The sequence below is a fragment of the Gossypium arboreum genome, chromosome 2 (assembly GCF_025698485.1).
Source record: "Gossypium arboreum isolate Shixiya-1 chromosome 2, ASM2569848v2, whole genome shotgun sequence".
NCBI classification, from domain to species: Eukaryota; Viridiplantae; Streptophyta; class Magnoliopsida; order Malvales; family Malvaceae; genus Gossypium; species Gossypium arboreum.
The window spans coordinates 99940850-100012938 of record NC_069071.1 but is presented as its reverse complement, the minus strand read 5'-3'; the positions used below and the strand labels follow the sequence as shown (position 1 = coordinate 100012938).

The 72089-nt window shown below is 37.4% G+C and overlaps 2 non-coding genes across 2 annotated transcripts; both read left to right on the top strand.

Moving 5' to 3' along the window:
• Positions 1 to 28263: 28263 nt before the first annotated feature.
• LOC128289787 (small nucleolar RNA R71) lies at positions 28264 to 28370 on the top strand. The gene has a single exon (XR_008279430.1). It is a non-coding gene; the product is annotated as a small nucleolar RNA R71 (small nucleolar RNA).
• Positions 28371 to 42715: 14345 nt separating this feature from the next.
• On the top strand, positions 42716 to 42821 carry LOC128289933 (small nucleolar RNA R71). Its single transcript, XR_008279574.1, has one exon. It is a non-coding gene; the product is annotated as a small nucleolar RNA R71 (small nucleolar RNA).
• Positions 42822 to 72089: the final 29268 nt, after the last annotated feature.

The following is a 72089-nucleotide window of genomic DNA, read 5'->3' as shown; positions in this document are numbered from 1 at the left end:
TCTGTTTTATAGATTTTGCTCGTTAGCTATCGGATTCGGGATCATCGAAGTCGAAGTCATCCACACTATCAAAGCCCCCATTTTGGTACAATTTTGGTTGAACTTTGAAATGGCATGTATAGGACTACCCTTTTGTTGAAGGTCATGTACCTTTCGGTTTGTGTAAACTTGGATAGCCATGCGAAAATGGCTTATATCGTTTTAGCATAGTACCATAATCGTTTGTTTGTTGATCATTATGAGGTATGGAATTGTTTTGAAACGATTAGCCATTGGGATGGTTAATCATGATCACACTTTGTGCTATGTATGCAAAAGGGGCCAATTGAATCATGGAAATCATGAAATAGGTAAAGCCTACCTTAAAGGCAGATGCTAACAGCAGCAGTGATGTGGATGTGAAAAATCACTAAAAATAGTAGGAATGGTATTAAATAGTGAATAAATTATATAAATTAAATTTGATGAATCTAATTTCATGTGGAAGAAATGAAACGGTCATATGAGTTATATGTTAAGAGATATTAAAGTTCTCGTGAAACAGGGCCAGAACGGTTTCTGGATCCCCTGTTCCGACTTTGGAAATTCATTGTAAATTAACAAGAGATAATTAGGCGTCATTCCATATATGTATAGATTCCTCTACGAGTCTAGTTTCTATAGAAACAAACGACATCAGTATTAAATCCCTGTACAAGGAGATATTCAATTCGTAACGCACGAAGGTCAGTGTAGTCGAACCCTGGGATAGGGAGACTTTAACTAATAAACTGTACTAATTGGCTCAACCAAAAATTCTAGAAAAAAATATGTAGATGGAAATATGAGTTTAGTTTCATGGAAAAATTACGAAACAAATTTTCGAGCTTTGAAACTCAAGATATGATTTTTAAGGCGACAGTGACGCAGTGACCAGGTAGTCTGGAAATTTCTAAATGGACTGTGAAAATAGTTAAGTCTGTGTGCACCTTGTGTCCGATTCCGGTAACGGACTCGGGTACGGGGTGTTACAAAAACCTATTAAAAAAATTAATGGTAAGTCCCTCAACCTTTAATAATTTTACAAATTAACCCTCAGACTAACTAGATTAAGCTAAAACGACCTCAAAAACATAAAAATCATTAAAAACGAGGTTGAAATCACATACCATGCACCAATTTAAGCCTAGTTGAACCAAGCTATCAACAATGGAGTATCTCTTCTCTTAAAATTGGTTAAACATGAAAAAATAACGATGATGAATGTTTTATTTTCTTTTGTTTTGAGGTTATTTACTCAAATACCATATTAACCTTATTATTAGCCAAAAATTACATTAACAACTTGCCCATGCACATCCACTAGCATTCATTATGATATATTTACCATATAAACCCTATATCTTTCCTTTCCATAGCCTTTTAACCCCTTTAACTAATAGAACTCAACTTTTGCATATTTTACGATTTAGTCCTTTTCATCTAATTAACCATTTAAACATTAAAATTTTTTAAAGAAATTTTAACACGACCTTAATATAATCTCGTGGGCCTATAATAAATAGTAAAATCCTACTTTACTCATCAAAATTGTTGTCCCGAACCACTATATCTGACATCACTGAAAAACGGGTTGTTATAACTCTCTTCCCTAAAGGAATTTTTTTCCCCGAAAATCTTACCAGAAAATAGGTTTAGGTATTGCACTTTCATAGCTGCTTTCGGTTCCCAGGTAGCCTCTTCGATTCCACGATGTTGCCAAAGAACTTTAACTAAAGCTATACTTTTGTTTCTTAATTCTTTAACTTCTCGAGTTAAAATTCTGACTGGTTCTTCACTATATGACATATCTAGATGAATCACAACATCTACAGGAAAAATCACATGTGAAGGACCTAACTGATACCTTTGTATCATTGATATATGAAATACATTATGAATCTTCTTTAACTCTGATGACAAAGCCGACTGATAAGCCATTGGCCCAATCTTTTCAACGATCTCATACAGCCCAATGAATCGCGAACTAAACTTTCCCTTTAGGCCAAATCAAAATCCCTCACACGTCTGAGACATACGGCCATGTCTTTGCCCGTGTGTTTACTATCATGCATACTGACTTAGAATTTTTACGTGTAGGGGACACACAGTGAGTGAGAAAAAGTTACTCGGTGTTGATTTGATACGAGGAATCGAAGAAAATGTCAAAGTAATACGTGATAGTTTGAAAGCTACTTCTGATCGTCAAAAATCTTAAGTGGACTTGAAAAGGAAAGATATTTAGTTTCAAGTTGGCAACAGAGTATTTTTAAATAAAAATACACATGGGCTAGGACACGGGCGTGTCATGGCCGTGTAAAGGACACGGGTATGTCATGGCCGTGTAAAGCACACGGGCCAGGGACACTGGCGCCGTGTGAAAACCCCTATAGGTGTGCAATTAGGATTAATTCCACACAAGTGGAGGACATAGGCATGTCCTTATATTGTTTAGGCTATGTAAGCCACACGAGCCATCGGCACGCCCATATTGAAATGGCCACACGGAAGTGTACCTTGTTTCAAATTCAAATTTTCTATAGATGGTTTAAGGGCCCGAGTTGATCCTGAATAGTTTTCAATGGTCGATTAGGGGCTCATAGGCCCATTACAAGAGGTTTAAAGTAAAAATTGAAAAAAAAAATTAAATTGGACCGAGTCTGGGTGACTTGTGAACGTTTGTGTGCATGAAATCGAGTTAGGTAATGCCTCATATTTCACTCCGGTGTGGGTTATGGATATGGGGTGTTACATTTAGTGGTATCAGATCTATAGTTTAGTCGGTTCTAGAACTAACCTAGCGAGAGTACAGGTCTAACTATATATGCAATAACTGTATATTGATAGTGTGATGACTTCCGATGATTATAAATTGTATTTCTATGTAGTAAATGGATCCTGATAGAGTCACGATGGATGACATAGATAGTAACGCGTCGGCTCCCGCCGAGGGGATCGCGCCAGTTGAGAGTGAGCCTGTGACTATGGCCCAAGACGGAGGGGCTAGAGCAACCTATCTCTGAATGATGGACGCTTGGTACACAGAGTTTGTTCGTGTGAATCCGAACACTCTACGTCCTCCACCTCCTCCGATTCCTCAGTATGCCCCGGTAGCTCCGCAAGGCACAAACATGTTTAAAAGAGAGAAACCTCTAGTGCATAAGATTCGGATGCAAGAGGCTGGGGAATTTCGGGCTAGTATAGATGATGACCCTGAGAGGGCAGAGTTTTGGTTGAAGAATACCATTAGGGTATTCGATGAACTATCGTGCACACCTGAAGAGTGCCTAAAGTGTGCAGTGTCACTCCTATAGGATTCAGCTTATCAGTGGTGGAATACTCCCTTATCCGTTGTACCGAGAGAGAAGATCACTTGGGAATTCTTTCAGGAAGAATTTCGGAAAAAGTATATTAGCCAAAGGTTCATAGATCAAAAGTGGAAGGAATTTCTAGAGCTAAAGCAAGGCCAAATGTCGGTGACAGAATATGAACGTGAATTTGTAAGGCTCAATAAGTATGCGCGGGAGTGCGAGTCTATAAAAGCCACCATGTGTAAAAGGTTTGAGGATTGTCTAAATGAGGATATCCGAGTATTTATTGGCATTTTAGAGCTAAGGGAATTTGTGGTGCTCGTTGAGAGAGCATGCAAGGCAGATGAGCTGGTAAAAGAGAGGAGGAAAGCGGCCATTAAGTCACGAGATTCAAAGAAGAGACAGATGGAGAAGTCACATCAGTCCTCATCTAAGAGATCGAAGGAATTTACTATCCGATTGAATGCTTCGGTGGGGTTTTTGAATAGAAACAAGAACTGACAGAACACAATTTCTAGAGCCTAGACCACTTCTGTCGCGAACCTCGATAGTGCTCGGCCAAATAGGCCAGAATGTTCACAATGTGGTAGGCATCACTTCAACGAGTGCTGGGGAAATGAAAGGGGCTATTTTAAGTGTGAATCATTAGAACATTTCATCTGAGAGTGTCCTGAAATGGAAGAGAGAGAGAATAAGTAAGAAGTGAAGGCAAGTAGTGCTCATTTGAGGGGTAGACCACAGAAGAACCTTGAAAGCGGGACTGCTAGCAGAGGTGAGCCAAGAGATGCTACATTGAGGTCTGAAGGTAGAGTGCGTGCAAAAACTTACGCTATTCGCGCCCGTGAAGAGGCAGAGTCTCCCGACGTAATCATGGGTACCTTTTTTATCCATGAAATATCTGTTGTTGCTTTAATTGTCCCAGGGTTTACCCACTCTTATATTTGTATGGAATTGATACCTCGTATGAACATGATAGTAGAGTCCACTGAGTTTGTAATAAAAGTGTCTAACCCTTTAGGCAGACATGTGTTAGTGGACCAAGTATGTAGAAATTGTTCTTTGACAATTAGAGGTCATTGTTTTTCGGCTAACTTGATGTTATTGCCGTTTAATGAATTTGATGTAATCCTTGGGATAGATTGTTTGACTTTTCATAGTGTTGTAGTGGACTGTGGGAGAAAAGTTATTGAGTTGAAATGTGAAGATGAAAATGTTCTTCGAGTAGGTCTAGATGAATCAGATAATTTGCCTGTAATAGTATCATCTTTGACGGCTGAGAAATATTTGAGGAAATGATATGAGGCTTACATAGATTTGGTGTTGAATACTCAAGTGTCTGAGTTGAAGATTGAATTGGTACCAGTGGTTTGTGAGTTTATGGATGTATTTCCAGAGGAATTACTCGGATTACCTCCAGTTGGTCCCCGTAAGACACCTATCTTGATTGCTCCATATAGGGTGGCTCCTACAGATTTAAAGGAGTTGAAAGCTCAACTACAAGATTTAATTGACAAGGGCTTTACGAGACCGAGCTTTTCCCCATGAGGTGCCACAGTACTCTTTATGAAAAAGAAAGATGGGTCGATGAGGTTATGTATCTACTATAGACAGCTCAATAAGGTAACATTGAAGAATAAGTATCCTTTGACAAGGATTGATGACCTATTTGATTAGTTAAAGGGAGCTATTGTATTTTCCAAGAATGACCTGAGGTCAGGATACTACCAATTAAGAGTAAAAGAGCAAGATGTATCGAAGACTGCGTTTCGGACAAGATACAAGCATTATGAGTTCCTCGTCATGCCCTTTGGTTTAACTAATGCCCCGGCGTTATGGATTTGATGAACTGCATTTTTCGACCGTATTTGGATAAGTTCGTAGTGGTCTTTATCAATAACATACTAATTTAGTCACGTGATGAGAGTGAGCATGCGAAGCATTTAAGGACTGTATTACAGACCCTGAGAGACAAACAATTGTATGCCAAGTTCAATAAGAGCGAATTTTGGCTTAAGGAGGTTGGATTTCTAGGACACATTGTGTCAGGTGACGAGATTAGAGTTTACCCACGCAAAGTCTCGGCTATTGTTGAATAGAAACAGCCAGAGAATATGACAGAGGTCTGAAGCTTTTTGGGTTTGGGATACTATAGGTGGTTTTTAAACAGATTCTCTATGATGGCAACCCCGATGACAAGACTGCTGCAAAAACATGTCAAGTTCGAATGGACAGAAAAGTGCCAATAGAGTTTCAAGCAATTAAAGGCTTTGTTGATCGAGGCCCCAGTACTAGTTCAACCGGAGTCGGGTAAGGAATTTATGACATATAGCGACGCCTCTTTGAATGGTTTGGGGTACGTGATTATGCAAGAAGGCAAGGTTATAGCCTATGCCTTAAGACAACTAAAGCCACATGAGAAAAATTACCCGACACACGATCTAGAGTTGGCCGCCATTGTGTTCGCATTGAAAATTTGGAGACACTATTTATATGGAGAGAAATGTTGAGTATTCACTGACCACAAAAGTCTCAAGTATTTAATGACGTATAAGGAATTGAATCTACGGCAACAAAGGTGGCTAGAGCTAATAAAATATTATGAGCTGATAATTGATTATCACCCGGGAAAGGCAAATGTAGTCACCGATGCCTTGAGTAGAAAGTCAATGTTCGCTTTGAGAGCCATGAATACTCAGTTGTCTATGTCTAGCGATGGTTCTATCCTAGCAGAGTGGAGAGGTAGACCAACATTTTTACAAGAGATCCGTGCTCAGAAAGATGATAAGGAGTTGCAAGCTAAGATGACTCAGTGTGAGACGAATTATGAATCTGAGTTTCGTATTGGTGTTGATGGATGTTTAATGTTCAAAAATAGAGTTTGTGTACCCAAGAAAAATGAGCTTATTCAAAAGATTCTATGAAAGGTGCATAGTGGTTGTTTGTCCGTCCACCCAGGCAGTGTAAAAATGTACAATGACCTGAAGAAAATGTACTGGCGGTTAGGGATGAAAAGGGATATTTCAGAGTTTGTTTCCAAGTGTCTTGTGTGTCAACAAGTGAAGGCTAAACACTAAGTACCTTCAGGTTTACTTCAACCTATCACGATCCCTGAGTGGAAGTTGGATCGGATTACTATGGATTTTGTGACGAGCTTGCTGGTAACCCCAAAGAAAAAAGATGCTATTTGGGTTGTTGTAGATGGGCTAACAAAGTCGGCACATTTTATACCAGTGCATGCCGACTACTCCCTTGAGATATTGGCTGAATTGTACGTTTCCAAGATTGTAAGGCTACATGGAGTGCCTTTGTCGATTGTTTCAGATAGGGATCTGAGATTTAGCTCGAGGTTTTGGAAAAAGTTACTGGAGGCATTGGGAACAAAGTTGAGTTTTAGCACGACATTTCACCCATAAACAGACGACCAGACAGAAAGAGTGATTCAGATTTATGTTGCGGTGTTGTGTTCTCGAGTTCCAAGGCAGTTGGGAAAAGTTCTTGCCATTGGTTTAATTCACCTACAACAACAGTTATTAGACAAGTCTGAAAATGACGCCTTATGAGGCTTTGTATAGGCGAAAGTGTCGAATGCCCTTATATTGGACTGAGCTGAGAGAGGGCCAGATTCACGGAGTCAATTTAATCAAAGAAACAGAAGAGAAAGTTAAAGTGATTCGTAACTATTTGAAGGTCGCCTCGGATAGACAGAAATCCTACGCAGATTTGAAACTAAAAGAAATTGAGTTTCAAGTCAGCGAGAAGGTGTTTTTGAAAATATCTCCGTGGAGAAAAGTCCTCAAATTTGGTAGAAGAGGCAAGTTGAGTCCTCGATTCATAGGACCATATGAGGTTATTGAGAGAGTAGGACTAGTTGCCTATCGATTGGCTTTGCCACCAGAATTGGAAAAGATTCACGATGTATTTTATGTGTCCATGCTAAGCTAATATAGGTCAGGCCCTTTGCAGATGATTGCGCCGACAGAGGTTAAGATTCATCCAGACATAACTTATGGCTAAGAGCCAATCAAGATATTGGCTCTAGAAGTCAAACAATTAAGAAATAAGAGTATTGCACTTGTGAAAGTTTTGTGGCATAGACATGGAGTCGAAGAAGCCACATGGGAACCCGAGGAGCCTACAAGATATCAATACCCGAATTTATTCACTAGTAAGATTTTCGGGGACGAAAATCCCTAAAATGGGAGAAATGTAACGGCCTGCTTTAGGGCCTAGTCAAAATAGTGGTCTCAGGATCACAAATCTAGAGTCGAATAAATTATTTTATAAATATTTTGATATTTTAGCGTGTTTTTAATGGTGCATGAAAAATTTGGTGAAGTAATTTTAACGTTTGTGAGTCCAATTGCGAAAAAGGACTAAATCATGCAAAAGTCCTATTTTGATAGCTGAAAGTGTCAAATAGCTAGAGAACCTAAAATTGGGGGTCTTTAAAGGGAAATTAGACCCTAAGATTGTGCATGGCTGGCCATAGGAGGTAATTTGGTCAAAAGTCCAAGTTTGGTGGGTTTGGTGACTAATTTGACTAAAATAGAAATAAAAGAAAAGAAAGATGATATCATCCCATTTTCCTATTTCTTCTCCACTGATTTTTCAGCCTTTTTTGGGGGTTTTGAGCTTCAAAAATTTCAACAACTTTAAGCCTTCACAAGTAAGTGATTTTCCAACCCTTTGTTGAATATTTTTGTACTTTTGATACCCTTGAAGCATGAGCTTTCAAATGAGAGTACTATTTTTCAAAATGATCAAGAGTGTAGGGTTTTGCCATGAAAGGATTTGAAATGTTTTCTGATTTTTTATGGAAGAAAATGAGTCTTGGGTGTCTCATAACCAACTTTTGTGAAAGGTGTTAGCATGAAAACACCTAAAATGACTATTTTGCATAAGTTGTAAAATAGATGATAAGTGTGTGAAATGGTGGGAATTTGGAGTTGCTATAAAAGTAGAAAGGGTTCGGCTAGGCTTAAGGTGTGAAGAAATTTGATAAAAATTGATTTTTGAACTTAGGGGTAAAATGGTCATTTTGCAAAAGTCTAGGGGTAAATTGGTCATTTTGCCCAATTATGTATTGTAGAGTGCCTAGATTGATAAGGTGACTAAATAAGTGCATTTTGTTATTTTAGAAAATACCGAATCCAAAACTAGACCGGGGGGAAAGCCAAGCAAATCAACTAAATCGACTAGTCGCCATATTTTGTAATCCAAGGTAAGTTGTATGTAAATAATACAACTACATTGATAATATATGTGATTGAATTGTATTGAAATTATTATAGCATGAATTGCTTGATTTTGGAAATGAGATAATGTGATGAGAATAGAGATAGTAGAATTCTCGAATGAACCTCAGGAAATAAATCGGATATTCATGCTATGAAATTTGGGACACTTGTGTGAGCTAGTGTAAGACATGACTGGGACATGCATCGGCCACATTATGAGAGCCAGTGTAAGACCATGTCTGGGACATGGCATCGGCATTAAGACTAGCGCTAGTGTAAGACATGTCTGGGACATGCATCGGCCTCGAGACGTAAGCCAGTGTAAGACATGTCTGGGACATGCATCGACTACGAGATGTGTTAGTGTAAGACCATGTTTGGGACATGGCATCGGCACAAATATGATAGAGCTTGTGTAAGACCATGTCTGGGACATGACATCAGCACCTGACCCAATGTTTGAGGCTAAATGAGTATCCGATAAAGTTCTAAATGGTTCAACGGTGAAAGTATGATTTCAAGTCAACAAATAAAGTATAACCGTGTTGTGAGTGGTAAAGGTACTTATATGGTATGTATGAAATGTGAACTCAATATATGCTATATGAGGTGTAATGAATATTGATGAGTAAGTTTTGCTTATGCCACTTGTGTATTATGATACTTGTTGATGGATGGTAAATATATGTTGTATATTTATTTATGTGCAACTTACTAAGCTTTATGCTTACTCCCTCTCCTTTTCCATTTTCTTATAGTGCCACCTATCTTGCTCAAGGATCATTGGAAGTCAGAGATATCGATCACATTATCAATTAAAGCTTTCGGTATAGTTTGATTTATATTTTGAATACGGCATGTATAGGGCTTAGCTTTGCTATTTTTGTGTCTTTGAAAATTGGCCAAATGTGTTGGCTTGGGCTGGAAACCCTTCATTTTGTATTAAGCCTTGAATGGTCACAAATATTCATTTTGATTTATATGCAAAGATGTATTTTTCATAGATGAGTAAAATGAACAAATGGAATGTTGGTTATTGTGGCTGATATGGTTGCATAGGATAGTTTTATCTTGATTGCGGTTGCTAGTATGCAGGTTGAGTGAGTAAGGGTGGAAAATAGGCTTGGTAAATAGCCTTATATTGTCCACATGGGTAGACACACGGACGTGTGTGACACACGGTCTGCCCTATGGGCATGTGGTATAGCCGTGTGTCCCCTGCACGTAAAAATTCCAAGTCAGTATGCATGATAGTAAACACACTGGCAGAGACACGGCCGTGTGTCTCAGACATGTGAGGGATACAGCCTAGCACACAGGCGTGTGCCTTGGCTGTGTATCATTTTGGGGATGCTAACATCAGAAACAGAATGTCTATGTTTTTACACACAGGCTAAGACACGGGCGTGTCATGGCCGTGTGAAGCACACGGGCCAAGGACACGGGCGTGTGCCAAGCCGTGTGAAAACCCCTGTAGGTGTGCAATTAGGATTAATTCCACACGAGTGGAGGACATGGGTGTGTCCCTGTATTGCTTAGGCCGTGTAAGCCACACAGGCAATCAACACGCCCATATTGAAATGGACATAAGGGCGTGTGCCTTGTTTCAAAGTCAAATTTTCTATAAATGATTTAAAGGCCCGGGTTGATCCCGAATAGTTCCCAATGGTCGATAGGGGCTCGTAGGCCCATCACAACAGGTTTAAAGTAGAAATTGAAAAAAAAATTTAAATTGGACCAAGTCTGGGTGACTTGTAAATGTTTGTGTGCATAAAATCGAGTTAGGTAATGCCTCATATTCTGATCTGGTGTGGGTTATGGATATAGGGTGTTACACAATCTATCTGATTCAATTCAGATTCTTTCACCATTCTGATACTTTAACACAGTATGCTTTTGTCTACAATTCACAATAGTATCATGTAGAGCTAACCAGTTTATACCCAAAATCATGTCAAACCGATCAAAGGGTAACAACATTATATCAGCTGAAATGTTGCAATCCTGAATCATCAAAGGAAAGTTTTTACAGGCTTTATCAACTAACACAACCTAAAGGATTCCTTACTTTAACCACAAATTCAATAGACTCAAAAGATATTTTCTTATCTGATACTAAAGTTGTGCATACCTATGAGTGAGTTGACCCCGAGTCAATCAAAGCATTAACGTTATTATCAAAGATAGAAAATGTACCAGTGATCACATCAGGTGCTGAAACTTCCTCTTGAGCACGAATCGCATAAGCCCTAGCTGGTGCCCGTGCCTCAGATCTAATCGTAGAATCTTTCTTTTACACGCTAACTATTACCCGCATTTCCAGTATTTCGGGGTGGTCTCCCTCTCGCAGTCGTATTACTCGAACGAGTATTTTGAGCATTATGCTTATTTGATCTTTTCAGGCAATCTTTGAGAAAATGATAATAAGAACCACATTTAAAACACGACCCATCTTTCAATCTACATTCTATGAAGTGTCATCTATTACATTGTTAACATTAGATTTTGTTGTTTCTGACACTACCCACACTAGCTACAGATGTAGCCTGAGGTCTCGAACTCGAATGTTGTTTTCCTTTATCTTTCTGAATAACATACCGAAGCTGATGAACGACTGTGAAATTCTTTTGATTTCTTCCATGAAGATGAGAATGATTTTCCCATAGGTCATTTACCTGTGTCACGAGTCTTAGAATCTACTTTTGTTCTGGCTCTACTGAGTTCTTCGGTTTTGTGTGATCTATCAACCAAAACTATGAATTCTTTCAACTCAAGAATCTCGACTAGGAATTTAATATCTTCATTTAAACCATCCTCAAATCAGGTACAGATAACAACGTCTGATGGTACACACTATCAAGCATATTTGCTAAGTCACAAATTCTATCTCATACTTGACTACTGTCATACGGCTTTGTTTCAATTCCAGAAATTATTTGCATTTCTTATCGAGGAACCTCTAGCTTACATATTTCTTTCTAAAATCTATCTAAAAGAATTCCCAATTTACACAGTCTTTTGGTACGACCGTAATCAACGTATTCCACCACTAATATGTTGACTCTTTTAGTAACAATATAACGTACTTTAAACATTCTACCAGTGTACAAGATAATTCATCAAAAACTCTCACTGTGTTTTCCAACCAGGACTCAGCTCTTTCTATATCATCTTCGATTGAACCGTGGAATTCTTCAGCCCTATACTTTTGAATTTTATCATCCGGAGGCTTGCTTGCACATATTGGTTCCAAATCCTGAGGAATAATAGGGTTAGGTTGTGGTACGGGAGGGCGTGGAGGTCGTTCGGCTAACAGGTTCTTCTTACAAACCATGTAAAACATTCAGACATTATCTGGAAGAAGGCTTCTTTAGCCTCACCTCCCTGGACCTTAGCTTCTGGCGCATTAGTATTAGAAGTTGCTCCATGAACGAAGGCTTGCGCGTTACTTTCTACTTCATCGGAATCAGCTCGGTTGGATGACATCCTTTTTATATAAAAGCATAGTTCAATTTGAGTCAGGAGTTATCACACTATTATAGGTTATATAACAAAATGTATTCTAGACTCCATACATGCTACGTTCAATTCGAGAATCGACTAAACCATATCTCTGATACCACTAAATATAACACCCCTAAGACTTCTCCATCACTGAATTAAGGTTACAAAGCATTACAATACAATCAGAAATATTTGAACATTATATCATTCAATAATTTAATCACATCATAAACCATTCATACACACGCATATTGCCCCTAAATCGAGCCCTTGAGGCCCTATAAATAACTTAGAAATAATTCGGGACAAATTTGAAACAATTTGGAAAGTTTAGGAAAGAGATGCAAAATTTGCAAAACAGGGGTCACATGGTCGCGTGGTCAGGCCATGTAACATAGCTCTAGGACATGCAACTTTTGCATTAGGGACACACAGCATGTCCCAGCCCGTGTCCTCACCCGTATAACTCTCTAAGTAAGGTCACATGGCCGTGTCACATGCCCGTGTGCCAAGCCGTGTAACTCTCTGAGTTGCCCCACACGCCTGTGTGCCAGGCCGTATGTTAAGCTGTGTAACACCCCTTACCCATGTCCTATGTTGAGACAGGGTACGAGGCATTACCAAACTTAAACACAAACAATCATGCAAACAGGGCCATAAAATTTCATTCATATTTTAAATCATTCTATCACATGCACATAGTCCCTTATTTGGGTTTACGAAGCCCAAAACATACTTTAGAAAGGGTTCAGGACCAAACTGAGAACTCTGGAAAGCTCTGGGAAAAACTTAGAATTTTTTCTCATGAAATAGAGTCACACGCCCGTGTGTCATCAACACGCCCATGTCCTCAGGCCGTGTAACTCTCTATTTATGACGTCAACAAATAAATTGAACCACATGGCCAGGCCACAAATTCGTGTCCCTAGGTCGTGTCCCTCACACGGTGGAGACACACGACCGTGTTTCATCTCGTGTAGTTAACTCTTAGGCTATTTTCCAAGCCTTTTTTTTTTTACCCTTACATGCACACACATATACATGGATCCAATGGCATTCATCATCCTCAATTATGATACAAACCTATCATTTACCTATCAACATGCATGTGTTACACATTCCTACATTAAACCAAGACTAGTCATACCATAGTTATCTTTATGCCAATTTATTTCAACTTATCATCAAACTTCCATGTTCAAAGAATTATTATTTTATCTCCATATTACACATTTAATTCATGGTCATAAAACATGCATTCAACACACATGACATATTGCCAACCATGCATGACAAACAAACATAATCATATCTTCACATCATAAGCTATAAATCATAATATGACTAGCTAGACTTACAAGCCATAATCAATATGAGCCACATCTCATGGCCATATACAATAGCTCAAAATGGGCCAATACATTTGGCCAAATCATAATAACACATGTCATAGAACTAGGTCCCTATACATGCCACTCACTTGATAATTCTAACATATGTAACAATATTCCACAGGTGTTGGCTTGATAGTGTGATGCTGCCTCCAACGATCTCCAACCCCGAGCTGACCTAACGACACTAAAAGAAATGGAAAGGAGGGAGTAAGTTCTATGCTTAATAAGCTCGCATGAAAAATAATAATCAATGTATTAGCATGTTATTTTTCAATTCCTCTCTATTTATTCAAAATCCAGTTAAGCTGCTTTCTTGAGTCATGGTCACTAAATTATTTATATTTAGAGCTAAGGGACTCCAAATTGAGAAACACTATTTTTCAAAAACTAGACTCATATATGTTATCACCATAAAATTTTTAGAATTTTTGGTCTAGCCAATAAGTACAGTTTATTATTCAAAGTCTCCCCTATTTCGCTGTTTGACAGCTTCGACCTTTCTTCACTAAAAATTATTTATCTCACAGTACGGGACTTGGATGATGCTTCTATCCATTTCCCTTGAAAATAAACTCATTGAAGACTTTATGCATGTAATTTATAATCCATGATTATTTTCATAAAATTTTTAATGATTTTCCAAATCTAAGACAGGGGAGCCCAAAATCACTCTGACCTTGTCTCACAAAAATTAACATATCTCATAATATGAAATTCTTTTACTTACTCCGTTTCATCTATGTAAAACTAGACTCAATAAGCTTTAATTTCATATCTTATTCAGTCTCTAATTCGATTTCCACAATTTTTTTTGGATTTTCAAACTAGGACTACTGCAGCTGTCCAAACTGTTTTAGTATAATATAATGATACCATCACAAGATTTTCATGAAATTACTCTAACAAGTATCACTCATTCATTTTCATTTTTATCACAAGTTCATGGGTTTCGAGTACTTACCTGTGCTATCATTTAGCACAACACTCGTCCAAACATGACAATTCATATGCATCATAATAGTATCATATAACATAAATGAGTTTATCATGGCAAGAACCCTTTTATTTCATTTCTCATATTAATCTCATTGAATCTCTCGGAATCTCGATGGATATCCCATTCACCGTCAATTCATACAAGTGATCATTTCAAGTACGCACTCCCGCGAACCTCGCTCTTATGGCTAGATTACCAGTCTAGGCTAAATCCCTCGTAATATAAATTCATATAGTATTGTCAGGATTACCAGTCCAGGCTAAATCCTCTGTAATGACATATACTCTAATGAGCTCAGATCTGAATTACCAGTCCAAGCTAAGGTCAGATCCTAATCGGATTACCCGTCCGGGCTAAATCCATTTCGGTACACATATTCTTCAGAAGGCTAGATCACTTTACAAGTTCATGTCTGTCAATTCGTATCTTTCCTTTCTAAGGAGCACACTCCCATGAACCTACTTTCTTACAGCGGGATTACCAGTCCAGGCTAAATCCCTTGTAACATAAACTCATAGGGTATTGTCGGGATTACCAGTTCAGGCTAAATCCCCTACAACAACATATACCCTAATGAGCTCAGATCTTAATTATCAGTCTAGGCTAAATTCATATCCTAATTGGATTACTTGTCCGAGCTAAATCCGTTTACACATATTCTTCGGGAGGGCTATATAGGGACTGGATCACTCGTCTAGGCTAGATCTTTTTCACCATCAATTCCTTTTCAAGAATCCATCGAATATCCTATTTCATTCAACTGAGATTTTTCTTCCTCTTATTATCAATCATGTCAATGTTTCATAAATTTTCATACATTGAGCACTCAAATCATATTCTTATCAAGAGCATATATTTATCATATAATCGTCATTTAAGCAATTAACATACCTCACACGTCGTATTTACTTGCAAATGGACTTACCTTCCTTTTCACTCTTTCACAAGTTATCCAACTTAATAAAACATCATGTTATATCAAATTCTCAATATATTCAGCTATTATATAGCAAGCCATCAATGATTGAACCATCAAACATTTCATGTCCTACTAGTCATATATCATTGTTCTCACAAATTTTATATACCATTCTTTCATCACTTTTCAATATATTAAATCATGCCATTCGTACAATAATAATATATAATTTTCAATTCAAATATTACATTACAATATTATTGACACACGAACTTACCTCAGCACCAAAATAGCAAAAAATAACCTAACCGTCGATTTTCCATTTTTCACCCAATCTAGGTCCAATCCCTATTTTCCTTGATCTATAATATCATATTTAGTCTAATTATTAGTTACATTATTTAACGTGATCCAAAAAATCATATTTTGGAAAAATTATATTTTTGCCCCTAAACTTTATCAAAATTACATTTTTGCCCCTAGCCTCGTAAAATAGTTTTTATTCAATTTCCTCACACTTTAAGCCCAGCCGAACCATTTTCGTAACTATAGAAAACCACAATTCTCATCAAAACACACTTTTATTCCATTTTTACAACTTTTACAAAATGGTCCTTTCGGACGTTTTCATCGAAAATTACTTAGTAAAAGTCGTTTATTTAACACCCAACACTCATATTATACCATTAGACATCAAAATGCATGCATTTCACGCATGTTTCAATTTTTAAACATGAAACCTAGCTCAAATTAATGGTAGAAATAGATAGATCTTGTTACGGGATTGCAAAAACGTAAAAATCATTAAAAACGGGGCTAGAACAGACTTACAATCGACCTTGGAAGCTTGAAAAGCCCTAGCCATGGTTTCTTCATGCAAGTTTCGACCAAGAGGTTGAAGATGGACAAAAATTGGCTTTTAATTTTGTTTTTAATTCATTTTAATAACTAAATGACCAAAATGCCCTTAATGAAAAACTTTGGAAACATGCCTAACCATGTCCATTTTTGTCCACCAACTTAACCAATGGTCTAATACCATATAAGGACCTATAATTTAAAATTTAATAACAATTGGACATCTCTAGCATGTAGAACTCAACTTTTGCACTTTTTACTATTTAGTCCTTTTGACTAAATTGAGTACCCAAACGTCAAAATTTTTGAACAAAATTTTCATGAACTCATTTTGTGAAATTGTAAACCATAAAAATATAATAAAAATAAAATTTTCCTCATCGAATTTGTGGTCTCGAAACCACTATTCTGACTAGGCCCAAAATCGGGATGTTACAAGCCGTGTAACTCACTGGCTTGCACCCTAAAGAAATCATCAGATGACATACGGCCGTGTCGCCAGGCAGTGTGCCTCACACGACCTGAGACACACACGACTGAGTCACACACCAATGTCTCAGGTCGTGTGAACCCAAATTTCACCTAAAATCAAGCTATTTCAAAACCTAACCATGCATACACATTCAATCCATTTTTGCACACTTTAAAGGGACTTAAACATCATCCAACTACACATCAAAATGTCATTTCAAGATCCTAATTCAACTAACCAATATACCATTCAATGCCACCTCAAATGCATACAAATAACACCTACCTAAACTTGTTAATATTAGCACATTTCAAGCATCATATTCTAGTTCAATACTTACCAGAACATAGCATAAATTATACCGTTATCATACCATTCCAAACATACCATACACAGCCATACCAATATGCATAGTAAGGTAACCAAAATGACACAATTTGACAAGGCATCAAATGGTTCCAAACCAACCTAACCCTCAAAACTTATACATACCAAAGCACCAACAAAACATTCATCAAAATAACCATTACAAATTATCCTATACATGCCATTATAAACCTTGGCCAAAATGTTCAAAAACTACCGAAATGTCTGCTGGATAGTGTGACAAATCTCTGATGAGCTTCCAACCAAATTGAGCTTTCGATAATCTATAAAACAGTGGAAAGAAACTATGTAAGCAACAATGCTTAGTAAGCTCACATAAACATAACTTACCATTTCCATAATACAATACATAGATTAAATACAATTCAACACCAATGCCATAAGCTTATCAAAGCCTAATCAACATAACCAACTCACAAGTTAGTACGTTTATCCATAACATAAATGAAATCAATCATAAGACATATAAATTTCCATATGTACAACATCATTAATTCATCAATCCTTTCATTTAATCATGATTTAATCCATTTACATAATTGTCATTTCATTCCCTTTTCTTACCCGTTGAACCATCTAAAATTACATCGGATACTTGAGAAAGCTCACACGAAGTATGCCTTTACATATAACCGTAATCTTTCTTTTACATCATTACTAACATGAGCTATGAAATGGGCCTGCTCACACGAGTTTCTAGGTCAGAATGTAAGCTACACGATGCTGCTTACATGAGCTGTAGAGAATCCGCAACAAATGTAGGACCTTAGCCATCGATAGGACATTCAAGACTAGCACCCGAAACATGAAATCCCTAATTACATGTCATTTGTATCCTAAGTATTCCTAAGGTTCAACCATGACTCAATAGCCATCAATTCTTCATAGCATTGATGCATTTATATATCTATCCATTTCCATTGAAAATAACAAATAAAACATTCAATTTAAATAACTTTAACACAATAATCATTCATGCGAACTTACCTCGATAGTTATGGCGTAGAAATATGATCTAGCTAATCTGAAGCTTTAGCTTTTCCTTAATCTAAGTTCTAACATGGTTTATCTTAATCTAAATAGGTAATTTCAATCAATTAGATACTTCTACTATTCAACTTAATCCACATTTCATATTTATGCAAAATCACTAATTTTCCCCTAACATTTTAACTTTTCACTTTTTATAATTTAGCCCTTAAGCTTATAAATTGAAATCTAACCATTTTAATCCTCCATTCAAGCTAGCTGAATTTCTTAGGGACCTATAATGACCCAATTAAAACATCATTTCCTAAATTTAACATGAAATTTGACTATTTTGTCAAATAAATCCCTAAATGCAATTTCATCAAAAATCACATAATAGAACTTGTTTATTTCTCATCAAAGATTCATAATCTATCAATTAACATCAAAATCTATTAAAAAAAATCATGGTAAGTCCCTAAATACCATGCACAAATTAACCAAAAATTAGCCCTCAGGCTAGCTAGATTAAGCTAAAGCAAACTTAAAAACATAAATTTTATTAAAAACAAGGTTGAAATCTCAAACCATGCACCAATTTAAGCCTAGCAAAAACAAGCTATCAACAATAAAGTTTCGCTTCTCTTGAAATCAGTTAAACATGAAGAAATAAATATGATGCATGTTTTATTTTCTTTTATTTAAGGTTACTTACTCAATTACCATATTAACCTTATTGTTAACCAAAAATTACAATAACTGGCATTAATTATGGTATAATTACTGTATAAACCCTTTAGCTTTCCTTTCATAGCCTTTTAACCATTTTAACTAATAGAACTCAACTTTTACACATTTTACGATTTAGTCCTTTTCACCTTATTAACCATTTAAACATTAAAATTTCTTAACGAAATTTTATATGAACTTAATATCATCTCGTGGACCTATAATAAATAATAAAATCATAATTTACTTATCAGAATTGTGGTCCCAAAACCACTATTTTCGATATTACTGAAAAATAGGATGTTACAAATCTAATTGGGGAATCCATAAATCGAGTTAATGTGATAATAGGGGTTTTAATTAGAAAGAAATTTCAATTAATCAACTTAAAGTCGGTTGCTTTTACTCTCAAAAGAGATATTAGCATAATTTAGGGATTTCTAAGGATCAAGACACTAAATAAATAAATTGCATAATTTAGATTGATAGTGATAGATGAAGTCTAGGTGAATTCTTTCTTGGGTATTGTTTCGCTTCTTGGTTATTGTTCGATTATTTTCCTGAATTGTTCTTTGTCATGTTCGTAGTTAATTAATTTAGTTAATTTTAGTTTAAACCAATCACTCGAATTTATCAGCTAAAGAAAAGAAAAATGGTAATTACTAGTACTTTTAGTCTTCGTGGGAACAATATCTTAGCTCACCATAGCTATACTATTAATTGATAGGTGTACTTGCCTTAATCAAACTTTTACTTAGTTTTGTGGACATCATCCAACACAAGGGCATTTTCTTCGTAGTTCGCAATGAATATCATTCCTTTAAAGTTGTCCATGATTACCATTCCTTTAGAGTTCTTCACAGAGGGGTTTCATTAATATGGTTGCCACATGGATCATTGATCTGCCACAAATTGATGTGTCAAATTGGGTCCCGTTTGTCACTTATCGAGCTTATTTTCAAGTATTTTTAGTATCTTTTTAGTAGTTTTATGTAATTTTAGTTTTTACAAGTATATTTTTGAAATTGCTTCTTTTTCCTCATTTTTCGATCCAAATTGACTATTTTTGCTATTGGGTAACTTAATAGTTGATTGAGTGTTGTAGGGAGTCATCAAAAACCCAAATGTGAGGGGAAACGTCACCCAGAAAGGGGTATTGCGACACTGAAGCATGAAAGTTGTGACATGTAACACCCCATACCCAGTCCGATGGTTAAACCCGCGTTACGAGATGCTACGAATAATTTCGAAACAATCAAGAGCAATTTAAAACATTGAATGATCATATTAATACACACATTAATTATTAAAAATAAAAACAAAAGTAAATAGAGCTTTTAAATACAATAGATTGGATTTGGCCATGAAAAAAGACCAAACTGTAAACTTTCCAAAACTTTAAACTAAGTATCGATATTTTTGTGATAGGTATTGATACCAAAATCGATATCGATACCATTTTGGCATTCTGTAATTTGAAAACACTGTTCATTTGGATAAGTATCGATACCTTGGTCCCTAGTATTGATTATTTTATCTAGATTGCTAGAAATCACAAGTTTGAAAATTTATTTCATGCCCAAACTTATATCTTAATTCATAGATACAAATAGGTACACATATAACCTGCATAAAACTCACTCAATCCATTACAAACATGCCATGATTCAACCATGATCTATTAACCATCTTATCTATTATAATTAATAACTAAGTATGCAATTAGGTACCATTATCCTAATACTAACCAATAAGCCATTTGACACCATTACAAACAAATTCAAACATAAAATCAATTATACATACAAGCAATTTAACTAAAAATACAATCATCATATGAAACTTATTACATCATCAATAAGGTTCCAAATAATAATTACCAAAATCACACATTGATGCTACTTAACAAAGACAAATATACTCACTTCTAGAACCACAAGTTACCAATATTAAATGACCATTTTCATATCAATTCACAAGTAAGATATCAAAACCAAAACATGCCTACCATTCAACTGACACAAAACACATTCAAACCAAATAAGATCAACATGTTAATTTTACTATTTACTCCACATTCATCACAAGGTCAACATGAAACACAAGCTTACATCATATACCAACATTCACTTATTTTACATATTTAACTAAAACTTTAAATTGACAACTTCAAAACCTTATATACATGCCACAAACTAAAATAACCAAGTCAAAAATGTCGAAACAAAAGCTTGATAGTGTAAGCCTTGAAATTGATCCGTCCGACCAATTTAAAAAAACGAAAACTACAGAAAATGGTAAATATAACAGAGTAAGCTTATATAACTTAGTAATTTCATAATTACTTAAACAAAATTCTTACATCAGTTTACACTTAAGTAAACAAATATAACTAATTGAATACGTATTTCCTGTCAAGACATTTACAACAATAAGGTGAGCGTTTCATATATCATTTGCATAATCTCTCAATCATTCAATACACCATATTTTTGTATCATTCAATTAGGAAAGTTTCAACATATAAATCATATTAACCAATTGATCATATCAATTCATATTCATATTTCGTTTTTTTTTATACACACAATTTACTCACCAATATCGCATTTACAAGGTAAGTGTTTCATGCATATAACTATAAACTTTCCAGCCATTTTAATATCGTTTCGAACAACTCTTAAGCACACAATCATTAATTATTCAATTTCATCACTTAACATTTCAATATTCATATAAACATATCATCTCCAAATAATTCATGAATTCAATACATATTTATATTTTTAACATATGGCCCGATGAACGATAATACATAGATACAGATACGTGGGTAACTATACCACACCAGAATGCTTGAAAGAGCTCAAACTATAACACACCAGAGCACCAAAGTGCAAAGCCCGTAGGCATCATATAATCAATATCAATACATCCCTCCACCATACCAGTATAACTCAGTAATCTGCAACAAATGCTAGATTATAGTATAATCAGTAATATGATCGTACCTTCATATATTTATCTTCTACTACATGCAAATAATCCTATTAGCATGCCAATCATATCCCAATCATTTACTACGTTCAAACAAGCATTTAACGAATTTCATGGTGTCTTCGTTGAAAGCACCAAATATATCCTATCCTTAAGAAATAAGGAAAATAATAGTATAAGGGAATTAGGGTCAAATCCTTAGAGACTGAATCGCTATAGCTTCTTATTCCTTTGAAATCCTGGGCCCAGTCGTGCCCAAGAAAAATGTCTGACCTGGAAAAATAAAAACAAAAAGAATTAAGAATATGGATAGCTTGAGATTAAAAAAATTGAAATCGCAATTGTGGAAAAAAATAGAGTTAAGAAAAGGGTTTTTTTTATTTGAGGGATTCTAGCCTCTGGTTATCTCGATCCTCCTTTAGTTTAATCATAAACCTTTAGGTGGTTTTTCTCATGATCGAATAAGCCAGATATAGTATGAGGCCTATAACCACCAGCTCCATTCTAGATTATAGCCTTGCAATCTAGAGGAACCTGACTCTAGCTGTAACACCCTTACCCATACCCGAGACCTGAACAAAGTATGAGGCGTTACCAAACATATACTTGGACACTTTCGAAAAATAAAAGTTATAAAATTTCATTCTAATTCAAAACCAACTAAACAACACCATAGTGTCCTAATTATGGACCTACAAGGTCCAAAACATACATTAAAAGCGATCCAGGACTAAACTGAGAATTATAGAAAATTTTAGAAAAATTACTAGGGTTATGCCTCACACGCCCGTGTGGAGGTAAAGCACACGCCCTTGTGCTTAGGAACACACCCGTGTCCCTCACCTATGTTGAATTATTTGGATTTATTTTTCAATTTGAACCTACAGGGGTTTTCATACGGCCAAGCACAAGCCCGTGTTTCTGACCCGTGTCCCTCACACGGCCTAGACATGCCCGTGTCATCATCCGTGTCCAAAACCCAAACATTCTGTTTATGACATCATCATTCATTTTGAGGCACACGGCCAAGGCATACGCCCGTGTGCTAGGCTGTGTCCTCCACACGGTCGTGTCTCCACCTGTGTGTTTACTACCATGCAAACTGACATAAAATTTTAAGTGCAGAGGACATACGGCCGGGTAACACGCCTATGGGGCTGACCGTGTGTCACACACGGCCTAGACACATACCCGTGTGTCTACCTATGTGGACCTTTTTAAGGCTATTTTTGAAGCCATTAATCACCCTCTATCGTCTATACACACTTAGAGACTTCAATGGTATTTAATATGGCCTAATTATACTCTTAAACAACCTTGACATGACTCATTGCATGTTAGCCTCATCTTATCAGTTTAGTACATGCTATATTATTCTTTTCGTATTAGGGATTAACATAGCACATTTTACTTTTTACACCTAGGCCATATTATAACCATATACCATTATATGCTATGTCCACTCTCAAATTATTAGGTTCCATTTCAATCATCCAGTCATGATAAACCTCATCATCATATCTCATGAAACATTTAAACATAGACATGCATCATTGGTAGGTTTACTATCTACGTCAATAAGAGCCATATCTCATGGCCATATACAAAAGAATAAGTATACCATTTAGGCCATTACATTGGCTAGCCAAATGACACATATAACAAAATAACCAAAAAAAATCTTATACATGCCATTAAACAAATGGAAATATCTATATATCAAAGCAGGACAAGTCGATAGTGTGTTAATTCTCCAACCGTCTTCCAATCATCACGAGCCCACGAGCTCTGTAAGGCAGGGAAAAGAGAAGGGGGTAAGCATTTATATGCTTAGTAAGTACGGATAACTGGATAGTAAACTTACCGGTTAATTAGCATACAACCATATTAGGCACTAATTCTAACAAGCATGAAATAGTTTCTCTATCACATGCACTCAATCATCAAGTTAGTGTCATAACAATACATCATGTCATTAGTCTTAGATGAGCTCATCAATTCAATATTTCCATTTCTATTGCTCCTGATAATTCCGTTGAATTTCTCAAAAATCTCGATGGATAGCCCAATTACTGTCAAGTTATACAAGTGATCATCTCTAGTACACACTCCCATGAACCTTATATCTTACGGTAGGATTACCAGTCCAGGCTAAATCCCCCGTAGTATTAACTCATAGAGTAATGTCAAGATTACTAGTCTAGGTTAAATCCCTTTCTACAAAAATTACTCTCATAAGCTCGGATCTGAATTGCCAATCCAGGCTAAATTCAGCCCTCAATTGGATTACCCGTCCGGGCTAAATCCTTCATGCACCCATATTCTTCGGGAGGCTCGATCATTCAAGAAACACCCGTCCAGGCTAGATCCTTTCTATTTTGAGATCTTCGGATTACCCATCTGAGCTAAATCCTTTTCTACAACACATGCAGGATCTCATGTCATGTAAGCAATAATTTATCCATCGGATTTCCTTTTCTATTCTGATCAGGACATTTATCATTTTTCCTTTACAAAAGCACATTCATAAATTATCATGCAATGAAAATCTAAATTTCAATACATTTAAGAACACCCATGTTTAAGTACATTAAGAGTTTACTTCGGGTTATACGAACTTACCTGGTAATAGCTTCAGTTTTATATTTTCGTTATTCCGAAACCTTTTGTTTCCCACGGTCGACCTCTGAAATTGTTTCATCGGGGTCTATATCAATAAAATTAGACTATTAATACATCACATTGTTCGTTTTAGACCTAAAACTCACCCCAGGCAAAATATTTACAATTTACAATATTTATAATTTAGTTCTAAGTCTCGTATAATAAAATGCATGTAATTCCTTGGCTACCCAAGCCTAGCCAAATGTATTATAAGCTCATATTATCCCACATTTTCCTTTATTTCACATTTCTACCCCACATTTTATACATTTTTCATTTAGGTCCCTTTTTGGTGTTTTCAAGAAAAATCACCTAGTAACAGATGTTTATCTAACATCTAAATTTCATAACCCTCTATAAATCATCAAAGAACAACCATCTCATACATGGGTCAAATTTCTAAAATGAACCCTAGCTTGAAATATGGGTAGAAATGGATAGAGCATGTTACGAGGGTTTCAAAAATATGAAGAATATTAAAAACGGGGCTAGGGAACATTTACTATTGAGCTTGAAATGTTGGAAAACCCTAGCTATGGAGACTCCTTCAAATTTGGCAACATGGAGAAGAAAATGAGTGAATTTTTGCTTGATTTTCCCTTTTTATTTCATTAATTAACTAAATGACCAAAATGCCCTTCCTTACTAACCTTTTCAAATTTTCCATGCATGCCCATTTTTGTCCAAAAACTTAAAATTGGGAGAATTACTCTTTAAGGACCTCTAATTAATATTCCAAAGCAATTTCATACAAATTGCTTCTAGAATCCAAGTTTTGCAATTTATTCAATTTGGTCCTTAATTTCCAATTTGGCACCTTACACATAGAATTTCTTCATGAAACTTTAACACATGCTTATTTTCATATCTTAGACCTCATAATGATCATAAAATAATTATTTTAAATTTGGATTTGTGGTCCCGAAACCACTATTTCGACTAGGCCCTAATTCGAGATGTTACATTCCCCCCCTTAGGGACTTTTGTCCTCGAAAGTCTTACTAGTGAACACATTCAGATATTGACTTCTCATGGTTTCTTCAGGTTCCTATGTAGTCGTTTCCACTCCATATCGATGCCATAAAACTTTCACCAAGGCTATATTTTTGTTCCTCAACTGTTTGAGTTCTCGAGCCAAAATCTTGATCGATTCTTCACCATAAGTCATGTCCAGTCTAATTTCAATTTTCATTGATGAAATCACATGGGAGGGTTCTAATCGATACCGCCGTAACATGGTTACATGGAATACATCATGAATCTTTTCCAATTCGGGTGGCAATGCTAAACGATAGACTAATGGTCCAAGTCTTTCAATGATCTCATATGGTCCGATAAATCGCGAACTCGATTTGCCTTTCCGGCCAAACCTCACTACCTTTATCCATGGAGACACTTTCAAGAACACTTTATCTCTGACTTGAAATTCGATCTCCTTTCTTTTCAAATCAGTATATGACTTCTGTCCATCCGACGCCGCTTTCAAACAGTCGCATATCACTTCAACCTTTTCTTCAGTTTCCCTGACTAAATCAACTCTGTAAATCTGGCTTTCCTTGAGCTCTGCCCAACAGTGGAGTCCGGCACTTCCGGCCATACAATGCCTTGTAAGGTGCTTTGGAAACTGTTGTTGTAGGCTAATTCTACCAATGGTAAGTCTTTTTCCCAACTGCCTTGAAGTTCAATGACATAACACCTTAACATGTCCTCGAGAGTCTGAATCATTCGTTCAGACTGATCATCTGTCTGTAGGTGAAATGCCGTACTAAAACTCAACTTCGTACCCAAGATGATACGTGACATTCGCGGCAGGTTTTAAATATTTACTATTAATCGTTCTTGAAACTAACTATTATCACGATGAAGGCAAGTGTACCTATCGAATAGTAGTATAGCTTTAACAAGACTGGATTGTCAAACCCAAAGGAACCAAGAGTACTAGTAATTACCTTTTTTTTATTATCTAGCCTAAAAATTAAGGGATTTGGTTATCTAAACTAACTAAACTAAGAGTGCACAGAGAAAAATTGGGGAAAAGCTTTTAGGAAAATTCGATTAATTAAGACAATACCTAAGGAAAAATCCACCTAGACTTCACTTGTTATTTGACTCTGAATTAGACGATTTATTCATTTGACTTGATTCGTAGAAATCCCTAAGTTATATTATTATCTCTCTCGAGACTAATAACGTCTAACCCTAAGCTCATATGCGTTCTTTGAAACTGTTTCCTGTATAAAGGGTTTCACCACATGATCAGTACTAGTAGAATGATTTATACAACCACCTTCAATTTTTGATGTGTTATTCAAATTATGAGCTTGAAGGGTGATTGTTTCGTCTCCCACACGAAGTGTGAGTTCACCTGTACCAACATCAATAATGGTTCTAGCAGTCACTAAAAAGGGTCGTCCTAAAATCAAAGGTGCGTTACTATCCTCTTCCATGTCTAGAACAACAAAGTCTACTGGGTATATAAATTTATCGATCTTAACAAGAACATCTTCAATGATACCCCTAGGAAATCTAATGGTTTTATCAACCAATTGAATGCTCATCCTAGTTTATTTGGGTTTCCCAAGACCTAGCTGTTTAAACATTTTATAAGGCATAACATTAATACTTGCCCCTAAGTTAGCTAATGCATTATAAACATCTAAATTACCAATTAAACAAGGAATCCTAAAACTCCCTGTATCTTTCAATTTGTTGGGTAGTTTATTCTGTAATATGGCTGAGCAAACTGCATTCAACTCCACATGCGACGCCTCATCCAACTTTCATTTGTTTGCTAGAAGCTCCCTTAAAATTTTGACTACGTTTGGCATATGTAAGAGAGCTTCGATAAACGGTAAGTTAATATGTAATTTCTTTAATAGTTTAAGGAATTTACCAAATTGTTCATCTGTACAGTCTTTGCTTATCGCATTGGGGTATGGCACCCGTGGTTTGTACTCTTTACTTATCATTTTTTGCTTACTATGGTCCACCTCACCTTTATCTTGACTTACCCCAATGCCTTACCTTGATTTTGATGCAGGCTCAACTAACCCTTCCTTGTCTTGAGTGGTAATCACATTAAGTTGTTCCCTTGGGTTAGATTCCGTGTTACTCAGTAGGCTACCTTGTGGTCGTTCGGATATCAATTTAGCGAGCTGACCTATCGGAGTTTCGAGCCCTTGGATCGATGCTTGTGGATTTTTAAGTGCTGTCTTGGTATTCTGGAAACAAGTTTTTGACACCGAGATGAATTTTGTTAGCATCTCCTTAAGGTTTGACTTTTTCTCTTGTTGGTAGGGTGGTTGTTGGAAGCCTAGAGGTGGTGGTCTCTGATTCCCTTGGCTTCCCCATGAGAAATTTGGGTGGTTCCTCCAACCTACATTGTAAGTATTACTATAAGGATTATTTTGAGATCAATGATTATTACCGATGTAATTTAACTGTTCGTTCTCCATGTTGTGACCATAGGGTGGAAAATCTAAATTGCTTGACCTACCTCCACTTGCTTCGCCCTGCATTACTGGGTGAACCTGTGAAGGACAAAGAAAACCAACAATTTTCTTATTCAAGAGTTCTACCTGATTAGAGAGCATGGTGATCGAATTGACGTTATAAACGCCAGCTATTTTCGTTGGTTTTATCCTCATGACTTACCACTGATAATTATTCAGTGACATCTCTTCTATAAATTCATAAGCATATTCAGGTGTCTTATTATTGATGGTTCCACCAGTGGCTGTGTCAACCATTTGTCAAGTCGAAGGATTCAGGCCATTATGAAACTTTTGAACCTGTAGCCAGAGTGGTAATCCATGGCGAGGGCATCTTCTCAAGAGATCTTTGTATCACTCCCATGCATCGTAGAGTGTTTCTAAATCCATCTGCATAAAGGAAGAGATATTATTTCGTACTTTAGCCATTTTAGCCAGCAGAAAATATTTTAATAAAAACTTTTCGATCATTTGTTCCCAAGTGGTGATTGACCCTAGTGGTAACGAATTCAACCACTGCTTAGATTTGTTTCTCAATGAAAAATGGAATAACCGAAGGCGAATGGCGTCATCAAAAATGCCATTAATTTTAAATGTATCACATAGTTCCAAAAACTTTGCCAAGTGAGTGTTGGGATCTTCGTCCTACAAACCATCAAACTGAACAAATTTCTGTATCATTTGAATTGTGTTAGGTTTCAGTTCAAAAGTATTTGTAGCTACAGCAGGTCTAACTATACTCGATTCAGTTCCTGTTAAAGAAGGTTTAGCATAATCATACATAGTGCACGAAGCAGGATTCTAATTAACAGCAATCGCAGGAGGTAGCGGATTTTCTTGGTTTTCAGCCATCTCCTCGGTTGTGGTTGAAGTATCGTCCTCTTGCTCTTCCTCTATGTATTTTAAGCTTCACCTAATTTCTCTTCGGTTTCTGTGAACTGTGCGATCTATTTCACTATCAAATAGTAATGGTCCCGATGGGTTTCTTCTAGTCATACACTATAAAAACCTACCAGGAACGAAGAAAAGAAAATAAAAATTTAAATTGTAAATAAAGTAGAATGGCTAAAGTAATAAAAATTGAGCATTCCTAGTATCCTAGTTCCCCGACAACGAGGCCAAAAACTTGATACGTGATATTCACGACAGGTTTTAAATATTTATTATTAATCAATCTTGAAACTAACTATTATCACGATGAAGGCAAGTGTACCTATCGAACAGTAGTTGAGCGCGAGGTTTCGTGATAGGTTTTCAATATTTATAATTACTCTTTCTTGAACTAACTATTATTACGATGTAAGCAAGTGTACCTATTGAACAGTAGTATAGTTTTAGCAAGACCGGATTGTCGAACCCAAAGGAACTAAAAGTACTAGTAATGACTGTCTTTTTATTATCTAGCCTAAGAATAAAAGGGGTTTTATTTGTTTTAATTAACTAATTATCTAAACTAAGAATGCACAGAGAAAAAGAATTGAGGAATTGCTTTTGGGAAAATCGATTGACTTGAGACAATACCTAAGGAAAATTTCACCTAGACTTTACTTGTTATTCTGGCTCCGAATCGAATGATTTATTCATTCAACTTGTTCCGTAGAGATCCCTAAGTTATGTTATTATCCCTATTCAAGACTAATAACGTCTAATCCCTAAATTGAATAACCAAGAATTTTCTCTAATTAACACTCTAGGGTTGTATTAACTCGATCTATGGATCCCCTTATTAGGTTTCACCCTAATCCGGCAAAATCTTGTCACCCTATTTGTGACAGCCCAAAATTGACCCTAGTCGGAATGTGGTTTCGGGACCACAAAACCGAGGCATAAAAATAATTAAAAATTTATTTTGATGCCTATCATATGTGTTAAATTGTGTATGACATTTTGATGTTTCAATTTAGAATTATAAATGTGAATTTCACTAGAAAGGACCTAGTAGTAAACTTTGAAAGTATGATGGGGAAATGTGTGATGACTAGTTGAGCATGCATGCAAAAATAAGGATTTGCATGTCAAATTTCCCCAAGGATGGTATAGTGGCGGCCATGACAAGGGAATATGGGCAAGGAAGACATGTTATGACATGTTTTGTTAATGCATGATGTGATAAATGATAAAAAATTAAGCATGTAGGAGAGAAACAAAAAATCAAAAATTTGCTCATCCTTCCCCCCCTTTTGCCGTGAGTGAAAGAGAAGCAAAGAAAAAAAAAATTTTTTCACCTATTTTTCTCTTCTTTGGCCGAAAATACTAAGGAAGAAGGAAGGATTTTTGCTTCATTTTCTTTGTTTAGAAGAGATCTAGAAGGAAATTTGGCTAAACTTGCAACAAGAGTAAGGTATGTATGAGGTTGTGTTGGGAGTTTCATGCATGTTTTGGTTGCTAATTTGATGTGCATGTTAGCTATGGCTCAAATCTTTGTTATGCCATGGAAATGGCATTTGGCCAAAGTTGTTATGGTGATAAAGCCATTGCATGCTAAGTGTGAAGCTTGATGATGATGCATGCAATGATGGATTGTCTACTCTTGAGTAAGATTTTGAGCTTTCTTTTTTGTTTTATCATGATTGAAGTTGAAAAGGAGCATGATTGTCATATTCGCCATGATGCATTCTTGAGCATGATTCATGCTTCTTGCATGTTAGTTAAAATTTGTGTTTTGGATGGCTATGGACACCTTGAAATTTGCCATGCTCATATATGCATATATATGATTGCACATTATGTTTTGGTTATGAACTAAGTGATGAATATATTGGTTTAAAGAAGAAGATGTGGAAGAATGCTTGTGAAATTGCAAGCACAATTCGGCCTAGCACACATATAAGTGCTTGATGCTATATTATAAGTTTTGGGCCACAATGTGCAAAGCATTATTTAGTAAATTGCATGCTGTTTTTGTGAGGTATTAAGTGCAAAATTGACCTCAACATGTACATGAATATTCGGCCTTGGGTAGCCTATTGAAGGCCTTAGCATTTCCTTGATGCTCGAATAAATTGTATTGAATTGCTTGATGTAGTATAAAATGTGCATGACCATTGTGTATTCAAGCTAAAGGGTGGCCATATGACCATTTAAACTCCTTGTCATATTCGCCAAAAGCTAGCACAATGAGGTTTTAATAAATTGAATTTGTTTGAATTAGCTCAAGAGCTTAGAGGGCCACAATTGGACAAGGGAAGGAGAAAGTGATCGAATAGCCGAAAAAGCCGTTCGACAACATCCGAGGTAAGTCCTCAAGAAGTGACCCTACTTGAATTATGTGAAATAAAGTATGGATGTGTATTGATTATTGATTATGTATGCATGAGTATTAGAATTCTACCCGGGCTAAGTCCCGAAGGCGAATATGCTTGTGACTATAATTGCGTTTGAGCCTTAGTAACGAAAATGAATTATGTATGTCCAATGATAATTGATGTATGTGTTCATGGGAAATTGAATGATATCCGGCTAAATCCTCAAGACAATTATGCTGGAAATTTTATCCGGGTTAAGACCGAAGGCAATTGTGCTAGTGGCTACATCCGGCTAAGACCAAGGCATTCGTGCGAGACATTCTATCCGGCTAAGACCAAGGCATTTGTGCACATGGTTATATCCGGTTATGTTCAAGAATCTTGGGCTGGAGGTGAGTGTTGGCTGCTGTAATAAATTCAATGAGTACACTCAAAAAGCCCAAAGAATGAGGTACGTTTATATGTGCATTGGAAAGTCGACATGTTTGAGCAACATTCGCTCAATCGACTAATGAATTTCAGTTATTGAATTGATTGATACTTTGTGAAATTATATAATGATGAAGTGTGAAGTAAGAATGTGTATTAATGAAATGATGCATTTGGTTATGTGAATGTATTGCTGTAATTAGAGTTGATTGTATTCCTTGAGACTTACTAAGCATAAAATGCTTACCCGTTGCTTTGGCTCTCGGTTTCCTAGATTTCGCTCAAGCAATCGGATTTGGGATCGTTGAAGTCGAAGTCATCCACACTATCAAGCCTCCATTTTGGTATAAATTTTTGGTTGAACTTGAGATGGCATGTATAGGACTACCCCTTGTTTGTTAAATATGTTGTAATATAAGTATGTACGGCCATGCGAAAATGGCTCGAAAAGGAAGCATGAACTTAGACTAATTGTGGTTTGTATGTATATATTTGGTGTCATGATGTGGCTATGGCTTGGAAATGGGAATGTTGGTCATATGATCAGCCATTGGCATGGTTAAAATGATCATATATGAACCTATGTATGGCAAGACTAGTTGATTCATGGAGACTACCAAATAGGTAAGACCTACCTTAAAAAAACAGATGCTGCCAGCTGCAGAGGCGTGAATGTGGAAAATCACCAAAATTCATAGGAATGGAATTAAATAGTGAATAAGCTATGTAAATGAACCTTGATGAGTCTATTTTCATATGGAAGAAACGAAATGGTCATAGGAGTTACAGGTTAAGAGATATTAAAGCTATTGTGAGACAGGGCCAGAATGGTTTCTGGGTTCCCTGTCGCAACTTTAAAAATTCACTATAAATTATCCAAAACGAATTAGGAGACATACCTTATATGTACAGATTCCATTTTGAGTCTAGTTTCATTAGAAACAAACGAAACCAGCATTAAAGCCCTGTACAGAGAGATATTCAGGTTATACCGCGCGAAGGTCAGAGCAGTCGATCCCTGTAACATGGGTGACTTTAACTAATAAACTGTACCAATTGGCCCGACCAAAAATCCTAGAAATAAATCCATGGATGGATATATGAGTCTAAATTCAGGGAAAATTTACGAAACCAGTTTCCGAGTTTTGAAACTCGAGATATGATTTTTAAGACGACAGTGACGCAGTTTTCCAGCCTGACTGGAAATGTCAAATTGGTGGGCAAAACATGTGAACTTGGCTTGTTAACCCCTCGGGTCCGACACCGGCGATGGTCTCGGGTTTGGGGTGTTACACTATTTCTAGGCGTGCAATCAACTCCGCTTAATTATGACAAAAGTACTCTTAGAAAGGGTCTATTCCTCCTCTTAATAAGAGCCTGTCTTGAATCAGTATCCTGGGATATCAAAATAAGAATTAAGAACACATAATTAAGAACAAGTTAAATATTTATCATACGATCCAGAAAATAATAACAAGATTCATCTTAGGTTTCATTCCCCTTAGGTATTCGGGGGATTTAGTTCATAACTGAATAAGAAAACATCTCCGAAGAGTAAAGAATACAAAACATAAAGAAAACCCAAAACTCCTGAAGGGAAATTGAGGAGAGATCTTCAATCTTGATGATGAATCTGGCTTCTGAGATGGATCAATCGACTTCCTTGGGGTAATTCCTTACCCCCCTTCTCCGTCCCCTTTTTCTTCCTCCTCTAGGGTGTATTTATAGGCTTCGGAATGCCTAGAAGCCCTCAAAAGTGGCCTTTTCCGAATTGGACTTAAGTTGGGCTCGGCAGGGACACGCCCGTGGCACATGCCCATGTTAGATTACTTCAGGCCATGCTCGAGCCTGCCAAATTGACACGGCCGTGTGGTTTGCCCGTGTGAGGAGGTCCAGGCCGTGTTGATTTCGTACTTTGGCCTATTTTCTCTGTTTTTGGCCCGTTTCTCGTTCCTTTTGCTCTCCTATGCTCTCCTAAGTATAAAACATGAAATTAAAGCATTAGGAGCATCGAATTCACCAATTCTAATGAGAAATCATCCATAAAATGCATTAAACATGGGGTAAAAATATGTATAAATTACGGTTTATCAAATACACCCACACTTAAGCATTTGCTTATCCTAAAGCAAAATCCTTAACTCATAATCAAAATAAATTCTTCTCAACTTATAATTCTTATCGATAATATCTCAAAATAATCTATAGGTAATCATACATTAGAATTCAACTAAAAGGGCATAAAGTTTCAAACATTCCAAGTTGAGTATTTAATCATACAAACATAGGTGTCTCTCCGCATCTAAGTAATTACCTTTGATTCAAAATATCACAGAGTTTCACATCCTCACTAAAGATTCACTCAAATCACTCGAGGTGTTTAAGGACAATAAATGAAGCACTCAATAGACAATAATGAAAAGTCATTACCATAGGCTTACATGAAAATCAAATCTCCACCACTATAATTTAAGATGATACATCAATCAAATTGTCTTTAGAGGGTTGTAGTGAGGCTTGGTTAGGGGGTGTGGTCACAGGCTGAAAGAAAGGGTTAGAATCGAGATTGAATTGAAAAAATGTGTAACTAGAAAAATAGTTAATCTTCACTTTCGTACAACAGAGCTTCTTCCCAGAATATAAAATTACAGATATGTATACATAGTTTTTTTTTTTTTAAGAACAAGTTAATAAATATAAACTAACTATTAAGAATAAAACATAGCTAAACAATCCATTCAACTCAAATCTTGACAAAAATAGGGATTAATTTAGGGGATTTCAACAATAATGGGTTAAAGGTTAATATTAAGGGTAATACAAGAAATGGCTTGTTAGGCTCAAGGGGGTTTACTAGGGGTTAATCCATTCAACCCTTAATCATTTTGATATATCAAATCAAATGGTGTGGTCTCGACATGCATGATCAAGTAAGTTCTAGAATAACAGTTCAATACTAACGCACTCAAAGCAATAATAAAAGTGAGCATGAAAGGATTAATAGATGCTCAAAAGGCTCAAAAATCTCACGAAAATTATGGGTTTTTTATGTTTAGACCCGTGAATTCCAATTCAAGGTAATACCTAGACTTGGGGAAACAATCTATAATTTTAAATTCTTAAAAATCAACTTATCATGCTTGATTATCTAATGTCTTAAAGTTTAAACAATCAATGTATAAATGCCTATGTTTTAATTCAAGAAATATCAATCAAAATCATAAATCAACTAAAATTTATCCTAAATATGATATGAGAGTTTTTCAAGAGAACAAGGTGATTATTCAGGGATTTTTCTGATAATGAATGAATGCCCCCCACACTTAAGATGTACATTGCCCTCAATGTACAAAGATAGATATTAGAGTATAAAAATAAGATAGGGAGAAAAGTGAAACTTCCTGTATGATGAATTCCTCGAACTAGAGTTTTGGAGAGTGATCGGTTCGAGAGTGGAGGAGGATACTCCGGCGGTCATAGAGGTTCATTAGGCCATAAGTCTTGTGCCAAAAGAATATTATATCTAGTGGTAGCTATGGTCGTCGTCGGGTAGGACATGGCAGTCATAGAGAACCTTTCCCGGTGGAGTTTTAGTTCCTATGTGATAATGAGCTTAAGAGCTTTATATAACTGTGTAACACCCCAAACCCAGCCCAGACATTATGACCAGATCTGACACGCCACATCGAAGCGTTAAAAACATTTTATATTGTTGATCCAGAAAAACTTACTTAGTGTTTTAAAAGATAATTTCATTATAGGTTAAAGTGAATGGAAGTCATGCACCGGTAGGAAATCGAAAAGAGGTGGTGAGTCCATCGGATCGCTTAATACTAAGCTCCTTCAAATCCAATCCTAGACATGCATCGCCATTGCCACACCTTAACGTCATGGATATTTCTAGAAACCGATTTGATTAAGTCATTTTAGGAAAAGTGATTAATTTTGGAAAATACTTTCATTGCGGAAGCTTTGCTTGTTGTCGTGTTATTTTGAATTCAATTGTTGTTTTTGAAAACGCGCCCTAAAGCTATCCAATTTCAACAGTTAAAATAAGTAATACCTATCTTACTAATACATATTAAAACCATCAAAAATAATTAAGCAGCTTTATTACATTTAAAAACCCAAAACTTCAAACGTAAATAAAAGGATGTCTAGTTCACCAGAAGAAAATCAAACTTTCAGAACGGGTGGCCACTCCGAATTCCCTCACAGCTCCAAGCCCACTATGGTTGGGGATTACCTGCGTGGATGAAAATAAAAGGGGTGAGTTTGGGGAAACTCAGTGTGTAAATTAACCCAACCATAGCCTATATCAACTCAAACCACAGAAATAGAATAAGTTGGCCTTAGCCCAGAACAGAATTCAAAATAAAGCCCATAGGCCAATAACAGAACAGAACAGATATTACATGTTTATGCAAAAAACCTAACCCATATTCATCCATAACACCCCCGTACCAGCCTTACACCATGTGGGGAGACTACTCAACCCACCCAACCGCTACACACCACAGAAATCGCAGCGAGGCTGCCAGATATTGTGATGAAGTCACCAGATACAGATATTGTGGCAGAGGCACCAGAACAGATATATGTGGCAGAGCCACCAGATCAGATAATCATGGCATAGCCACCAGAACAGATATATGTGGCAGAGCCACCAGATCAGATAATTGTGGCATAGCCACCAGGACGCTTCCTCCATAATATAACCCATGTCCCCATGCAACAGATATATAATCATGGCATACATCATACGTAATCGATCGTCATGCTTTTCGGTCAAAAGTAACCCTAGGGTATAATGGTAATTTTGCACCTAGGGGTATAATGATAATTTTCCATACATAGGGTATTCAAGTAATTTAACTATTCTTAAGGTTTTCATGCATATCATAGCCATTTATATACGATCAGAAACACTTACCGCATTTTTTTATCGACTTGGGCCCGTTGGCCCATTATCCCGTTTTTGGCCCATTAAGCCCAAAAATATCGAAATGCACAGAATCGCGCACTCTGCAGTCTTATCACTTTAATTTACGATATACATCAAACTATTAATCTCATGAGCATTCACATACTCGCAAGATCTCAAAATACCAGTTTTTCGGCATTTCGGCTTTTCGGCTTGTGCCAATCTAGTCTATAAGAGGGTGTTAGTTACACACTGCTTTGCGACGATATCGATTGAGATCCACACACGAACCGCCTACAATTGGATTACTAACACGTTAATCTAACTATTCAAATACGAACTACGTATTAACCCCTTACAATATTCGGCCAACCACACCTGCAGATCAGGGTAAGCTTATAAGAAATCAATAAGCAACTCATTAACAAATTTTTGTCAGTGTTTACCACATAATCATAATTTCACTGCAAGCTGTCTTCCTGAGCAACAGTCACTAAATCATTTATAACTAGAGCTACGAAACTCCAAATCAAGTGCCATTAATTTTCCCTAAAAATAGACTCATATATCTTATATCCATAAAATTTTCAGAATTTTTGGTTTAGTCAATCAATACCAGATTTTTCTCAAATTTCCCATATTTCACTGTTTGACTAATCTGACCACTCTTCATTACGAATCAAATTTCTCGTTGTACAGAATTCAAAATATGTTCTTGTTTATTTCATTTGAAACTAGACTCAATAATATTTAATTACATAATTTATTTAGCTTCTAATTCATCTCCCACAATTTATGGTGATTTTCCAAAGTCACGTTACTGCTGCTGTCCCAAGCAGATTTATTACCAAATCACTCTTTCACACATACCTTGCATGCATGTTATTTAAACATGTATATCACCAATCAATCATCACATATCTATGATTTTACTTAAGCATAATCTCCATTTCATCATTTTAAAGCACAACATGTTAGCCGATTTTTCCCTTTAGCATCTAAGGCACATGCATGCTCATTTGTTTGGCTCAACTTCACCTATCTTCCATTTTTCATCAAAAAAACATGAAACAACAACCATTTCCTTCATTTTAATTCATGAACAAATGCTCACAACACAACTAAAAACCAAAATATGCTTCAAGAGTTAAGGTAGAATCAAGAAGAACTCATGAACCTCAAAATAGAAGCAAGGTACCAAGAACTTACCTTCAATTTTCCTCCTCCTAGTGACCAAATACTCAAGAGCTTTCTCCTCTCCTTTCTCTTCTCTAACTTTCGGCTATGATAAACAAAGATGGACAAAACTTTGTTCTTTTCATCCTTTTGTTATTTTATTACCCAACATTTTATGACACAAAATAACCTATATTATTTGTGCCATACCTATGCCATAATGTCAATAAAAAAAATGCCCATAATGCTTACCATGCCCATCATGAAACATTTACCTAACCCATTATCAATTTTTTATCAATTTGTACCATAAATTATGGATATCAAGTGCACATATTGTCTTCAACAACATGATGACCGGCCTCTTCTTGTAAAATGGGAGGTTTGACATGCAAATCCTCCTATTTTGCACTACTATTTGTTTGGCCACTACAAATTAGCCTATAGCATTTTCAAACATTTTCACATAGGTCCTATTTCATAATTTCACTCACAAATGACAAAATCAAAGCATGAAATTTTGCCAACATTTACAGAATTCCCGAAAATTGGGGCGTTACAAACTGTGATAAAATTAGGAACTTTTTAGGGGATATTAGGAAAAAAAATTACTCAAAAAGAAAAAACAAAATTGATAATTAAAAATAAAATTTCTAAAATCTAATGAAAATAAAGAGTAGTTTCAATTAAAATTAAAATAATAAAATAATAAATAAATATTTCTAAACATCCTCATCGCCGAATGGTTCACGAGGTGGGACTAGCGATGAGATGTGGAGGTGCTAACAAATTTGCTGTAGGCTAGCATCAATGTTAGCAAATCGTTGAAAACACTGATGCTCGAATCGGGTGAGGTGCTCAGAGATGTCAGCATATGAAGCCGCCACATGAATTGGACAAGAGGGTGGTGGTGGCTGAGTCAGTGGGTCCTCGTGCTGTGGGGGACATCACCAGGAATGTCCTCGTAGGCCTCCTTCTCGGTAGATTGGGCGAGACGATACTAGGGAGGGGAGGTTCCTTTGTGCCTCTCGATCATCCTCATGCTAAGCATGCTTGAGATGCCTTGTGGAGACATCTGGCTGATGAGGGTAAGGGATGATTCTTGGGTCGCGGTATTGAGGAGCTCGAAGTGTCATACCAGCCTAGTCACATAGGGGCCAATGGAGATGACCTCCTTCCGATGCCGCTCTGTCTGGTGCTGAATCACAAGGGTGATGAAATAGGCAAGGTGGATGACATGCCCTTGCGACATTCACCATTGGAAGTAGACGTCATGGGTGTTGACAACGCCAGTTCTCTCTCGCCTCCGTGTAATCTTGTGAGCTAAAATAGCCTGTAAGTACCTCAGGGATGGTGGGAGAACTGATGCCTTGGAGCGGCTAGGATTGTACGAGGCCGTTCTAGGGGCCAAACTGTGCCAGCACTTCGAGGGAGAGAAATGTATGTGGCGACTGAAAGCATGTAGTTCATTCTCCTCTCGAAACTCCTCCGTATATAGCCCTAGAGCAGCACCAAACTCTCAGACGCTTAGCTGGCAGACTAATTCGCCTAGGCGAAATTGGACCGTGCTGGGATCATCATACCTAGTCATTACGGTCTGGAGATGGAACGTTGAGCATAGTTCCATCGTGAGCTCGAGGTATGTCGGCTCGATAATCCCGAAGAACAGCTCCCAAGGGTCGTTGGTTAGGAGAGCCCAAATCACGTCAGCCATCTGGACTGTTCTACAGCAGCCCAGTCAATGCAACGGCTCACAATTAAGGGTCGGGCCCGAAGTATTTGGAACAGTTCTTCCTGGGGCCCTCGGGGAAACTGTAGGAGAGGGTAACAGATTTTCGCAGTTGGGCCCGCGGAAGAGGACGCTCCCTTCCTCTTCTTCAAAACAGGTATGGCGGTTTTCTTTCCTCTTGATGATGACATGGTACCTGCGATTAGAATCATCAAGTCATTTTGATGAGTGGTCGAAGTAAAAGGAATACGATTTCTAATTTAAAAAAAACAGACTTTTAGGCACAACCAAACATAACTAATATAATAATTTCGTGACTTTGTCATTGTATGTAGTAATGGCATGTGTAAAAGAATGAAGCTTTCATAGCAACATGAAATGGATAAGACATAATTGAACAATGCAAATTACATGAGAGATATTGGTCATGGGAATATCATGAGAATGAGCATGGTAAAATCATGGGTATGAAGTTTCCTAATCACCTTATTTAACATGCAATATAATAACTAACTAAAAGCGCAAACTAAATGATAAATTAATGAAAAAAAATGGAAGATAGTTCAATTAAAGTGGAAATTATTATAATAATAAGCATTAGTAATCAGTAGAATAGAAGTGAAGAGAGTAAACAAATGCTAATGGAGAGAGTTTGGGCTTCAAAAATGAAGTTGAAGGCGGCCCACAGGCATGGCAGGGGGCCGTGTGGAGTTGCAGCGGCTAGGGTTAGGGTTTTTGAATAGGGAAGAAAGTGAATAGTGCAGGGTATTTATAGATTTTGGGGCACACGGTCATGGCACACGCTCGTGTTCCCCAATTTCAGCCCTTGTGATTCGCGAATTTCAAATTTGGGTGTGTCTGACATTTAGTACAAGCCCGTGTTCCTCAGGAGTGTGGTTCACACGACCGTGTTTAACGGTCATGTCTAGCTTCTTTCGCTTCTCCCATGCCTGTGTGTTCAAGCTCCACGCCCGTGTTAATTTAATAGGTTCGACCACTAATGTTAGACACGGGCGTGTCGCACGCCTGTGTTGTTTTGGCAGGCTCAACCACGGCCATGTCACATGGCCGTGGCGTTTTATCGTAGCCCGTGTTGGGGAAATCTTTAGCCCTATTTTCATACAGCCTTAAGCACGCCCGTGTGCTTGGCCGTGTCTCTATGGGAACACCTGTATTTAAGATCTCTATTAGTATGTCAGGAGTTAAATACCAAAATCTAAAGAAATTAAGAATGTTAGTGCTCAGGTTGCCTCCCGAGAAGCACTTATTTATAGTCTAAGCTCGACTTACCTCTCCATTGTATGGTCATGGTGGTTCGAGGAGTTTATACTCCTCATTCCTGCTATCAGTCTCATTAAAATAAGGTTTTAAACGGGTGTCGTTTACCTTTAAAACGCTGAACTTAGGATGACTCACCTCTACTATACCGAATGAAAAAATACTGAGTACCGTAAGAGGGATTTCCTCATTCCGTGTGGTAGTGACAATGTGGGGATCTGCGACATCTAGTAAGACTTTATCACCAACCTTAAGTTGATTTTGAGAGGTATCGGGCTCGTTTTGGCATAGTTTCAGTTTATCGTGTGTTGTCGATTTATGTGCTCGCCATTCGTCTAGCTCCTCTATCTATAGCCTTCATTCTTCATGAGTGTGTCCTCTATCATTGCTGGAACATGGCTCGTGAACTTCTTTTGAAACTCAATTTCTGCAAAGTAGGTTGTGTCATATTGTTAGTTTTAGTAGACTGGTGCGGACCATTACCTTCACTATTTGATGTGATGCCAGAAGTACGAGCTTGAAGGGTGATCGTTTCGTCTCCCACACAAAGTGTAAGCTCACCTGTGCCAACATCAATAACTATTTTAGCAGTTGCTAAAAAGGACCTCCCTAAAATCAAAGGGGTGTTATTATCCTCCTCTATGTCTAAAACAATGAAATCAACGGGAAATATGAACTTATCTACTTTCACTAGTACATCTTCACTAATACCCCTAGGAAATCTTATAGTTTTATCCGCCAATTGAATGTTCATCCTAGTTTGTTTAGGTTTCCCAAGACCTAGTTGCTTAAACATTTTGTAAGGCATGACGTTAATACTAGCCCCTAAATCAGCTAATGCATGACTTATATCTAAACTATCGATTAAGCAAGGGATTGTAAAACTCCCTGGATCTTTCAATTTGTGGCTTAGCTTATTCTGTAGAATAGCTGAGAAGACTGGGTTTAGCTCCACATACGACGCTTCGTCCAACTTCCGCTTATTTACTAAAAGCTCTTTTAAAAATTTCATTGCATTCGGCATCTGCGATAGAGCTTCAATAAACGGTAAGTTAATATGTAATTTTTTCAAAAGTTTAAGGAATTTACTGAATTGTTCGTCTGAACGGTCTTTCCTTTTCACGTTAGGATATGGGACATGAGGTTTATATTCTTCATTCACCGTTTTGTTATGACTTACTTCACTTTTACCTTTGCTCACCACAGTTTCTTGCATCAATTCTGGCTCAGGCACAATAAATCCTTCCTTATCTTGAGTACAAGTTGCGTTAAGGTGTTCCCTTGGGTTAGGTTCGGTATTACTTGGTATCGTTCGGAGATTAGTTTGGATAGCTGGTCCATCTGAGTTTCAAGCCCTTGGATCAATGCTTGTTGGTTCTTATGTGCTGTCTCGGTATTTTGGAAATGGGTTTCTGATATTGAGATTAATTTAGAGAGCATCTCTTCAAGGTTCAGTTTCTTCGCTTGTTAATAGGGTGGTTGCTGAAAACCTTGAGAATTTTGTGGCTTTTGATTCCCTTGACCACCCCAGGAGAAATTTGGGTGGTTCCTCCAACCTACATTATAAGTGTTATTGTATGGGTTATTTTGAGATCTAAAGTTATTGTTACCCATATAGTTGACTTGTTCCTCTTCGGTTGTAGGATTGAAAGATTGATATTTTGTATGCACACCTCCTCCACTTGAGTCACACCTCATTATTGGATGTACCTGCGTAGAAACAAGTAAACCATCAATCTTTTTATTAAGAAGTTCTACCTGATTTGACAGCATAGTAACTGAGTCGGCGTTATAAACGCCGGCTATTTTTGTTGGCTTAGTCCTCATGACTTGCCACTGATAATTATTCTGTGACATTTCTTCGATGAATTCATAAGCCTCTTCAAGTGTTTTGTCATTGATGGTTCCTCCAGCAGCTGCGTCAATCCCCTGTCTTGTTAAGGGATTCACACCATTGTAAAACATTTGAACTTGCAGCCATAGAGGTAACCCATGGTGAGGGCACCTTCGCAATAGATCCTTGTATCTCTCCCATGCATCGTAAAGTGTTTCTAAGTCCATCTGCACAAAAGAAGAAATATCATTATGTAACTTAGCCGTTTTAGCCGACGAAAAATATTTTAGTAGAAACTTTTCGGTCATTTGTTCCCAAGTAGTGATGGACCCTCGTGGTAACGATTTCAACCACTGTTTAGCTTTGTTTCTCATTGAGAAAGGGAACAACTGAAGGCGAATGACATCATCAAAAATGCCATTAATTTTGAAAGTGTCGCAAAACTCCAGAAAATCCGCCAAGTGAGTGTTAGGATCCTCATCCTGCAAACCATCAAATTGAACAAACTACTGTATCATCTGAATTGTGTTAGGTTTCAGTTAGAAATTATTTGCAACAATAGTAGGTCTAACTATACTAGATTAAGTTCCTGCTAAAGAAGGTTTAGCATAGTCATACATAGTGCGTGGAGCAGGATTTTGATTAGCTGCAATTGCAAGAGGTAGCTGATTACCTTGGTTTTCAGCTATCTCTTCGGTTGGAGGTTGAGTATCATCTTCTTGTTCGTCCTCTGTGTATCTCAAGCTTCGCCTTATTTCTCTTTGGTTTCTACAAACTATACGATCAATTTCTTCGTCAAAAAGTAATGGTCCTGACGGGTTTCTTCTAGTCATAAACTAGGAAAACCTGCTAAGAGAAAGAAAAATTAAATTAATTAGTAATAATTAAATTGCAAAAAAAAAATAAATGGCTAAAGTAATAAAAATTAAGTGTTCCTAATATTTTAGTTCCCCGGCAACGGCGCCAAAAACTTGATCGTGAGGTTTCATGATAGGTTTTCAATATTTATAATTACTCGTTCTTGAACTAACTATTATCGCGATGTAGGCAAGTGTACCTATCGAACAGTAGTATAGTTTTAGCAAGACTGGATTGTCGAACCCAAAGGACCTAAAAGTACTAGTAATGACTGTCTTTTTATTATCTAGCCTAAGAATAAAAGGGGTTTTATTTGTTTTAATTAACTAATTATCTAAACTAAGAACGCACAAAGAAAAAGAATTAGGGAATTGGTTTTGGGAAAATCGATTGACTTGAGACAATACCTATGGAAAAATCCACCTAGACTTTACTTGTTATTCTGGCTCCGAATCGGACGATTTATTCATTCAACTTGTTCCCTAGAGATCCCTAAGTTATGTTATTATCCTTATTCAAGACTAATAACGTCTAATCCCTAGATTGAATAAACAAGACTTTTCTCTAATTAACATTCTAGGGCTGCATTAACTCGATCTATGGATCCCCTTATTAGGTTTCACCCTAATCCGGCAAAATCTTGTCACCCTATTTCTAGGCGCGCAATTAACTCCACTTAATTATGACAGAAGTACTCTTAGACAGGGTCTATTCCTCCTCTGAATAAGAGCATGTCTTGAATCAGTATCCTGGGATATCAAAACAAGAATTAAGAACACATAATTAAGAATAAATTAAATATTTGTCATACGATTCAGAAAATAATAACAAGATTCGTCTTAGGTTTCACTCCCCTTAGGTATTTGGGGGATTTAGTGCATAGCTAAATAAGAAAACATCTCCGAAACATAAAGAAAACCCAAAACTCCTAAGGGAAATTAAGGAGAGATCTTCAGTCTTGATGATGAATCCTGCTTTTAAGATGGATCAATCGGCTTCCTTGGGGTAATTCATTACCCCCCTTCTCCATCCTCTTTTTCCTCCTCCTCTTAGGTGTATTTATAGGCTTTGGAATGCCTAGAAGCCCTCAAAAGTGTCATTTTTCGAATTGGACTTAACTTGGGCTCGGCAGGGACACGCCCGTGGCACACGCCCATGTTAGATTACTTCAGGCCATTCTTGAGCCTGCCAAATTGCTACGGCCGTGTGGTCTGCCCTTGTGAGGAGGTCCAGGCCTTGTTGATTTTGTACTTTGGTCCATTTTCTCCGTTTTTTCCTATTTCTCGTTCCTTTCGCTCTCTTATGCTCTCCTAAGCATTAAGAACATCGAATTCACCAATTCTAATGAGAAATCAACCATAAAATGCATTAAACATGGGGTAAAAATATGTATAAATTACGGTTTATCAGTAGAATAACTTTAGCAAGACTAGATTTTCGAAACCAAAGGAACCAAGAGTACTAGTAATTACCTTCTTTTTATTATCTAGCCTAAAAATTAAGGGATTTGGTTATCTAAACTAACTAAACTAAGAGTGCACAGAGAGAAATTAGGGAAGAGCTTTTGGGGAAATTCGATTGATTAAGATAATACCTAAGGAAAAATCCACCTAGACCTCACTTGTTATTTGACTCTGAATCAGAAGATTTATTCATTTGACTTAATCTGTAGAAATCCCTAAGTTATATTATTATCTCTCTCAAGACTAATAATGTCTAACCCTAGATTGATTAATTGAAATCTCTTTCTAATTAACGCCTTAGTGTTGCATTAACTCAATCTATGGATCCCCTTATTAGGTTTCGCCCTAATCCGGAAAAATCTTATCACTCTATCTCTAGGCATGCAATCAACTCTACTTAATTATGACAAATTTACTCTTAGACAGGGTCTATTCCTCCTCTGAATAAGAGCATTAACTCGAATCAATATCCTGAAATATTAAAGCAAGAATTAAGAACACATAATTAAGAACAAGTCAAATATTTATCATACAATTCAGATAATAATAACAGGATCCATCTTAGGTTTCATTCCCCTTCGGTATTTAGGGGTTTTAGTTTATACTTGTGAAAGAAAACATCTCAAAAGCATAAAGATAACAAAACATAAGAAAACTCAAAACTCCTGAAGGAACTTGAAGGGAGATCTTCAGTCTTGATGATGAATCCTGCTTCTGAGATGGATCAATCGGCTTTCCTTGAGTAATTCTCTACTTCCTACTCTGCGTTCCCCTTCATAAGTGCCTCCTCAGGTGTTTAAATAGGCTTTAGAATGCCTAAGAGCCCTCAAAATTGGCCTTTTCCGAATAGGGTTATACTTAGGCTCAGCAGGGACACGTCCGTGTGTGATTACTCCAGCCCGTGGTCAAGGCTGTTGAATAGGCACGGGCATGTAGTCTACCAATGTAAGTCATGCTTCGATCCTACCAAAGGGACACGGCTGTGGGACACATTCGTGTGAGGAAGCCCAGGCCATGTTGATTTTCCATGTAGGTCCATTTTCTCTATTTTTGGCCCGTTTCTCGCTCCTTTTACTCTCCTATGCTCACCTAAGTATAAAACATGAAATTAAAGAATTCGAAGCATTGAATTCACCAAATCTAAGGAGAAACCATCCATAAGTGTGCTAAGCATGGGACAAAAACATGTATAAATTACGGTTTATCACAAGGCTTCTTGCAGCTTCTTCCAAAATCTCGAAGTGAATCTCGGGTCTCTATCTAAAATAATCGATAACGGTACCCCGTGTAATCTCACAATCTCCGATATGTACAAGTCAACCAATTTTTCAAGAGAGAAATCTGTCCGTACAGGAATAAAATGAGCCGACTTTGTTAGTCTATCAACTATAACCTATATGGCATCTTTCTTTTTCGGTGTTAACGGCAACCCTATCACAAAATCCATAATAATCCTGTCCCATTTCCATTCGAGAACCATCACAGGCTGTGATAAACCTTAAGGTACTTGGTGTTCAGCCTTGACTTGTTGACATATCAAGCATTTCGATACAAATTTGGAAATGTCTGTTTTCATGCCATTCCACCACTTCAAATCGTTGTACATCTTGGTACCTCTCGGATGAATAGATAAACAGCTATCATGCGCCTCTTACAAAATTTTTCGAATAATTTCTTCATCTCTCGGTACATAGATCCTGTCTCTGAACATCAAGCAACCGTCGAGACCAATCTGAAAATCTGATTCGATGTCTGCCTCATATTGAGTTCTCTTAGCTTGTAAATCACTATCATTGATCTGAGCTGCAAAAATTTCTTGTAGAAGCATTGGTCTAGCTCTTAACTCTGCCTAAACCGAACCATCATCTAACAAGGCCAACTGCGTGTTCAAGGCTCTTAAAGCAAACAAGGATTTTCTACTTAGTGCATCTGCGACCACATTCACCTTTTTCGGGTGGTAGTCAATGATCAGTTCATAATCTTTAATCAACTCTAACCATCTCCGTTGTCTTATATTCAATTCTTTTTTAGTCATCAAATATTTCAAACTCTTGTGATCTGTGAATATACGGCAAGTTTCGCCATACAAATGGTGCCTCCAAATCTTCAAGGCTAATACAATGGTAGCTAGCTCCAAGTCATATGTTGGATAATTTTTCTCGTGCGGCTTTAGTTGCCTCGAAGCATATGCTATTACTTTGCCCTCTTGCACAAGCACTGTAACACCCCGAACCCGAGACCATCGCCGGTGTCGGACACGAGGGGTTAACAAGCCAAGTTCACTTGTTTTGCCCATCCATTTGACATTTCCAGTCAGGCTGGAAATGCTGCGTCACTGTCGCCTTAAAAATCATATCTCGAGTTTCAAAACTCGGAAACTGGTTTCTTAAATTTTCCCTGAATTTAGACTCATATATCCATCCATGGATTTATTTCTAGAATTTTTGGTCGGGCCAATTGGTACAGTTTATTAGTTAAAGTCACTCATGTTTCAGGGATCGACTGCTCTGACCTTCGCGCGGTATAACTTGAATATCTCTCTGTACATGGCTTTAATGCTGGTACCGTTTGTTTCTAATGAAACTAGACTCAAAATTTAATCTTTACATATAAGGTATGTCTCCTAATTCTTTTTGGATAATTTATAGTAAATTTTTAAAGTTGCGACAGGGAACCCAGAAACCATTCTGGCCCTGTCTCACAATAGCTTTAATATCTCTTAACATGTAACTCCTATGACCATTTCGTTTCTTCCATACGAAAATAGACTCATCAAGGTTCATTTACATAGCTTATTCACTATTTAATTCCATTCCTACGAATTTTGATGATTTTTCACATTCACGTCACTGCAGCTGGCAGCATCTGTTTTTAAGGTAGGTCTTACCTATTTGGTAGTCTCCATGAACCAACTAGTCTTGCCATACATAGGTTCATATATGATCATTTTAACCATGCCAATGGCTGATCATATGACCAACATTCCCATTTCAAGCCATAGCCACATCATGACACCAAATATATACATACAAACCACAATTAGTCTAAGTCGATACTTCACTTTTACGAGCCATTTTCGCATGGCCGTACATATATACAACACAACATATTCAACCAACAAGGGGTAGTCCTATACATGCCATTTCAAAGTTCAACCAAAATTTATACCAAAATAGAGGCGTGGATAGTGTGGATGACTTCGACTTTATTGATCCCGAATCCGATTGCTATCGAGCGAAATCTATAAACAGAGAGCCAAAGTAACGGGGTAAGCATTTTTTTTATGCTTAGTAAGTCTCAAGGAATATAATCAATTCTAATTACAGCAATACATTCACATAGCCAAATGCATCATTTCATTAATACACATTCTTACTTCACACTTCATCATTATATACTTTCACAAAGTATCAATCAATTCAATAACTGAAATTCATTAGTCGATTGAGCGAATGTTGCTCAAACATGTCGACTTTCAATGCACATATAACGTACCTTATCCTTTGGGCTTTTCGAGTGTACTAATTGAGTTCATTACAGCAACCAACACTCACCTCCAGCCCAAGATTCTTGAATATAACCGGATATAATCACGTGCACAAATGCCTTGGTCTTAGCCGGATAGAATAACTTCGCACGAATGCCTTGGTCTTAGCCGGATATAGCCACTAGCACAATTGCCTTGGTCTTAACCCGGATATAATTTCAGCATAATTGTCTTGGGGCTTAGCCGGATATCATTCAATTTCTCATGTACACATACATCAATAATCATTGGACATACATATTTCATTTTCGTTACTAAGGCTCAAACGCACATATATTCACAAGCATATTCGCCGGGACTTAGCCGGGTATCATTCAATTTCTCATACACACATAAATCAATAATCATACACATCCATACTTCATCTCACATAATTCAAGTAAGGTCACTTCTTGAGGACTTACCTCGGATGTTGTCGAGCGGCCTTTTTCGCTACTCGATCACCTTTTCCTTCCCTTGTCCAATTGTGGCCCTCTTAGCTCTTGAGCTAATTCAAACAAATTCAATTTATTAAAACCTCATTGTGCTTGCTTATGGTCGAATATGACAAGGAGTTTAAATGGTCATATGGCCACTCTTTAGCTTGAATACACAATGGTCATGCACATTTTATACTACATCAAGCAATTCAATACAATTTATTTGAGCATCAAGGAAAAGCTAAGGCCTTCAATAGGCTACCCAAGGCGAATATTCATGTACATGTTGAGGCCAATTTTGCACTTAATACCTCACAAAAACAGCATGCATTTTACTAGTTAATGCTTTGCACATTGTGGCTCAAAACTTATAATATAGCATCAAGCACTTATATGTGTGCTAGGCGAATTGTGCTTGCAATTTCACAAGCATTCTTCCACATCTTCTTCTTTAAACCAATATATTCATCACTTACTTCATAGCCAAAACATCATGTGCAAACATATATATACAATATGAGCATGGCGAATTTCAAGGTGTCCATAGCCATCCAAAATACAAATTTTAACTAACATGCAAGAAGCATGAACCATGCTCATGAATGCATCATGGCGAATATGACAATCATGCTCCATTCAACTTCAATCATGGTTAAACACAAAAGAAAACTCAAAATCTTACTCAAGAGTAGACAATCCATCATTGCATGCATCATCATCAAGCTTCACACTTAGCATGCAATGGCTTTATCACCATAACAACTTTGGCCAAATACCATTTTCATGGCATAACAAAGATTTGAGCCATGGCTAACATGCACATCAAGTTAGCAACCAAAACATGCATGAAACTCCTAACACAACCTCATACATACCTTAATCTTGATGCCAATTTAGCCAAATCACCTTCTAGATCTCTTCTAAACCAAGCATGAAGCAAAATCCTCTTTCTTCCCTTATGATTTTTGGCCAAAAGGATGAGAAAGGATGAACACAACAAAATTTTTTCTTCCCTCTTTCTCAACTCACGGCAAGGGGGATTACCACACTCACACACATTTTTTTTCATTTTTTATTACCCATACACCTTTGTTTATTATTTCACCCTAATGCACCAACAAAACATGTTTCATGACATGTTTAGCCCATCCTCCTTGTCATGGCCGCCACCACCTATAAAAGGGGAATTTGACATGCAAGTCCTTTATTTTGCATGCATGCTTTAATTAGTCATCACACATTTCCCCATCATACTTTCAAAGTTCGCTACTAGGTCCTTTCTAGTGAAATTCACCTTTATAACACTAAACCAATCATCAAAAATGTCATACATGAATACACACATATTATAGGCATCGAAATAAATTTTAAATTATTTTTATGCCTCGGTTTTGTGGTCCCGAGACCACCTTCCGACTAGGGTCAATTTTGGGCTGTCACAACTCTCCCCCACTTAAGAAATTTTCGTCCCCAAAAATCTTACCGGTAAATAGGCTTGGATATCGCTCTTTCATAGAGTTCTCGGTCTCCCAAGTAGCTTCTTCTATCCCATGCTTGAGCCATAACACTTTCACTAGCGGAACCCGCTTGTTTCATAACTCTTTCACTTCTCGTGATAGGATACGAATCGGTTCTTCCTCATAACTCATATTAGCTTGAATTTCAATTTCGATGGACTAATCACGTGCGATGGATCGGATCTATAGCGTCAAGCATCGAAACGTGAAAGACATCGTGAACCTTTTGAGTTCGGGGGCAAAATCAAACGATATGCCTTTGGACCGACTCGCTCGATATCTCATATGGCCCAATGAACCTCGGGCTCAACTTGCCCTTACGGCCGAACTCGAGTATCTTTTTCCAAGCGATACCTTGAGAAACACTTTATCACCCACGATACTCGATATCCTTACGCTTCAGATCGCGCACGACTTACGGCGATCGGAGGCTATCTTCAGACTTTCACGGATTACTTTCACTTTTCATTCAGCATCCCTAATCAAATCCACCGAAAATCTTGCTTTCACCGAGCTCGATCCGAACAATGGTGTACGGCATTTACGACCGTACAAGGCCTCGTAGGGTGCCATCTTAATACTTGATTGAAAGTCGTTGTTGTAAGCGAATTCAATCAACGGCAAATACCGTTCCCATGAACCACTAAACTCGAGGACGCAACATCTTAACATATCCTCAAGTATCCGAATTATCCGCCGGATTGACCATCGGTTTGGGGGTGAAAGGCGGTGCTAAAATGCAACTTGGTACCCAAAGCTTCTTGCAACTTTTTCCAAAATCGCGAGGTAAATCTCGGATCTCTATCCGACACGATGGAAATAGGCACCCCGTGTAATCTCACAATCGAGAAACGTACAATTCAGCTAATTTGTCCATTGAAAAATCCGTACGTACGGGGACAAAGTGGGCCGACTTAGTCAATCGATCTACCACGACCCAAACCGGATCCTTCTTACTTGCTGACAATGGCAGTCCGGATACAAAGTCCATTGTGACTCGATCCCATTTCCACTCGGGTATCGTGATTGGTGAAGTAATCTCAAGGCACCGATGTTCCGCTTTCACTTGTTGACATATTAAACATCTCGAAACAAAGTCGGAGATGTCTCGCTTCATGCCACCAAAACCGACGTTTCAAATCATTGTACATCTTCGTACTCCCCGGGTGGATTGCCATTCGGCTACAATGGGCTTCATTCAGAATTATCGAAATGAGTTCCGAATTCTTTGGGACACACAGACAACTTTTGAACCTCAAAAAATCGTCATCGTCAATTTGAAACTCCGAGTCCTTGTTCAGAACACACGCAGCCCGTTTTGCAACCAACTCGTCGTCGACTTTCTGAGCTTCTTGAATTTGGTGTGTCAATAATGGTTTGGCTTTCAATTCAGCCACTAACACACTATCGGATCGGACAGACAAGTGCACGTTCATCGCTCGTAAAGTGAATAACGATTTACGACTCAAGGCATCCGCAACCACATTCGCCTTTCCCGGGTGATAGTCAATGATCAGCTCATAATCCTTTAACAGCTCGAGCCAACGTCTTTGTCGCAGATTTAAGTCTCTTTGGGTCATCAAATATTTGAGACTTTTGTGATCCGAGTATACATGGCACCTTTCATCAAATAAGTAATGTCGCCAAATCTTTAAGGCGAATACGATGGCGGCCAATTCGAGATCATGAGTCGGATAATTTTTCTCATGTGGCTTTAATTGCCTCGACGCGATAGGCCACAACTCGACCTTCTTGCATTAATACGCAACCTAACCCAAGTAGAGAGGCGTCGCTATAGATGACAAACTCCTTGGGACTCGGGTTGCACTAGAATTGGGGCTTCATCAAATAAGTTTTCATTGATCGAAACTTTCTTGGCATTTCTCCGTCCATTCGAACTTAACATCCTTTTGGAGTAAGCCGTCATCGGCGTGGCTATCGTTGAGAAACCTTTACAAATCGTCGGTAATAACCAAGCAAGCCCCAAAAAGCTCGAACCTCGTAATATTTCTGAGGCTTCCAATTAAGTATGGCTGAAATTTTATTGGTCGACTCGAATACCCGATCTGAGATACCACATGACCCAAGAAGCTAACCTCTCTTAACCGTAACTCACACTTGTTGAACTTAGCATATAATTGCTTATCCCGTAAAATTTGCGGCACTAATCTGCAGTGTTCAACATGTTCGGTCTCATTTCTTGAATAGACCAAGATGTCATCAATGAACACGACTACGAATTGATCCAAATATGGTCTAAAGATCCGATTCATTAAATCCATAAATACCGAGGGCATTAGTGAGCCCAAACGGCATCACTAGGAACTCATAGTGACCATATCTCGCTCAAGGCGGTCTTGGGTACGTCCGAATCTCGGATTCGCAATTGATAATAGCCCGATCTCAAATCTATTTTCGAGAACACCGAGGCTCCCTTGATTGATCGAACAAGTCATCAATACATGGCAACGGATATTTGTTCTTTATCGTCGCTTTATTAAGTCGACGATAGTCGATGCAACCGCATGGTTCCATCCTTCTTCTTCACGAACAATCTTGGCGCACCCCAAGGCGAAAAACTCAGGCGAGCAAAACCTCTATCCACCAATTCTTGCAACTGAGCCTTCAACTCCTTTAATTCCGTTGGTGCCATATGATACGGAGCTATCGAAATTGGAATGGTACCAGGTACCAATTCGATGCCAAATTCTATTTCCCGAACAGGTGGTAAACCCGGCAATTCTTGGGAAAACATTCGGTATTCACAAACCACGGCACGATTCGGGTTTCTTTTTCGATTCCTTGTCATCGAAAGCACGACGCAAGGTACGCCGCACCCTTTTCTTACATATTTACGGGCCAACATCGCGATATTACGGTGGCAACCCTTTTAAGTCCGTAGACTCAACCCGAATTATTTCATTATTCGCGCACCTCAAATCGATAGTCTTGCTCTTGCAATTTACAACCGCATCATGCATGGTCAACCAATCCAAACCAAGAATAACGTCGAACTCATCGAACGGCAAAAGCATCAAGTCCGCCGGAAAACAAGAACCTCGGAACACTAGGGGACTTTTCTTGCACACTTTGTTGACAAGCACGTAATGACCCAAGGGTTTGACACCGAATGACAAACTCAAGAGACTCAATGGGCAAAGTCTTCTTTGGATGCTAAGGTTTCACATATATATGAATGAGTAGAACCGGGTCAATCAAAGCAATCACATTTGTATTGAAAAGAGTGAAAGTACGGTAATAACATCCGGAGAGGCAACATCCTCGCGTGCGCGATGGCATAAGTCCTAGCAGAGCACGAGCCTCGAGATCGATGGTAGCATCTCTAGATCCTCTCGACCGCCAACGACATTGCCCATATTTCTAGGTGGCCTACCTCGGCGATGGTAGCACCGGGTTTGCACTCGACTTACATTCATTCATGCATCCTCGGGCAATCCTTCATAAAGTGGTCGGCCGATCCACACTTATAGCGAGAGCGATCACGAAACCAACAGCTCCCGAATGCCATTTGCCACAATGTGGACACTCCGCCTCTCTCGGCGATCATTTCCACCACCGTGATCGAGGTGACTCGTGTGGTCACAGGGGTCGATCGCGTCCTCGTCTAGAAAAGCCCAAACGCCTCTAGACCGGCTCACATCATCTCGAAATCTCTTCGATGCTTGTTGAAGAGACTTTCCGAGGACCTCTTCGAATTCTCCAATTCCCACATCACTTTTGTTTCTCCTTTCTAAGCTCTTGACTTTACAAGCTCGCTCAACAAGTACTACGAACTCTCGTATCTCGAGGATGCCAACAAACATCCTTATATCATCATTCAGCCCATCCTCGAGCGTTTACACATTATAGCTTCGGACGAAATGCATTCTCGCTGCTGGCTAAGCCTCACAAATTTTCGTTCGTAGATCGATGAATCGACATCGAACCTTGCTTAAGATCAAGGAATTCCCTCCGCTTTTGGTCGATGAATCTCGATCGATATACTTTTTTGAACTCGGTTTGAAAGAATTCCCAAGTCACTTGCTCTCTAGGCACCACAAGTCGAGTACTCCACCAATAGTAGGCGGACTCGCGTAGCAAGGAGATGGTACACTTTAAGCACTCATCGGTGTACAGGATAGCTCATCAAGCACCGGATAGTGTTATCTAACCAAAATTCAGCTCGCTCGGCATCATCATCATCCGTAGCCTTAAATTCAGTGGCCCCATGTTTTGAATCCTATCGATCGGGGCTTACTTGACCTTATTTGGTCGATCAACGGAGGTATTGTAGGTGCGGGGTTGCATTTGTCGGGAATGGAGGTTGTGGAACAGCCGTGTTGGTTCGAATGTATTGATTAAACCATTCGTTCATCACACTATAAAAGGCTTGCCTAGCCTCGTCATTAGGATTGCTGGCCATAGGTTGAGAGTCCGCCAAGCCTTGTCCCTTGTCTGCGGAGCAGCGCCACACTCTCCACATCATCAGCTATCGCTTCGGTTGGGATCGGGATCCATTGCTATAAACAAACACAAAGTCAAATTGTCAGAAATCACCACACTATCGATTCATCATTTAATGGCATGTATAGCTAGACCCCAAACACATCACGGTAGTCCTAGAATCGACTAAACCGTGGCTCTGATACCAATAAAATTGTAACACCCCGAACCCGAGACCATCGCCGGTGTCGGACACGAGGGGTTAACAAGCCAAGTTCACTTGTTTTGCCCATCCATTTGACATTTCCAGTCAGGCTGGAAATGCTGAGTCACTGTCGCCTTAAAAATCATATCTTGAGTTTCAAAACTCGGAAACTGGTTTCGTAAATTTTCCCTGAATTTAGACTCATATATCCATCCATGGATTTATTTCTAGAATTTTTGGTCGGGCCAATTGGTACAGTTTATTAGTTAAAGTCACTCATGTTTCAGGGATCGACTGCTCTGACCTTCACGCGGTATAACTTGAATATCTCTCTGTACATGGCTTTAATGCTGGTGCCGTTTGTTTCTTATGAAACTAGACTCAAAATGGAATCTGTAAATATAAGGTATGTCTCCTAATTATTTTTGGATAATTTATAGTAAATTTTTAAAGTTGCGACAGGGAACCCAGAAACCGTTCTGGCCGTATCTCACAATAGCTTTAATATCTCTTAACATGTAACTCCTATGACCATTTCGTTTCTTCCATACGAAAATAGACTCATCAAGGTTCATTTACATAGCTTATTCACTATTTAATTCCATTCCTACGAATTTTGGTGATTTTTCACATTCACGTCACTGCAGCTGGCAGCATCTGTTTTTAAGGTAGGTCTTACCTATTTGGTAGTCTCCATGAACCAACTAGTCTTGCCATACATAGGTTCATATATGATCATTTTAACCATGCCAATGGCTGATCATATGACCAACATTCCCATTTCCAAGCCATAGCCACATCATGACACCAAATATATACATACAAACCACAATTAGTCTAAGTCGATACTTCACTTTTACGAGCCATTTTCGCATGGCCGTATATATATACAACACAACATATTCAACCAACAAGGGTAGTCCTATACATGCCATTTCAAAGTTCAACCAAAATTTATACCAAAATAGAGGCGTGGATAGTGTGGATGACTTCGACTTTATTGATCCCGAATCCGATTGCTATCGGCGAAATCTATAAACAGAGAGCCAAAGTAACGGGTAAGCATTTTTTATGCTTAGTAAGTCTCAAGGAATATAATCAATTCTAATTACAGCAATACATTCACATAGCCAAATGCATCATTTCATTAATACACATTCTTACTTCACACTTCATCATTATATACTTTCACAAAGTATCAATCAATTCAATAACTGAAATTCATTAGTCGATTGAGCGAATGTTGCTCAAACATGTCGACTTTCAATGCACATATAACGTACCTTATCCTTTGGGCTTTTCGAGTGTACTAATTGAGTTCATTACAGCAACCAACACTCACCTCCAGCCCAAGATTCTTCGAATATAACCGGATATAATCACGTGCACAAATGCCTTGGTCTTAGCCGGATAGAATAACTTCGCACGAATGCCTTGGTCTTAGCCGGATATAGCCACTAGCACAATTGCCTTGGTCTTAACCGGATATAATTTCCAGCATAATTGTCTTGGGCTTAGCCGGATATCATTCAATTTCTCATGTACACATACATCAATAATCATTGGACATACATATTTCATTTTCGTTACTAAGGCTCAAACGCACATATATTCACAAGCATATTCGCCTTGGGACTTAGCAGGGTATCATTCAATTTCTCATACACACATAAATCAATAATCATACACATCCATACTTCATCTCACATAATTCAAGTAAGGTCACTTCTTGAGGACTTACCTCGGATGTTGTCGAACGGCCTTTTTCGGCTACTCGATCACCTTTTCCTTCCCCTTGTCCAATTGTGGCCCTCTTAGCTCTTGAGCTAATTCAAACAAATTCAATTTATTAAAACCTCATTGTGCTTGCTTATGGCCGAATATGACAAGGAGTTTAAATGGTCATATGGCCACTCTTTAGCTTGAATACACAATGGTCATGCACATTTTATACTACATCAAGCAATTCAATACAATTTATTTGAGCATCAAGGAAAAGCTAAGGCCTTCAATAGGCTACCCAAGGCCGAATATTCATGTACATGTTGAGGCCAATTTTGCACTTAATACCTCACAAAACAGCATGCATTTTACTAGTTAATGCTTTGCACATTGTGGCTCAAAACTTATAATATAGCATCAAGCACTTATATGTGTGCTAGGCCGAATTGTGCTTGCAATTTCACAAGCATTCTTCCACATCTTCTTCTTTAAACCAATATATTCATCACTTACTTCATAGCCAAAACATCATGTGCAAACATATATATACAATATGAGCATGGCGAATTTCAAGGTGTCCATAGCCATCCAAAATACAAATTTTAACTAACATGCAAGAAGCATGAACCATGCTCATGAATGCATCATGGCGAATATGACAATCATGCTCCATTCAACTTCAATCATGGTTAAACACAAAAGAAAAGTCAAAATCTTACTCAAGAGTAGACAATCCATCATTGCATGCATCATCATCAAGCTTCACACTTAGCATGCAATGGCTTTATCACCATAACAACTTTGGCCAAATACCATTTCCATGGCATAACAAAGATTTGAGCCATGGCTAACATGCACATCAAGTTAGCAACCAAAACATGCATGAAACTCCGAACACAACCTCATACATACCTTAATCTTGATGCCAATTTAGCCAAATCACCTTCTAGATCTCTTCTAAACCAAGCATGAAGCAAAAATCCTCTTTCTTCCCCTTATGATTTTCGGCCAAAAAGGATGAGAAAGGATGAACACAACAAAATTTTTTTCTTCCCTCTTTCTCAACTCACGGCAAGGGGGGGGGATTACCACACTCACACACATTTTTTTTCATTTTTTTATTACCCATACACCTTTGTTTATTATTTCACCCTAATGCACCAACAAAACATGTTTCATGACATGTTTAGCCCATCCTCCCTTGTCATGGACGGCCACCACCTATAAAAGGGGGAATTTGACATGCAAGTCCTTTATTTTGCATGCATGCTTTAATTAGTCATCACACATTTCCCCATCATACTTTCAAAGTTCGCTACTAGGTCCTTTCTAGTGAAATTCACCTTTATAACACTAAACCAATCATCAAAAAATGTCATACATGAATACACACATATTATAGGCATCGAAATAAATTTTAAATTATTTTTATGCCTCGGTTTTGTGGTCCCGAGACCACCTTCCGACTAGGGTCAATTTTGGGCTGTCACAAGCACGCAACCCAGTCCATTTAAGGACACATCACTAAATACCACAAATTCCTTTCCTGGCTCGGGTTGCACTAAAACTGGAGCTTCGGTTAGCAACGTCTTCAATTTCTCGAAACTCTATTGACACTTCTCTGACCATTCAAACTTAACATCTTTTTGCAGCAACCTTGTCAAAGGAGTTGCAATCATCAAAAACCCTTTTATGAAGCGTCGATAGTAACCGGCTAAGTCGAAAAAGCTTCTAACCTTAGTTACATTCTTCGGCGGCTTCCACTCAACAATAGCAAATATCTTATTCGGATCAACTCGGATGCCATCACCCAATACAATGTGACCGAGGAATCCAACCTCTAGGAGCCAAAACTCACTCTTGCTAAATTTAGCATACAGTTGTTTGTCTCATAAGATCTGTAAAACAATTCTCATATGTTTCTCATGCTCAGTCTCGTCTTTGAAATAAATCAAGATATCATCAATAAACACAACGACAAACTTGTCTAAGTATGGTCGAAAAACACGATTCATTAAGTCCATAAAGGTAGCTGGGGTGTTTGTCAGACCAAAAGGCATGACTAGGAGCTCGAAATGACCATACCTCGTCCTGAAAGTAGTCTTAGGCACATCTGACTCTTTAACTCGCAACCGGTAGTAATCGGATCTCAGGTCTATCTTAGAAAACATAGTGGCTCCCCTCAATTGATCGAACAGATCATCAATCCTCGGTAACAGATACTTGTTCTTGATAGTTACTTTATTGAGTTATCGGTAGTCTATACACAGACTCATAGAACCATCTTCCTTCTTTACAAATAATACTGGAGCACCCCAAGGTGAAAAACTCGGTCTTGTAAAACATTTATCCGTTAGTTCTTGCAACTGTACTTTTAACTCTTCCAACTCGATTGGTGCCATCCTATACGGAGCAATAGAAATAGGAGCAGTCCCAGGCACCAGTTCAATACCAAACTCTACTTCTCCAACGGGAGATAATCCGGGTAGCTCTTCCAAAAACACATCCGGATACTCACATACTATCGGTACTGATTCCAATTTCAACTCAGATTCTTTGGTATTTAACACAAAAGCAATGTACGCTTCATATCCTTTTCTCATACACCTATGAGCCATCATTGAGGTAATCACAACTGGCGGAGTATCCAACTCGCTTGAATCAATCCGGAGAATCTCACCATATGAGCATTCCAATTCAATATACTTGCTACCTCAATTTACAATCACATCATGCACAGCTAACCAATCCATGCCATGTATTACATCAAACTCATCGAATGGCAATAACATAAGGTTAGCTGGAAAACAATGACCTTGAATCGTCAAGGGACAATTCTTACAAACTTTATCAACTAGAACTGACTTGCCTAGAGGGTTTGACACCTTAATCACAAATTTTGTAGGTTCTACAGGCATACACATACTAGACACCAATTTCATGCAAATGTACGAATGGGTTGACCTTGGGTCAATTAAGGCAATGACATGAGTATTATAAATAGAAAATGTACCCGTGATGATATTGGGAGCAGAGGCTTCCTCTCGAGCGCGTATTGCATAAGTTCTTGTCGGGGCCCGAGCCTCTGATTTTGCAGTAGCATCCTTGGCAATAGCTCAACTGCCACTTGCACTTTCGGGATGTCTCGGAGGTCTGCCTCGAGAAATAGGAGCATTCGGCTGCGAAGCTAATTCAATCTATTTATTAGCTCGCTCCGGGAAGTCTCTTAGAAAATGGTTAAGAGACCCACATCAAAAACATGCACCACTCTTCCTTAGGCACTCTCCGAAGTGAAATTTGTTACAGCTTTTACACTTCGGCTTTTGATCATCTACGCTTCCCACACTAGTTATCATAGGGGAAGAAGACTTCGGGTTATGTCGCTTGGAGCTTCTTGCTCTACCCTAATATCTTGTTGTTGAAGTGGAATGTTCTTGGTGACTTCTCGATTTCTTTTTGGGGAAGGAGTGTGCTCTGCCACTCAACCTCTTACTCGAAACTCGAGCTTCTCTCTTAGCTTACTTTCTTTCATTATTTAGCTTTTTAGCCTTCTTGGCCCGATCAGCTAATGCGACAAATTCTCGTATCTCAAGGATTCCGATCAGTAATTTAATTTCCTCATTGAAGCCTTCCTCGAAGCGTTTACATATTTCTGTCTTTGATTGGACCCACTTCGTGGCATACTAACTTAACCTCACGAATTCCCTTTCGTACTCTGACACAGTCTTATTTCCTTGTTTGAGTTCTAGGAACTCCTCTCGCTTCGAGTCTAAAAATCTTAGACTGATGTATTTCTTTTTAAACTCAACTTGGAAGAACTCCCATGTAATGTCTTCCCTCGGTACCATTGAGGATACCATTTTCCACCAATGATATATTGGCACTTTCAAAAGAGATACAACACACTTTAAGCATTCCTCGGGTGTACATGACAATTCATCCAAAACTCGCACAGTATTCTTGAGCCAGAACTCAGCTCGTTTAGCATCATCCTCAACCTTAGCATTAAAATCTTCAGCCCCATATTTTCTAAGTTTGTCCACTGGGGTTTTACCAATTCTTGCGGGTGCCATACCGTGTGGCACTTCTCCCTCAGGCTGAGCAAGGGGCGGAGAAGGTCGTGATATATTGGGGCGGTTTCTCAAATAATCCCCAAACCGTTCATCCATCATCTCGAAAGAGGCAGCTCTTGCCTCTTCTCGGCCTTCAAACATAGGCCTTCTGCTACTACTAGAAACAGCTCATTGTACGAAAACTAGAGCATGGCTCTCGGCTCCCTCGGACTCATCTTGGGCTTGATTGAAAGACATTTACTATATTCAAATACAATTAAAAATTGTTAGGAGATGCCACACTATCATAACTTGTATAATGGCATGTATAGCTATACTCAATACGTGCTACGTTAGTCCGAGAATTGACTAAACTGTAGCTCTAATGCCACTAAATGTAACACCTCTTACCCGTACCTGGGACCGGAATAAAGTATGAGGCGTTACCAAACATATACTTGGACACTTTCGGTAAATACAGGTTATAAAATTTCATTCTAATTTAAAACTGACTACATAACACCATAGTGTCTTGATTATGGACCTACGAGGTCCAAAACATACATTAGAAGCGATCTGGGACTAAATTGGGAATTATAGAAAATTTTAGAAAAATTACTAGGGTTATGCCTCACACGCCCGTGTGGAGGTAAAGCACACGCCCGTGTGCTTAGGGACATGCCCTTATCCCTCACCCGTGTTGAATTATTTGGATTTCTTTTTCAATTCGAACCTACAAGGGTTTTCACACGGCCAAGCACACTCCCCTGCTCCTGGCCCGTGTCCCTCACACAGCCTAGACATGCCCGTGTCATCGTCCGTGTCCAAAACCCAGACATTCTATTTATGACGTCATCATTCATTTTGAGGCACACGGCCAAGGAACACGCCCGTGTGCTAGGCCGTGTCCTCCACACGGTTGAGACACACGGTCGTGTCTCTACCCGTGTGTTTACTACCATCCAAACTGACTTCAAATTTTAAGTACAGGGGACACACGGCCAGGCAACACGCTTATGGGGCTAACTGTGTGTCACACACGACCTAGACACATGCCCGTATGTCTACCCATGTGGACTTTTTTAAGGCTATTTGTCAAGCCTTTTGTCACCCTCTATCATCCATACACATTTAGAGACTTCAATGGTATTTAACATGGCCTAATTATACTCTTAAACAACCTTGACATGACTCATTGCATGTTAACCTCATCTCATTGGTTTAGTACATGCTAAATTATCCTTTTCGTATTAGGGATTAGCATAGCTCATTTTACTTTTTACACTTAGGCCATATTATAGCCATATACCATTATATGCTATGTCCACTCTCAAATTATTAGGTTCCATTTCAATCATCCAGTCATGATAAAACTCATCATCATATCTCATGAAACATTTAAACAAAGACATGCATCATTGGTAGGTTTACTAACTACATCAATATGAGCTATATCTCATGGCCATATACAAAAGAATAAGTATACCATTTAGGTCATTACATTGGCTAGCCAAATGAAATATAAAACAAAATAACCAAAAAAAATCATATACATGGGAAGTATCTATATACCGAAGCAGGACAAGTCGATAGTGTGTTGATTCTCCAACCGTCTTCCAATCTTCACGAGTCCACGAAATCTGTAAGGCAGGGAAAAGAAAAGGGGGTAAGCATTTATATGCTTAGTAAGTCCGGATAACTGGAAAGTAAGATTACCAGTTAATTAGCATACAACCGTCTTCCAATCTTCACGAGTCCACGAAATCTGTAAGGCAGGGAAAAGAAAAGGGGGTAAGCATTTATAGGCACTAATTCCAGCAAGCATGAAATAGTTTCCCTATCACATACACTCAATCATCAAGTTAGTCTCATAACAGTACATCATGTCATTTGTCTTAGATGAGCTCATCAATTCAATATTTCTATTTCTATTTCTCCTGATAATTTCGTTGAATTTTTTAGAAATCTCGATGGATAGCCCAATTACCGTCAAGTTATACAAGTGATCATCTCTAGTACGCATTCCCGTAAACCTTATATCTTACGATGGGATTACCAGTCCAGCCTAAATCCCCAGTAGTATTAACTCATAGAGAAATGTCGGCATTACCAGTCCAGGCTAAATACCTTTCTATAACAATTGCTCTCATAAGCTCGGATCTGATTTGCCAGTCCAGGCTGAATTCAGTCCTCAATCGGATTATCCGTCCGGGCTAAATCTTTAGTGCACCCATATTCTTCGGGAGGCTCAATCACTCAAGGAACACAATTCTGGGCTAGATTCTTTCTATTTTGAGATCGTTGAATTACCCGTCCAGGTTAAATCTTTTTCTGCAACACATGCAGGATCTCATGTCATGTAAGCCATAATTTATCCATCGGACTTTCTTTTCTATTTCGACCGGCATATTTATCATTTTTCCTTTACACAAGCACATTCATCAATTATCATGCAATGAAAATCTAAATTTTAATACATTTAAGAACACGAATGTTTAAGTATATTAAGAGTTTACTTCGAGTTATACGAACTTACTTGGTAATGGCTTCGGTTTCGTATTTCGGTTATTCCAAAACCTTTCATTTTCCATGGTCGACCTCTGAAATTATTTTCTCGGGGTCTATATCAATAAAATTAGATTATTAATACATCACTTATTCATTTTAGGCCTAAAACTCACCCCTGGGCAAAATGACCATTTTGCCCCTGACCATTCACAATATTTACAATTTAGTTCTAAGTCTCGTATAATGAAATACATGTAATTCCTTGGCTACCCAAGCCTAACCGAATGTATTATAAGCTCATACTAGCCTACATTTTTCTCTATCTCACATTTCTACCCCACATTTTATACCTTTTTCATTTAGGTCCCTTTTTGGTGTTTTCATGAAAAAACACCTAGCAAAATATGTTTATCTAACATCTAACTTTCATAGCCCTCCATAAATCATCAAACAACAACCATCTCATGCATGGTTCAAATTTCTAACATGATCCCTAGCTTAAAATATGGGTAGAAATGGATAGAGCATGTTACGAGGGTTTCAAAAATACGAAGAACATTAAAAACGGGGCTAGGGAACACTTACCATTGAGCTTGAAATGTTGGAAAACCCTAGCTATGGGGACTCCTTCAAATTTGGCAGCATGGAGAAGAAAATGAGTGAATTTTTGCTTGATTTTCCCTTTCTATTTCATTAATTAACCAAATGACCAAAATGCCCTTCCTTACTAACCTTTCCAAATTTTCCATGCTTGCCCATTTTTGTCCAAAACTTAGAAATTGGGCAAATTACTCTTTAAGGACCTCTAATTAATATTCCAAAGCAATTTCAAACAAATTGCTTCCAGCATCCAAGTTTTGCAATTTATTCAATTTGGTCCTTAATTTCCAATTGGACACCTTACACATAGAATTTCCTCATGAAACTTTAACATATACTTATTTTCATATCCTAAACCTCATAATGATCATAAAATAATTATTTTAACATCGAATTTATGGTCCCAAAACCACTATTCCGACTAGGCCCTAATTCAAGATGTTACACTAGCCAATCGTCGCTCCTGTGGGACTGTCTTACACTAGATCATCATTTCTCAATGGCAAATGTCACATCATTTCATCTTTTCACCTCGGCAACCTCTGACATAGTAAGTTAGCGAACTGACTGTGTAACATACAAAGCGGACGTACAAGATGAAAAGATTACTTTTGGAAGGATATGGACGGAAGCTTTAGTCTCGTAATGCGGAGAAATGATGTATACTTGTTGAAAAAGGTTAAGTGTAGGTTCTAAGCCTCATGAACACTTTTTAAGAAATCTTGATAACCTTTGGCTAGACGAGTTTAGTTACTCATGCTTTTTGGGAATAAAAGCATAAGTTTAATGAAATAGAATTTATTAAAAAGGAAAAGAAACAAAAGGCTAAGAGACTTAGGGAATTTCTGCTATCGGGGAGGAGTTTTTTACAAAAAAAAAATGGAAGTCTCAATTCATGTCACTATATCCCTTATTTATTGTACATGAAAAACCCTAGTTGGTTTCTATTTAAACTTTAAATGATAATGTTTAAGAGATATAATTAAAATTAAATCTAAACAATATCATAATAATCCTAACAATAATCTTAAATTTAAAAAAAATAAAATTCAAATTTAAACAAATTTTTATGTTCATAAATCTCTTCTTTGAAATTTGCCCCAAGACTTCCACACTTTGTATTTTTGGCACCACATCTTCCCTATTTCGCATGCCGACCCATTTTGTCTTTAAATTCACATTTTTTGCCCCCAAATTTCCTTTTTCCTTCAATTTAGTCCTTACAAGATTCAAAAAAAGGCATAAATAGCCCAAATTAGTAGGATCATACTCAAAATATATATGTACTTAAATCATAAAAGTATGTCATTTTAGAGTATTATCATACTGCCCCCTACTTAGCCCATGCTTGCCCTTCAGTATGGTTCCTATCCCACTATGTAATTTAGATTTTTCCATGGAAAGAAGTATCACCCCAAAGTTTTATAAAAATTAGGCATAATGCATATGGAAATAAAGAAAACCTTTACCTTGCTTTAAGTAAAATTGAAAAGTTCTCCAACTTAAACATACAAAAATTAAATGGACTTAGATTATTTCATGAAAGTTAGGTAATTTACTAAACTTAATAAGATACCTATTTTTTTCACCCTTAGTCCCCAAATTTAATTCTCTTCCTTTTTTTTCCTTCGCTTTATTTCGTCGGTTTTTTTTTATGCTTACAAATGTATTGGCCCTTTTGACACTAAGTGGAATGACAACCCAAGCACCCCACTCCAGTTACTTAGCCTAACACACTCCTAATTTAGTTTTTATTTTTATCCATAATTCTAGTTAGCGAAGATTTACCTAACATGTCACACAACCTTTTTACACGAAGTAGGATGACAACCTAAGCACCCTACCCCGGTTACTCAATCAGTCACGTTTTAAGCTGTGCTCATAACCACAGAATCTTCAGATTTTTTTAAAGTTTAATGAAATAGAATTATAATTTTAGAGGACTAGGAAAAACAAGCAAACAAAAATAAGTTTTGGCAACTACCTAACAGCCATGAAAATAGATTTAGCATACATCTGTATTAAATGTCCTCTTTACATTTAAACTTAATCGACTTTACTATAAGCAAGACAGGGTTAACTTCATTAATCATAATTATTTTAGCCTAATAGAAATAAAGCAGTGGAAATGAAATCAACATAGCAAAATCATAACTTAGAAGACAAGAATCATGCTCGCAAGTCAAACAGTGGGTAATTCCTAGTCAAAATTTTGGGCATGAAAACGAGTAAGATATACTAAAAAAAATAAATGTGGCCAAAAATAAGCATAAGTCAGCAGCAACAGTAAATACAATAGTAAAAACGACAGATAAAACAACAGAAATAATGAGGAATATCTTCCCCCTACTTAAAACACATTGCCCTCAATGTGGAAAATAATATTAACAAATATGATGAAAACGAAAGGGTTTAGAACACTCCCCATGTTGTTTTCATTATTGTTTTTGCCACCCATTTCCAAATTTAATTTTTCATTTCCTCGATTCTCCTGGATATAATAAGAGAGAATACAATTTATTAACATGCAAGAAAAAAATTAGGTTGTCTCCCAACAAGCGCTTGTTTAACGTCGTTAGCTCGACGACCCAAACTAGTATTGGGGCTATTCCAGTTGAATTTTTTCGATCGTATGGGCTTGGAAATTCTCATAAAATGGCTTCAACCTTTAACCATTGACTATGAACCATTTTCTTGATTCTTTACTTTCTATTTCAACTGTGCCATGGGTGAATAATTTAGTTACAATAAAGGGTCCTAACCATCTAGGTCGAAGCTTATCGGGGAACAATTTTAACATAGAGTTATAAAGTAACACTTTTTGTCCTATTGAGAAATGCTTCTGGGAAATTTTCTTATTATGAAACAATTTTGTTTTATCTTTATAGATACGAGCATTCTCATAGGCATCATTACAAATTTCCTCCAATTATTGGATGTCTAATTTCTTTGCTCCTTCCACAGGTTCCAATTCCATATTTCATTCTTGTAACACCCAATAAGCCTTATGTTCCAATTCTACCAAAAGGTGGCAAGCCTTGCCAAAAATAAGCCGGTATGTGGACATACCAATTGGTCCCTTATATAACCGCCGATAGGCCCAAAGTGCGTCATTTAATCGAAGACTCCAATTCTTTCGGTTAGGCTGAAACATTTTCTCCAAAATGGTCTTGATTTCTCGGTTTGAGACCTTCACTTGGTCATTCGTTTTGGGGTGATAGGTCATAGCTACAGGGTGGTGAACTCTGTATTTTTTCAAGAGTGCCTCCATCATTCTATTTCAAAAATAGGTTCCACGATCGTTGATCAAGGCTCGAGGTGTACCGAACCTGGAAAAATAGATTATATTAGAAACTCCACGATAGTTTTAGCATTGTCATTTTAGTAGGCTTTACTTCTATCCACTTAGAAACATAGTCTACTGCCAGAAGTATATACACATTTCAGAATGAAGAAATAAACAAACTCATGAAATTGATGCCTCATACATAAAAAATCTCATATACATGAGTTAGGGATAGGGGAATTTGATTTCACCTAGTTATGTTGCTTATATGTTGGCATCTATAGCAAGATTTATAAAAATCATATGCATCTCAGAAAATTGTGGGTCAATATGGCCTACACTTTAATACCTTATAAGCAATCTATTTGGGGCCAAAGTGACCTCCACTAGCATGAGTATGACAAAAAGTAAGTATAAAGGCTACCTCGATTTCTGGAACACATATTTGTATCACTTGATCAAAGCAATGGTTCCACAAGTATGGGTTGTCCCAAACATAATATCGACCTTCTCTTTTAAGTTTGTCCCTCATGGGACGAGATAACCTAGTGGGTAATAAACCTGTAGCAAGGAAGTTTACCATATTCGTATACCATGGGAAATACTCTTAGGCCAAAAAGAGGCCCTCATCAAGAAACTCATCATTTATAGTAGTGTTTTCACATCCATTCTTATCTCGAATCTCAATGTTGAACTCTTGGAGCAGTAAAATTCACTTAATGTGCCTTGTTTTCACTTCCCTCTTTGCTACCAAATACTTAAAGGTTGCATGGTCAGAAAAATAACCACTTTAGACCCCAATAGATACAACCGAAATTTATCCAAAGCAAATACAATAGTTAAAAGTTCTTTTTCTGTGGTTGTGTAATTGCTTTGTGCAACATCTAAGGTTTCTGAGGCATAACAAATAACGTGGGGCTCCCTATCTGTCTTTTTCCCTAATACGGCCCCCACACTTTGGTCACTTGCATCGTATATGATTTCGAAGGAATAATTCTAATTTAGCACTTGCACTATACAACCAGAGACCAACTTCTATTTTAATATGTCAAAAGCCTTTTGGCATTTTGGGTTGAACTCAAATTTCTTATCTTTTTGCAATAATTAGTGGTTCAACTACTTTTGAGAAGTTCTTTATAAAGCACCTGTAAAATCCTACATGGCCAAGGAAAGAACAAATTTCCCTTACAGCTGAGGGATATGGCAAAGAATTTATAATATCAGTTTTGGCCTTATCGACCTCAATCCTTTTTAGATGAAACTATGTCCTAGAATTAAATCTTTGTCTACCATAAAATGACATTTCTCGTAATTCAAGACAAGATTAAATTCTATGCATCTATTTAAAATTTTCGTGAGGTTTTTAAGGCATTCATCAAAAGAGTCCCCATGCACAGTAAAATTATCCATAAAAACTTCAATAATTTTTTCTACATATTCAGAAACTATACTCATCATGCATCTTTGGAAGGTGAACAGTGCGTTACAAAGTCTGAATGGCATCCTCCTATACGCAAATGTGTTGAATGGGCATGTGAAAGTGGTCTTTTCTTGGTCTTCCGATGCGAGTGAGATTTGGAAAAAACCTGAATATCCATCAAGACAACAACAATGAGTTTTTCTAACTAAACGTTCAAGCATATAAAAGGAAGAGGGAAATGGTCTTTTCTAGTATAAGAATTTAACTTCATGTAATCAATGCAGACACGCCACCCATTTTGCACTTGAGTGAGTACTAGATTGCCCTCACCATTTTTCTTTACTGTCACACCCGTTTTCTTGGGCACGACTTGCACCAGACTTACCCAATTGCTGTAAAAAATGGAGTAAATCACGTCAACATCCAGCAGCTTAATTATCTCCTTTTTTACCATATCCATCATATTTGGTTTCAATCACCTTTGCGTCTCTCGCTTTGGCTTCATATTTTCCTTTTAAGTCAACAATGGTCCAACCAATTGCCTCCTTATGGTCATTTAGTACTTGTGTATGTAGTAGCCCAAATTTGACCGGGCTGAAAACGGAATAAAAGAATTAAATAAATATTTATTTATTTAATGTCCATTTAAAAGTCCATAAATAACCAGCCCAATAGACCCATTTAGCCTAAAATTATTCAAAGCTCCCATTCTCATCTCCCTTAGGCCGCCCAACAGACCCGTTACACCTAGCAGCTCATTTACAATCAAATACCTAAAGCACAACTAAACTAACCCATTAACTTGTAAACCATCTAAAACCCAGTTACACCCAAGCCCAAATACCCAAACAGACCCAGGACTAAAGTGGCCCAACTGGCCCAAATCATTACACCAAGGCAAGAAACCCTAGGGTTTCTGCCTTTCCCTCCTAGCGCCGCAATGTCTTCTGGAAGCTTCGGGGAGGGTCTGTCCAGTTCCCCGAATCGGGACGGCCATCAATGTTCTATCTTAGGTTTCCAATGCCCCATCAGTGCCTCGCCGTCTCAACAGCCACCAATCGTGCTCCCATCAAGGCCACGATTCCAGGCCCTTGATCAACGCCTCCGATAGACCATCGTCAAGCCTTCGTCACCGCCAGATTTCTCGCAAACATCTGCAAGAAAAAGAAAGAAATCAAAGCAAGATTGTAGTAAATAGATTAGAACAGAGTTTGGAAAGAAATCTTTCGATTTCTTTCCAAAATAGGCAGTAAATCAAGGCTATAAAGCCTTTTCTCAAATCTGTAAAAGGAGGTACACAGACATAGAGAGAAACACATCACAAAAAGCATTGTATATCAAACTTTTGCAATAATATTTCAGAAGGTGATTATTTTTCGTACTTATCTCTTTTTCTCTTTTACGAATATATGAATCATTTTTTTTTAAAGGTAACATTTAAAAGGAAAGAGGTTACCTGTGGAAGGACGAAGGTTTTTAAACCTTCAGACCACTGCGTACGGCAGCGCGTGGGCACTCGTGATCCAGTGGTCGGAGGCCTGAGGCCAAGGCCAGAGAACCCCCCCTGTCTCCTCATTCAGAGGATTTTAGATTTTTTTTTCTTCTAAACTAATTGCTAAATGAGTTTTAGGCTTAAGTTTTAGCTTATATAATCCAGCAAAAACGACATCGTTTCTGTTTAAATAATAAGCTACGAAACAGCACCGCATTAGGCAGAGGATCCGCGTGCTGACCCGATTACCCGGGGAGGATCCGCGTGTTTTCATGAAATAGGTTAATTGCCCAATTGGTCCTCTCGCAATTTTTATATTTTAATTTCATTTTATTTATTTTTAATTTAGCTTTAATGTTTTAATTACATTTCAATTTGGCCCTCCCAAAGTGATTTACAACCGCATTAGGGAAAGCGGTGTCATTTTGGGATTAGGGCAAAAGCCCAATGAGTCCCTCTATTTTAAGGCGCATTTCAATCGGGCCCAAAATTTTTATTGTTTTCTAATTAACCCTAAATTTTCTAGTTAATTTTAATTTTCATCCTTATATATCTTTAATTTAATTTATTTAAGATACCTTATATGTATATATGTCTATAAATACTAATTATATTTAGTAATTTATTATTTTATTTATATTATTTGTAAATATATATATATATATATTCATAAATTTCAATATATGTTGTATTTTTATTATTTTATTAATTGTTTAATCATATTTTTGTTACATTGTTATTATTATTATACATGCACCATATTATATTTCATTACAATTATTTATGTATTGCTATTACATACTATATCATATTATTTAATATTTCTTATAATATTTATCTTACTTATATATTTTATTATATATTTTATCTGAGATATATTTAATTTTTTATGTTAAATATAAAATAATAATTATTTTACCATATTTTCATATTCAAAATATTTATTATTTTATATTATATTTCCTTTAATTTATTCATATTATATTATTATACATAACTTATTTTAAACATTTTTTTATTTCAGGGATATTTTATTAATAATTGCTCACTTTATTTTATATTTTAATCTGAATTAAATCTTTTATACATCATTATATTTTATATCATTTAGATGTTAGTCTCGTAATATTATTAAATGTTGTTTGATTAATATATGTGTTGCTATATTTTTATTATCATATTTGTTTTATATATGTGTCAAATTATATATCATGCATCATTTATATGATTAAATATATGTTGAATTATATGTTTAGGATTTTATCTTTTCTTCTTAAATATGTATTGCATTTTATATATATTTTCTTATTTAAAAAATTTATCATGTTTTATTTCTTATATATGTTGGTTAGTGTATGATATTTATGTTGTTATGCTTTTACCTACCTATTATTATAACATGTTATCTCGTATGTTATGTTAATATGCTCATTCATGCATCGGTTTTAAAAACAAGACTTCAAAGTTTTCAAAAATAGAAAGACAATGCTTGGTGTTTGGAAGCTTCGAGAAGAGTAGTGCCCTAACTTATTGGGTTGCAATTTTTTCTCGTTGAGTCCGAATAGTCAAGTACCCTTCTAAGTTTTTTAAGATTTTCAAAATACAAGCAACTGTCTTGGAATTTCAAAGCGTTGTGTCCTAACTTACTGGATGTGGCGTTTTGTCGTTTCGAGATAGGGATTTCCAAAAAGGTTAATTTAGTGTCAATATTTTGATACAAGTGAACCCCAATTTTCAAAATCAAAACATTTTAAAAGAGGATTGCATCTAAAATTTTTTAAATTTCCGACCTTAAAGACATTTGATAATTAATTAGGTACCAATTTTTGGGCGTTACGAGGGTGCTAATGCTTCCTCATACATAACCGACTCCCGAACTCGTTCTTCCGTAGACCAAAACTAATGATTTTAAAACAAAATGTTTTAAACGTGATCCAATCGCACCTAAAAAGATTGGTGGCGACTCTCGTTTTCGTTTCTCTTAAAGTCGATTCC